At 42.6% G+C, this 72,089-nt stretch overlaps 2 protein-coding genes across 2 annotated transcripts; both read right to left on the bottom strand.

Annotated features, from left to right (window-relative positions):
• Nucleotides 1–13,565: 13,565 nt before the first annotated feature.
• Nucleotides 13,566–14,165, bottom strand: LOC120320632 (laccase-21-like). The gene has a single exon (XM_039370873.1). It carries the CDS (start codon nt 14,093–14,095, stop codon nt 13,574–13,576), a length of 522 nt encoding a protein of 173 aa, XP_039226807.1. The 5' UTR covers nt 14,096–14,165; the 3' UTR covers nt 13,566–13,573.
• Nucleotides 14,166–14,225: 60 nt separating this feature from the next.
• On the bottom strand, nt 14,226–40,872 carry LOC120320872. The gene is made up of 3 exons (XM_043206767.1): nt 40,822–40,872; nt 14,821–15,016; nt 14,226–14,705 (listed from the first exon to the last, which is right to left on the bottom strand). The coding sequence occupies exons 1-3, from the start codon at nt 40,870–40,872 to the stop codon at nt 14,302–14,304; spliced, it is 651 nt and encodes a 216-aa protein (XP_043062702.1). The 3' UTR covers nt 14,226–14,301.
• Nucleotides 40,873–72,089: the final 31,217 nt, after the last annotated feature.

Here is a 72,089-nt window from a genome sequence, read left to right as displayed (position 1 = left end):
TCGTTTTTTCAAGCAACATATGTATGTTTCGTTACCGCATTCCAATCACTCGAACATTCCGAATTCGACTATAGCATTCTCTTTTGATTTTGTAGTTTTTTCAAACAACATATTTTTCGTTACCGCTTTCCAAACAAACGTACGCGGCATCAAAGTCGAAGTCTAAATCTAATTCCCACTTTAAAAAAAGCTCTCTCCTTTGCGAACTTTAGCTTGTTATGCTCGTCTATTCGCCAGCTCCCGATGGAATTCCTGGCTGTGTACTCAGGTTCTGTGTGGCAACCTTGTGCCTTTACTGAAACCGTTTACCTTATCTCTGAAATTTTCACAGTTCCCACATATATGGAAGGAGTCCTTTACGGTAACAATCTAGATGCAAGCAATTACAGAAATTTTTTTTTTGTCGGACATCCTGTAACGTATCACATTCAAGAATAACATCAGGCAGGGTGTTCGATGGGTATCGAGCGCACGCGAGCGATGGTCCGGCTGCTGCTTGTCGGTAAAAGGGGGTGGTGGTCTTGCTGCGATCCCATATTTGCCTATTTTTGATCATAAAACTTATTTTCGCGTGCTAGACAAGCTAACCTGATCCGGAAGTAGGAGAACTCATAATACAGACATCTAGAAAGGGAAAATATGTTCTAATAGTCTACGCCAAACCGATCTCGGCCAGCCTCCGGTGTTGTTGGAGGCCTTCGTTGACCCGCCCTACCAATGGCCATCTTATCATCATGATTTTTCCCTGATGGCCCCTTCTGAAACCTAATCTATCCGCAAGGGCCTCATGCTAGCTGCGGCGAAAAACTTAAGGATTTACCACATTATAAATTCGATTTTATTACTAATATATGTAAACATTCTTAAAACTAGGCATATAAGATATAAAGGAATGAAATTGTAAAAGGATAAATTTTTGCATATATATAAATAAATAAATTATTGTTTTTAGAATTCACAAAAAAAAATGAGGATTAAAGAATATATAAAAATTGACAAAGAAAATTACAAGACATTAATATACGTGAAATTAAATAGCGATCGTTCCGGATTTCTCCCAGTGTGTTTCTGTTTAGTTCTTTTACATTTACTTTGTGATCTTTGCGTTGTCATTTATTTGGACATTTCAAGGGAAAAAATAATAGGGACATCTACGTTACTGTTTTAAGTGCTGAACTTGTCTTAATTTGGCCAACATACATAATTAACATGGTTATCTTTGGTGACTCACCCTTTACTTTGGTAACTTCCATCGGAGAAAGCGCTTTCGGCGACGGCAGCTATTTTATTGGGGAGTAAAGTTTATCTTGTTGGATTCAAAATATAAAAGTATTGATTGTCTCGCACATATTCCTAGGAGGTATCCCTGTTATTTTTTTCTTTTAAAGTCGGGACATTTTTTTTTTCCCGTGTGGTTTATAAATTGAACACCAACATGAAACACAGAACAAAGAAATCGGATACTTCTCCTCACGTTACTTTGCACATGATAATTTTTCACAATAATAAAAAGAAATCTTAGCCTAATTTACTAACACATAATTATCGTTCTTTTTTTTTTTGTAGTTGGGGTTTTTCTCCCCTTCTTTTTTGGACTTTTTTTTTTCTATAAATTTGCCCTAAATGTGGGTCTTATAATATTTATTAGTTTTTAATCGCGTTTAGCGCATTCGCGAGCGGATCGAACTTTTCTTCCGATTTTCAATTTTTACAAATTCATGCTGCTGATCGAAGCGCGCGAGCCAACTGATAAAAATTCACTAATCGGCGGCTACTTCTTCCGCGGATCGTAGGCCTTCCTCGGTCTCAGAAGCTGCAGCCGAAGAGTTGTCTGCTTTGCCTTTTAATTCCCTTGTGGTGGCCTGACAAAAAAACTGAAACTTCTGGCGCTGCCTGGCTGTAGCGCTTTTCCTTCCGGATCAGTAAGCTTAAGCTGGATATGCTTTGATCTTTTAAAATCCCCAGCTCTCCGCCGGATCAAGCTATTCACCAAACTGGTTCGCCTGTAGCACTTTGACTTATTTGGCTTTAATTGCCCACTATCACAAAACGACCTTTCTCCGCCGATCTTTAACTGGAGAATGGCTGCTAATGACGCCAGAATAAGGCGGCAACCTAGCATCTGCCCGATTTGTAGAAATTTCACTCTCTCTGGGAAAACTGACAATTAGCCCTGTAAGACCCGTGACCCTGCCGTTAACCCCTTCACGCGATATGCAGGTGGCGCACGCCTCGCAATGTGACCCCTAGATGGCGTTGCAGTTTTAGGTCTGCCGCAAGTGCCACAAATACCCCCCGCCAAAGATCTGACTTGGGAGTCAAATTCCCAAGACAGATACAACCAGCACAGAAGGCAGCTCAACTATTGTTTCATATCTTTCGCATGATAGCGTCCAATATACTTTCCATGCAGATCTTCGAGGTCATAGTTAGCCAGGCCAATTTTCTTCTTAACCCTAGCCTTCACGTAAGCTGGGGCTAGCTTGGCGTTATAACCGGCTACGAAATTGCTTTGTCTGAAATTCCGTCGCCATACTTCCTGACCCTCTGCATACGACACCTCCCTCGACCGCAAATTATATTGTCGTTCGTTCCTCGCATTTTGCTTCCTCATAACCTCGCCTGCTTTACTGCGAATTAAATCTAGCGAATCTTCTCGTGTAAACACCGCTGACCTGTCCTCGAGCAATCGCAGAGCTCTTAAGAGCTTAAAAGTGGAGCCTGAAGATACATAGTGCTGCCCGAACACCATATAATAGGGAGAAGTACCAATACTAGAATGAACAGCGGATCGCAATGCGCAGCAAATACTGCTGAGCTGCTCGTCCCAGTCCTTTTGGTCCGTACGAATGTATGCGCGGATTGCAGCTATCACAGATCGATTCACGCGTTCCGAAGCATTAGCCTGCGGTGAATAAAATGCTGTCAGAGTATGCGATACTTTATACTCCCGCAAAAATTTCTGGAATGCATCTGATTTGAATTGCGAACCATTGTCAGAAACAATAGTTTCCGGCACTCCAAACGTATGGAATAGATCCTGCTGTAGATATTGAATTACTACGTCTGCTGTGAGTTTCTTTACCGCTTTTAGGAACACGAACTTCGTATAATGATCTAAAACTATGAAGATCCCTATGTGCCCACTCCTAGACCGCGGGTATGGTCCTAGAAAATCAACGTAGAGTCTCTGGAAGAATCTATGGGACTCTGGAGAGGTACCCATTGGTGGACGTTGAATCCTGTTCGGCGCTTTCGACATTTTGCAAGTGGCACAAGCTTGTATGTAGTCCTTCACGTCCTTGATCAACCCTGGCCAAAAGTAATACCTTCGAACTCTTTCTAAGGTCTTGTGGATGCCTCCGTGGGATGCTAGTGGATCATCGTGAGCTTTTTTAAGAACCTCGGGAACTAATTTCGTTGGAATCCAAAGTTTCCAGTTGAAGTTGTCGTGTAAGGCCTCGCCGGTAGCGTGATCGGTTCTGCGATACACCAAATTGTCGACCACCTTCAAATCAGGAAGCTTTTCCCCATTCGCTTTTACCTTTTCAATCAGCTCCACATATTCATCGCTTTTGAATTCCGGCAAATCTAATTCTACTAGCAACCCGTGACTTGCGTCTATGGCCGCCAATTCTTCCTCATTCACCCTCGACAATGCATCGGGAACTACATTCAACCTTCCGCTACGATGTTCGATTTTAAAATCGAAACTCTGCAGTTTCAAGGCCCACCGAGCTAAACGTGAATGGAGGTCCGTTTGGGTCATAAGCCACTTTAGCGACGCATGATCGGTAATTACAGTGAATGCGTGTCCTTCTACATACGCTCGGAATCTTTTTATACAAATAATGGCCGCCAGGCACTCTTGCTCTGTCACCGAATAATTTTTCTGTGCTTTGTTCAATTTTTTTGAAACGAAAGCTAATGGATATTCGTCCCCTTCATCCGACTTTTGCACCAGAACTCCACCAACACCAGACTTACTCGCATCACAGTGTATAAAAAATGGTCTGCTAAAATCCGGACTGTGAAGAACTGGGGCAGAGCACAACATTTCTTTAAGCTTCGCAAAAGCCTTCTCTCCCTCAGCAGTCATCACAAATTTTTGTCTTGGCTTTAACAGGTCAGTAAGCGGAGCGGAAACAGATGCAAAATTATTTATAAACTTCCTGTACCACCCAACCATGCCTAAGAAACGGCGCAGAGCCTTGAGCGACTGCGGTAGCGGAAAATTTGTCATCGCTGATATTTTATCTGGATCTGTGCGTATAACGCCCTCCCCGACAATATGGCCCAGATACTTGACAGTACGCATACAGAACTTGCTTTTCTCGACATTGAGAGTTAACCCTGCTGTTTTTACATAGCTCGCCACTAAGCCTAACACCCTCATGTGAGCCTCAAAGCTATCTGATACTATGAGCAGGTCATCCAGATACACGAAAACCTCATTTCTCAAATCTGCAGGGATAACCTTGTCCATCAATCTAGTCATAGTTTGAGAAGCGTTGGTGAGACCGAAAGGCATAACTTTGTACTGATATAGGGGCTTTCCGGGTATGGTAAATGCCGTTTTGTCACGCGATGCAGGGTCCAGAGGGATTTGCCAGTAGGCATCCTTGAGATCGAGACTTGATATAAACATAGCCTTGGGAAGCCGCCCTAAGATACCATCTATCTGAGGCAACGGATACGCATCCTTTTTAGTAACCGCGTTGACCTTTCGGCTATCCAAGCATAGGCGAATTTTTCCCGGTTTCTGCACCAGAACAACCGGTGATGACCAGGGACTATCTGATTCCTCAATAACTCCCAAGCTGAGCATTCTATCGACCTCTTCATACAGCAACTTTTCCACTGCCGGAGAGACAGGGAAATGCCTTTGCTTCACCGGCTTTGCGTCTCCAATGTCAATAGTATGTGAGATTTTGTTCGTCTTGCCTAACCCAGAAACTGCGAAAGATGGGAATCGTTGAACTACCGACTTGAGTATGTCCTGTTGGCTAACAGAAAGTTGATGTGATTCCGGGGAAATTTCATCCACACTCATACTAACCGGCAGAAGATCGAATTCTTTCCAGAAATCTATTCCCAGGTAAAGATCCTGACTAAGGGACGGAATAATATGCAGATCTAAATCCTTGATTACTTGCTTGTACTGCACAGGAGTTCTAAGCCGGCCAATTACTTCTTGCTTTTTCCCATCCGCCGTGCTTGCAACCGATGCAGCGCGTTTAAAAGGAATTTTACTGACAACAATTTGCTCAGCTAATTTCCCACCAACTACACTCATCGCGGCTCCGGTATCGAGCAATCCTAACACTACTTTATCCAGCAAACGCACCTCAGCGTAAGGGCGTTTATCGGCCTTCTTATATCGGATAGCGTTAACAGCTTTTGCTGCTCGCCAAAAAGCTCTCATCCTATTTGCATTTCGCGATCTTTTCTTCGGACTGACTGACATTGGATTTATGGATAACTGATTAGATTTTATTAACTGTGGCCAAGGAGTAAACGGACTGACAATACTATCGGACAAATTCGGGAAATTTATTGTAGGTGATAAGTTTTCATTTTCTATTGGCTCGCATCTGGGTTCGTCGATTTCTGGCGCTGAACACACGACTGCTGACGAGGCTGTGTGCTCATCTTGGAGTTTTTTTGACATTTTACGCAAGATGGCTTGTAAGTATTCGGGCGTCCACAACCAAAACAGAAAATTTTGCGTTTTCCCTCGCAGTCCTGATACCTATGACCCTCTTTGCGACAGTTCCAACAAATTAATGCCATAGCACCTATTTCTCCTTCATCTCCGTCTTCCGAAAATTCAACAGCGTCATCCAAATGGATTTCCTCGATTAACTCGGAGACATTCTTGCGAACAGGGATATTCTTTTGGTAGCTATGGCTTCGCCTTACGTCGTCTAAGAACCTTTCTCTTCGCCGACAAATCTCGCGCAGCCGATCGACGGTGCCGACATTCACATTCAGGAGTTCATGCCGAATTTCCGGTCGTAAATTCCTACTCAGAGTGTCCACCACATCTCGCTCAGACATTGGCGTTTCTAAGCTATCCATAAGCTGCATAATTGCATCGTGAAATGATTCGAAATCCTCTTTCTCCTTTTGTTTTCTATCTCGGATAGCTTCTCTAATGTCCACATCAGTGCGGGTGTCCCGAAATTGCTTTCGTAGCGCATAGCAAAGCGAGTCCCATCGTACCTCCCTAACGGACTTGTGAAAACGCCAATAGAAATCACGCGCTTTGCCATCAAACAGCAAACTAGAATTGCTGCATAAAGCCACAAAATTCCCTTCTAGCGTCTGCTGTGTAAGTGCCTCTACCCGATATATGAAATTATCAACTCCCAGGCCCTCTGGACTGCCACTGAATCTTAGCTTCCAACTGTTAAGTATTTGGCCAACTTTATCGGGTCGTTGCACGAGATCGGTAACCTCTGTTCTAGGAGTTGCCCTTCCAGAGCCATGTAGCATACTTGTTGGCCCTCCAACCTGAAAATTTACCGACTCTGAATATCGCCTTGTGTCAATATTGGCAGTGGTAATAGGCGGTTGCGGAAAATGCACAGCTATATTGGCTTGTATAAGCTGCGACATTTTTTCCGACAGCTACGTAAGCAGTTCATTTTGCATGGCCTTGACTTGTTCTGCTACCATGTTCCCTATTAACTGCTGAGGAATTTCTGCTTGCCCCGAATCTTCATTGTTGGCCGGAGCAGATCTTGAAGGCGTGTTCTGCCGTTTCTGCAACCTAGTATGATGTTGAGGTTCTTTGCAAATCGGACAGGTGTTGCTGGTTTTGGAGTAGACCTCGAAACAATTTTTGTGAAACTTATGCCCACACTTGATCTTTACTACAGATGCAGATGCCAACGATTTTTCACACAAGATGCATTTGGGAGAGGATCCTGCGGATCCCTCTTCCTCGGACAGCGGCATTTTTTGCCAATTGAGACCAATGAATATAGTAAGCAACTAATAACTATTAATTAATAATGTATAAAAGTAAACAAATAAAAATATTAGAAATATAAAATATCAAATCACATAAATAAATGATAATAAATAGGACAATAAATAAATTAAATCGAAATCCAATCAGAATAATTAATTACAGAAATAATCTAATCTAACCACATAAATAAAATTCAGAAAAAAAATAATTTAAAATTGTAACATCGAAATTGAAAATAAATAGAACAATAAATCAAAAAATTAATAAGACGGAGTGTAATTTAATTAAACGAATGGAGTAATCGCCAAAAACATAAAATAAATTTAAAAATTAGTTAAAATTAATGATCAAATTAAACAAACGAAGTAACTAATATATCAAATCAGAACTAATAAAAATATTTATTGCAATCAAACGAACAAATGAAATGGCAAATCAAACAAAAATCAATTCAAATCGTTAAATCACAAAAATTCAAATGCCCAAATAATGTAAATATCAACGATTGCGTTTGTTCTTTTGCTATTCTTGCATTTGCCTATTCGAGGTTCAATGACCTCCCTTTTCTTATCAGCTGCTTGTTCGTTGCGCTTCCCTTTTTTCAGCAGCAACACATTAATATAACAGCTAATGACTTTGGTTTTAAAGTTAAATCTTGTAATTGTAAATAGATATAAAAATAACGCAAAACATGCAACCGGAACTCTTCCAAAACTTGAGAAAGATTTGATTGCTAAACAAATAAAAAACATATATTATATTTCGCCGACAAGCATAGCTTGTTCCCCTGCAAATGTGTAATTGGTTTCAAACCGAGTCTACCGTTTGACTATAACAAAAGAACATAAGGAAAACGAAGAAGTTTTGTCGCGCAATTGCAACAACAACTACACTGCTGTGCCGGTGGTCATCCGTGGTCAGTGGCTAAGCTTAAGAGATAATCCCTGACTGCGGTCCACGCGATTACCGCCTGCACCCTTCTTCAAGAAGAACGGAGCGTATCTCTTTTGCCGTCGTCTGTGGTCTGTAAACTTCTTTATAAAAAGAATGCCTACGTAAATCCTATGCAGATAAACGACTAATGATCCAGCTTCCGTATAAGAAAACATGACCCTTCATTACAACCAATCAGCCGTGGTCAGACTACCTCTTATTAAAAGATTGTTCGCCTGCTTGTCCTATGCGTACTGATAAGCTGCTCTGTGTGGCTCAGAAATAAAATGTAGGTGATAGGACAGATGTAAATCTTTTGTAATAACTGACTTGCGAGGCCGATTGATTTATTACTGATGATAAAATCTCTCGTTAATCCCATTCGCAAGACAGGAACTACAGCGGAAATAAAACGTATTTGTTTTGGGTAATAAAAGCGGGTAGCTGTGGCTTATGCTCAAATGTGGTTCGCCCACAAATGATTCTCATAGCTCATAGCTAAATAGTAATAGAAAAAGATTGTGTATGTATATATGAGTCTGTGAGCACATCTAAAGATGTGGCCAACACGTTTGGGCGCCAAAGAATTAATAATCATAATTATCTTAATTATTCATAAATGTAACGTATCACATTCAAGAATAACATCAGGCAGGGTGTTCGATGGGTATCGAGCGCACGCGAGCGATGGTCCGGCTGCTGCTTGTCGGTAAAAGGGGGTGGTGGTCTTGCTGCGATCCCATATTTGCCTATTTTTGATCATAAAACTTATTTTCGCGTGCTAGACAAGCTAACCTGATCCGGAAGTAGGAGAACTCATAATACAGACATCTAGAAAGGGAAAATATGTTCTAATAGTCTACGCCAAACCGATCTCGGCCAGCCTCCGGTGTTGTTGGAGGCCTTCGTTGACCCGCCCTACCAATGGCCATCTTATCATCATGATTTTTCCCTGATGGCCCCTTCTGAAACCTAATCTATCCGCAAGGGCCTCATGCTAGCTGCGGCGAAAAACTTAAGGATTTACCACATTATAAATTCGATTTTATTACTAATATATGTAAACATTCTTAAAACTAGGCATATAAGATATAAAGGAATGAAATTGTAAAAGGATAAATTTTTGCATATATATAAATAAATAAATTATTGTTTTTAGAATTCACAAAAAAAAATGAGGATTAAAGAATATATAAAAATTGACAAAGAAAATTACAAGACATTAATATACGTGAAATTAAATAGCGATCGTTCCGGATTTCTCCCAGTGTGTTTCTGTTTAGTTCTTTTACATTTACTTTGTGATCTTTGCGTTGTCATTTATTTGGACATTTCAAGGGAAAAAATAATAGGGACATCTACGTTACTGTTTTAAGTGCTGAACTTGTCTTAATTTGGCCAACATACATAATTAACATGGTTATCTTTGGTGACTCACCCTTTACTTTGGTAACTTCCATCGGAGAAAGCGCTTTCGGCGACGGCAGCTATTTTATTGGGGAGTAAAGTTTATCTTGTTGGATTCAAAATATAAAAGTATTGATTGTCTCGCACATATTCCTAGGAGGTATCCCTGTTATTTTTTTCTTTTAAAGTCGGGACATTTTTTTTTTCCCGTGTGGTTTATAAATTGAACACCAACATGAAACACAGAACAAAGAAATCGGATACTTCTCCTCACGTTACTTTGCACATGATAATTTTTCACAATAATAAAAAGAAATCTTAGCCTAATTTACTAACACATAATTATCGTTCTTTTTTTTTTTGTAGTTGGGGTTTTTCTCCCCTTCTTTTTTGGACTTTTTTTTTTTCTATAAATTTACCCTAAATGTGGGTCTTATAATATTTATTAGTTTTTAATCGCGTTTAGCGCATTCGCGAGCGGATCGAACTTTTCTTCCGATTTTCAATTTTTACAAATTCATGCTGCTGATCGAAGCGCGCGAGCCAACTGATAAAAATTCACTAATCGGCGGCTACTTCTTCCGCGGATCGTAGGCCTTCCTCGGTCTCAGAAGCTGCAGCCGAAGAGTTGTCTGCTTTGCCTTTTAATTCCCTTGTGGTGGCCTGACAAAAAAACTGAAACTTCTGGCGCTGCCTGGCTGTAGCGCTTTTCCTTCCGGATCAGTAAGCTTAAGCTGGATATGCTTTGATCTTTTAAAATCCCCAGCTCTCCGCCGGATCAAGCTATTCACCAAACTGGTTCGCCTGTAGCACTTTGACTTATTTGGCTTTAATTGCCCACTATCACAAAACGACCTTTCTCCGCCGATCTTTAACTGGAGAATGGCTGCTAATGACGCCAGAATAAGGCGGCAACCTAGCATCTGCCCGATTTGTAGAAATTTCACTCTCTCTGGGAAAACTGACAATTAGCCCTGTAAGACCCGTGACCCTGCCGTTAACCCCCTCACGCGATATGCAGGTGGCGCACGCCTCGCAATGTGACCCCTAGATGGCGTTGCAGTTTTAGGTCTGCCGCAAGTGCCACAATCCTTAGGCTCTTTGAAAGTGTTATCATTCCACTTTTGGAGCACCCTTGTAGAATAATTATATCACAGTTGTATACAACGCTGATCAACAACCAGTAATCTTTTTGAGCTAAATTCCTTCGTAATACGATCCTTCAAAAATAATCTTCAAACAAATGTCTTCAACACTGACTTTATTTGATCTCACATCGCACGTCTCACAAGGAAGCCACCTTCGCGTGTACTTACTATGTACGCAGACGTATACTTCGAGTCGGTTTAAAAGAACTTTTTACTGTTTGCCTTACGGCACCTAAATTGGGATTCCTTTCCAGAAGACTAATGTAAATTAATTTACCGTTTCTAGCTAATCGTAGAAGTTGATAGTCTCGACATTGTTAGTCAGCTAAACTTCTTTGTTCCAAGCAGATGCACTAGATATCACGTACCTTAAATCATTGTAGATCAACTATGAGTTGCATGGCCCCTACACAGTGTTTTAATATTTGACTGTAATATACTTTATCCTATTATCTCTATAAATAGTATTTTTTTTAATACATAAATATATCTTACTTATATTTATATACACGACAGTGTAGCAAGATTAGAGTGGAAGCCAGGAGCAAATCCAAACTGTTCCAAATACCAAAACCTAGGAACGGATTTAATACCTCCGATATGCTATTTTTACTATACATTTAAAAGGCCTAGTAGTATCTAGCAACCGGCTAACAGATTTTCCCAGCATAGGATCTTTTGCATAAGGTCTGACATCAGGGGATTTTTAGTTATGTTTAAAAACATGTGCGCTTTTGCTTCCTAGTTAAGAAATAGTGTTGAAGACGTATATATATGCATAGCAACATAGTAACACATCAGTAAATTTGTTCATTGTTCCCGACGTTCACGGTGCCCGAGATATCTTTTACTTTTTTTAGACCCCAAAGAACCACCGATCCAAAATTAAAACGACGAATTTTTTTATTTGTTTCACTGGATATATTTTTTTGTACCACATAAGATCAAGAAACACAAAAAAAAGGTCCATCAACGGATAGACAACCATATCTCTCTGTCAGTCCTCAATACGCTAGGTAGAGAGTATACTAGTCTGTAAGAGACGATAAGCTGGAAGACTAGAGACGTACAGACCCAATATAAAATTCTGGACCCAAGGTTTAGAGGCAGGGGCCATGAGTCAACGGCAGCTGTTTTTTGACAAAGCCATTGTAAACAACGAAGTGCAAAAGCAAATTCAGTTTTTTGCAAATCAATAGAATGATGCTGAAGAAGAATACAATTACAGCTCAAACAGCAAGTGTACTGAAAGAGTAATCATGCTGAAATAAATACAATATATTTACGAATTCAGACCGAGAGTTTAATAAAAAAAAAAATAACACGGTTGGTTTTTGATGTATTATTAAACGTTTTATTAATTCCAATAGAGGAAGAACTAGAGCTTTCGGATTATCACTTAGTTGGATAATGGATTTCGAAGTTGAAATGGGCTTTATCAAAGCTATCGCAATTGATAGCGTACTCAGAACTGAACTGCCTTATGGGGGACATGTTTGCGTTTATATAGGCAGATTGTGATAGCTTAAGAGTGAAGTTTAAGAGAATTAAGTTGTAAATGTTTATTAAAAAAGAAGCTCTCGAAAAATAGGAGAGAGAAGCTCCCGAAAAATAGGAGTAATTGGAGAATCCTGAGACCATTGCGTGGGCGGAAGTTTTTATATTTCAGTTGGCTCGCCAAGGGGTTAAATGTTTACGATTTGTTATTTCAGTTGGCCTCGCCAAGTGATCGAATGTTTAGAGGACGACGTTGGCTCGATCGAATGTTTAGGGGACGTTGGCTCGCCACAGAGTCTAGACTTTGGAATATGATGCTGTGCGTAAATAACAGCTAAGCTTAATCGAAGGGCTCTCGATCTTTGATTACATTTTGTTCTTAGACATTAATGTGTGCGTGTGAATTGGGTACAATACAGGGGTATTGGGGTACAATATTGTTTGTTTCATAACTTATAATCTGTTCGTTTTTTAGAGTTTAATTTTAATTTTATAATTAATTTTTAGGGTATAGTCTTATATTTATAGATAGCGTACAATAATGCAATTATAACAATTATAATTAATGTTGTCAGTGTTATTACTTGAAATATATTATTCGTCTGATTGTGTTGTTCGATTATTATACCCGTTACTCGTAGAGTAAAAGGGTATACTAGATTCGTTGAAAAGTATGTAACAGGCAGAATGAAGCGTTTCCGACCATATAAAGTAAATATATTCTTGATCAGGACCAATAGCCGAGTTGATATGACCATGTCCGTCTGTCTGTCCGTCCGTATGAACGCTGTGATCTCAGGAACTACAAAAGCTAGAAAGTTGAGATTAAGCATACAGACTCCAGGGACATAGACGCATCGCAAGTTTGTCGATTTGCCACGCCCACTCTAACGCCCACAAACCGCCCAGAAATGCCACGCCCACACTTTTGAAAAATGTTTTGATATTTTTTCATTTTTGTATTAGTCTTGTAAATTTCTAATAGATTTACCAAAAAACTTTTTGCCACGCCCACTCTAACGCCCACAAACCGCCCAAAGCTGCTACGCCCACACTTTGGAAAAATGTTTTGATATTTTATCATTTTTGTATTGGTCTTGTAAATTTCTATCGATTTGCCAAAAAACTTTCTGCCACGCCCACTCTAACGCCCACAAACCGCCAAAAACGGTGTTTAAGACTCTTCTTCTCCCTTCCACTAGGTGAGTAATGGGTATCAGATAGTCGGGGAACTCGACTATAGCGTTCTCTCTTGTTTTTACTAAAATTTTAAAATATCTTATTTCCAGAGATGTAATTGTTAAATTTTTTTTAATCATTTACACCATAAGTGGTTTCCCGTTACATTACATGCACGTTTTTATTCTCTCACATACTTTCCAGTGGGCTTACGTGGGTATCACTGAAGTCAAATTTCATCTAAAGTCGATTAAATTATTAGTCAAACCGACAAATGTGATTTCAGATCGCCTTCCCTAAAACATATATTTAACTTAAAATTTTATTTTATTTGCTGAGAAGCTGCAATCATTATTGCTTATAGGATATTATATTGTCTCCAGGCTTTCTTTGCATATGAAATACCTAAGAATGAGGTCTTAAATAGACTTTACGTCATTATGGGTGGTAAATGGTTGCCACAACGAGGGACATTAGGTGGTACCGGAGGCAAGTCATTGAGCGTACTTATTTGAAACACCAAATTCATGCCTACTACAATGTGGTATTGGAAATGACAATGAAAAAGCCAGAATCCAGGGTTATCTGCACGAAATCGTAAAATAGCATATCCATTGTTTGGTACAGCAACGGTATCCTTTAAGGAAGGTTTCAAATATTGTCTTTCCAACAATCCACGTTGGTCAAGCTCCAGGGCATGCTTTAAGTTCATACGTTTAATTTGCTTATCCGGGGAGCGGCCAAGTCCTAGGACATAAAAGGAAGTACCGTGTAAATGAAATGGATGGCTTATATTTATCTGTTGAACTTCATCCACCAGCACGACCTCAACTATTGAATTAAGAGGTATATCTATTTTATGAGTACATTGACAGTTTTTGCCGCAGTCTACTGGCCTATTATCCCCATTACAGTAATACTCATGAGGTATATCATTATACTGTGATAGCATCGGGGAAGGTGGTGATATATAAGATACTTCATCGATAAGTGATATGAGATGATCAGCATCTGAAGCGACTATAAATTAATAATATTTAGAATGGTTAGAAACAAATAATAAAAACTTAAATTGCTAAATGTTTTCTGTTTATAAGAAAGTTTTATTGTTTCTATTTGAATGTAGTATTAATAAATTAATTGTGAAAATTTTACAAGCTATTTTACAGCTATTGTATCCTTAAGTGGGGGCTTAGAAAAATGACGCTCAAGCATTCCCATTTGATCCAGTTCCAAAGCATGCTTTAGGTTAATTTTTTTTATTGACTTATTTGGTGAGCGACCTAGTCCTACCACATAAAAGGCCGTACCATGCAAGTGAAATGTGTGGCTAAGATTCACTTGCTGTACTTCATCAATCAACACAACTTCAACAATAGCTCCAAGTGGTATGTCAACCATGTGTGTACATTCACAGTTTGGTCCACAATTTGGCGGTCGATTGTCCCCGTTGCAGAAGTATTCGGGTGGAATGTCGTCTATTTGAGAAAGGGGGGGTGCCGGTGATGATATGTATGATATTTCATCGACCAGAGATGTCAGATGATCCCCACTAGGCACAACTAAAAGGAAAGGAAAAGTTGATGTTGTCGTTGTGTAGTGAAAGCCCATTTAAAATATTAATTAATTGTTAGTCATGAAAATAGTCATTATTTTTATCATCAGCTATTTACATACCTAAAAATCGGTTGTAGGTGTTTGGTATAAATAGAGCCTTTGGCTCATATACAAAAAATCTGAAAGGTAAAAAGATTTTAGCATCAGGGCGTTCAACCAAAACTCCTTTGTCGACCCTTTTAGCATTTTTTAAATTCGAAACCCAAACGGCATCGGGCCGCTTACGGTCACAAATTGCATCTAAAGGGTTGACAATCTGTAAAAATATCACTCTATAAGTATAGTATGGCTTCAAAAAAGAGTATATTTTAGCATGTTTATAACATACAAAAAAGTCATTGATTCAACATATATATTTATGTTTATATTTAAGTGGGTCGTTGATGGAGGCCCAATACCACCAAGAATCGTTTAATCGCCTTTCAAATTAATTCAGACTAACGGATATGGCCAGATTGACTTGGCTAGTAAAAAAGAATAATAACAAGAGAGAACGCTATAGTCGAGTTCCCCGACTATCTGAAACCCGTTACTCAGCTAGTGGAAGTCCGAAGGAGAGGCTTTAACACTTACAGTTTTTGGCGATTTGTGGGCGTAAGAGTGGACGTAGCACAAAGTTTTTTGGAAAATCGATAGAAATTTACAATACAAAATGAAAACAAGAGAGAACGCTATAGTCGAGTTCCCCGACTATCTGATACCCGTTACTCAGCTAGTGGAAGAGAGAAGGAGAGTCTTAAACGCAGTTTTTGGCGGTTTGTAGGCGTTATAGTGGGTGTGGCAGAAAGTTTTTTTGGCAAATCGATAGAAATTTACAAGACCAATATAAAAATGACAAAATATCAAAACATTTTTCAAAAGTGTGGGCGTAGCAGCTTTGGGCGGTTTGAGGGCGTTAGAGTGGTTTTTTTTTAAATCGTTTTTTTGGTAAATCGATAAAAAATTAAAAGACTAATACAAAAATGAAAAAATTTCAAAACATTTTTCAAAAGTGTGGGCGTGGCAGTTTTGGGCGGTTTGTGGGCGTTAGAGTGGCCGTCTGACCGTCCGTATGAACGTCGAGATCTCAGGAACTACAAAAGCTAGAAAGTTGAGATTAAGCATACAGACTCCACGGACATAGAAGCCGCGCAAGTTTGTCGATTTATGTTGCCACGCCCACTCTAACGCCCACAAACCGCCCAAAACTGCCACGCCCACACTTTTGAAAAATGTTTTGAAATTTTTTCATTTTTGTATTAGTCTTTTAATTTTTTATCGATTTACCAAAAAAACATTTTGCCACGCCCACTCTTACGCCCACAAACCGCCCAAAACTGCCACGCCCACACGATTGAAAAATGTTTTGATAATTTTTCATTTTTGTATTGGTCTTGTAAATTTCTATCGATTTGCCAAAAAACTTTTTGCCACGCCCACTCTAACGCCCACAAACCGCCCAAAGCTGCTACGCCCACACTTTTGAAAAATGTTTTGATATTTTTTCATTTTTGAATTGGTGTTGTAAATTTCTATCGATTTGCTAAAAAACTTTCTGCCACGCCCACTATTACGCCTACAAACCGCCAAAAACTGTGTTTAAGACCCTCCTTCTCCCTTCCACTAGCTGAGTAACGGGTATCAGATGGTCGGGGAACTCGACTATAGCGTTCTCTCTTGTTTAATCATATTATTATGCCCGTTACTCGTAGAGTAAAAGGGTATACTAGATTCGTTGAAAAGTATATAACATGCAGGAGGAAGCGTTTCCGACCATATGAAGTATATATATTCTTGATCAAAATAAAAAGCCGAGTCGATCTGGCCATGTCCGTCTGTCAGTCGGTATGAACGTCGAGATCTCAGGAACTATAAAAGCTAAAAAGTTGAGATTGAGCATGCAGACTCCTGAGACATATACGCAGCGCAAGTTTGTCGAATAATGTTGCCACGCCCACTCTAACGCCCACAAACCGCCCAAGACTGTCTCGCCCACACTTTTAAAAATGTTTTTATATTTTTTCATTTTTGTATTGGTCTTGTAAATTTCTATAGATTTCCCAAAAAACGTTTTGCCACGCCCACTCTAACGCCCACAAACCGCCCAAAGCTGCCACGCCCACCCTTTTGAAAATGTTTTGATATTTTTTCATTTTTGTATTAGTCGTGTTGATTTTTATCGATTTGCCAAAAAAAATTTTTCGACGCCCACTCTAACGCCCTTTTCACTTTCACCAGCTGAGTAACGGGTATCAGATAGTCGGGGAACTCGAATATAGCGTTCAATCATGTTTCATCTGGGTATGGGATTTTTTCAAAAACTGGTGTTTTGATTATGTCTCTTGGAATGTGGGATATTGTCAGAATTTCGTTAGTATCAGATTTAAGCCAGGCTGAAGTTTTGATATTAAGAAGTTTTTCAGAACTGACGTGGATTAACGATTAGCGTGTCAAATGCAAGCCAAGCTCTATGTCTTCAATATATTCAGTGAATTGTTGTAAGTTGAAAATTATTAAAGCTATCATTTGTTCTCCTTCAAAATTATGATGTAAATGATTAGTCAGTTCGATTCCTTGATTAATGACTTCTATTACGTGGTTGAGTTCGCATATTTGTACATTATTTTTAGAGCTGTCGGCTATTTGTTGTTGTAATTCTTCTTTACCTTCTTGATCTAAAGTACCGAATAAGTATTTGTAAATTGTTCCTATGAAGTTAACAAGACCGCGTTTACTGCGTTTTAAAATTCATTTCTCTGTTTAGTTTTTCTACTAGATATTGAATTTGTGGTAAGTTATTAAAAGGTTGAGTTTGTTTAATAAGTTCTTCATAAGTATTTTCTGTTTTAGTTAAGTTAATAGATAAGTAATGATATTCGTGGTTTATTGGTAAATCTATTGATCCGCTTTGAAAGATAAGGTAACCGTTTTTGACCTAGATGGTGGCTACTTCTAGGTATTGTGTGATAATTGTCGATGGGGGGCATAACATGATTATCATGCTCAGGAGTAGGCTGGGAATTATCGTTATTATATTTACTCTTATTAATTTTCTTTTTCTTTTTAAACTTGGATTTATAGTGTATTATCTTTCTACCTCTATTTGTTTCTTCGAAATGTTTATCATCTATTTGTCTTAAATTTTCGGTCTTTTTAATGGCTTAGTTGTTTTTGATCTAACTGGAGGGGATTCTCTAAAGTTGGTGTCTATACTGAAGTCATGTCTATTCTCGTTGAGTTTGTCAATTTTGTGTACTTTATTTTGTTGAGTGTCATAAGCAGGGGTTCCTGCTAAAATGAAGATGTCAGCTGGAGTTCGACCGGTTGTATTATGCTTTGTTTTGTGATGGTAAATGTAAAGAATTTTTTCGAATTTCGTGAATTGGTTTTCGGGTTCATTTTCGCATGTTATTATTCTTAATTCCATTTTTACTTGTTGTTATATTGAAAGTCGCTTTTTCTGATTCTAACCAGAGTTTAAGTGCAGCGCTCATAGAAGCGGAGTCTTTGTCGGCTTTTATTTCTGTGGGTTTACCCATATCGTTTAATATGTGTAAAATAGCTCTTTTAGCTTCAAGCCAATCTCTACTGTTTACTTCTATCAGGGAGGCGTATTTAGAATAAATGTCAATACATGATAGCAATTATTTATTGTTTATTAAGTAAAAATCCATGACTTACTTGTCTCTGGGATTGAAGGTTTCTGGGGTTATTTTAAGAGTTAATATTGTGTTTCTATGTTCAGTTTTGGCGATGTTACAGATTTCACATTCGTTTATGATATTTTGGATAAGTTTTTGATAATCAGGGTAATAATAAAGTTCTTTAAACTGAAGCGTGAGTTTCTCTATACCAGGGTGTAATAATTCTTTATGTGTTTTGAGAATGATTTCTTTGAATTGGGCGTAAGTTTGAATGTCTTTAGTTTATTACTGGTTTTCATAGTTTTAGTGAAACTGTCGGGACTTATGATTTGAATATACGCATTTTGAAAGATTTAAAAGTCGATTTCGTTAGGGAAGTAAATAACACTTTTTTTAGTGCAGAAGTATTCTTTAATTAGATCTTTGGCAAGGTATCAGTCATATCTTTATAACTGATTTTTATTCTGATTTTATGGAAATATTTTATTATCTGGACGTCGTCAAAATCGTCTTTTATGAATTCGAATTGTCTCTTATATTAATAAAGAGGTCTTTCTGTTATTGAGATGTGACTTTGGTTGTCTTCTGGTGCACTATGCACAGTAGCTGCTGTGGGAAAGGAAACTGGCTCATCTTCTCCTAAGAAGTTTTCCTGTATTTGGACTCTAGATAGAGCGTCAGCGACGAGGTTTTCTTTACCGGGTAGATATTGAATCTTATAATCGTATTCGTTAAGTTTTATCTTCCATCTCTCTAATTTCATATTGGGGTCTTTTATGTTACTTAACCATACAAGTGGCCTATGATTGCTTATTATGTCAAACTTTCTACCGAATAGGTAGGACCTGAAATATTTTGTTGCCCATACTATGGCTAATAGCTCTTTTTCTACTGCCGAATAGTTAAGTTCGTTTCATTTAAAGTTCGGCTTGCATGGGCTTATGTTCTTGGGATAATATGGCACCTATGGCTATATTACTCGCATCTGTTGTCAGTGAAAATTTATCTTCGAAGTTAGGATATATTAGGATTGGATCGGACGTGATGAGTACTTTTAGCTTTTCGAAGGCGGACAAATAGTCATTATCTTTTGTGTTAATTGCTGCTCCTTCTTTTAGTTTGAGAGTCATAGGTTTTGCTATTTTTGCAAAATTGGGAATGAACTTTCTTTAGAAATTCACATTTATCGAGTTGCAATTTTAGATTAGCTGATCGTAGCTTATTAAATACCCTTTTTAATGACATTATATGTTCCTCCACTGAAGTGGAATAAATGATAATATCATCTAAGTATACTAAACAATCTTTATAAATTAAATCTCCTAAAAGATTGTTCATGCAGCGTTAAAATGTTGCTGGTGCATTTTTCAGACCAAAGGGCATACGAGTATATTCATAATGTCCATGTTTTGTTGAGAATGCTGGAATAGGGAATTTGTCGTCAATGGTTATCTCGTTGAGACTACGATAGTCTATGACTAATTGAAATTTTGGTTTACCAGAAGCATCGCTTTTCTTTGGGACGATCCAAATTGGAGAACAATAGGGGGATTTAGATTTTCCAATTATTTTTTGTTCTATCATTTCGTTAATTTGTTTGTTGACTTCTTGATCAAATGCTTGGGGGTACTTATATTGTTTTTTATAGATAGGGTCTTCGTGTTTTGTATGAATAGAATGTTTGATCGTACTTGTGAGTCAAATTTTCACCTTCTTTGTACAGAATATCATTGTATTCAAGCAGAACGGAAAGTTGTTCCCTTTCTTCTGTATTCAGATGTTCTAATCTGAATACGTTGGATTTTTTTAACTCATCGTCTAAGGCGTAGTTAGAGGATGTTACTAGAAGAGCTTCTTCTATGTAAAGGGGAAGTAAGAGGGTTTTCTTCAGGTCTAGAAGGCCTGGGATACTCATAGTTAATCTTGGTCTCTTCTGAATTAGACGGTCTGGGGCACTCATTGGTGTTTTTTGAGTCATCTGGTTTTAAGTGGGCTTTCCGCTTAATTTTCAGGAGGGTCTTCTCCTTTTTTGGGGTTTGTAGAGGGATTTCCTCTGGGTTAGATGACTTGGGGCACTCATTGGTAGCCTTGGACTCATCTATTTGGATGTGGTCGTACCACATTTTGAATGTATAGCCATTTATAGTGACTGTTTGTGTTGAATAATTAATTTGAGTGCTAGTTGGCTCTAAATAGTTTCTGCCTAACATTATTATTTTTCTATTTTTTACAGTATATTTTTCTGAAATATTGTGAATATAAAATATTTGATTAGTGGGACAAAGTTTGCTTGACTGCAATGAAATGTTATAACGAAATTTAGAGTATGGACATTTACTTTAGAAGGTTTGATTGGGAAATTAAAGAAATTTTGTTTCATAATGTAAATAGACGAACCAGTGTCTACTAAGCATTTGAGAGTGATATTATTGATTTTAATTTTTAGGAATGGGTTTCCACCTCCTCTAAATCGCTTTCTGATTCCGAGGCTTGAAGAAAATGTTCGCATCCTGTGTCCATTCTGTATTGAGCACTAGCATTTTCTCTCTGTCTTTTGGTAGAAGTGTTTGGTGCACTAGTATTTCGTTGTTGACAATTTAAATGATTTTGATTTTGTGTGAGTTCCCTTGCTAACCTCGGATTTATTTCGGCTGGTCTTGAGTTAGTATTTTGAATCTATGTAGGGTTTGTTAATGGAATAAAAGGGGGAACGAATTGTTGGCTGGGATGGGTGATTTTAGTTTGGTTAATATGTGTATGTTTATGTGAATTTGGGTTAAATCTTGGCTGACTATCGGATGTTTTTGAGACTGGGTCTTCGTAGAGACCTTCTTGTTGGGCGGTTTATCTTGATTTTTGCATAGTTAAAATGTCATGCCTCGCTAGGGTCATAAACAGCCTATCGGGGAGTGATCGTTGAATTGTATTTTTCATAGTGGTTGCCATTGCTTGTGTATAAACTATAATATTGGTTCTGTCATTTTCTAATGCTAACATATTTATGATTAAATTTGATTATCTTCTAACTGTTCCAAAAATAGACGTAAGTTACCTTGTAAAGGTGTGCGTTACAATCTTCCTAGTAGTTCCTCCAGGGGTGTCTGGATCTTAAATTCCGTGATTAAAGCGTACCAATCATTATGCATTCCGAATAGGGAAACTTTTTCTGCATCTCCAGTGATCTGAAGTTCGATGGCTTCAAATATGATTGCCTTCTGTCGAACGTCGTTTACAGGGTATAGGTTCAACAGGTATTCCATTCGTCTGATGAACGAGCTGAGTTTTAATGGGTCTCCAGTAAATGGTGGTACTTGGCGTATTTGCCGAAGTAATTGAGAAAAATTTTCTGCTGGTAGCGCCATTTTAGTTAGCTTTCTGTTTTTTTTCTTGTTGCTTTACACAATATTAGCGGTCGCTTTTTTGATCTTAGTGGGCTACTGTATTTATTCACAGACTGAGTTTTATGTCTTAAGTGTTTTAACTTTTTGTTAACTGTATGCGGTAGGTTTGACTATTTTGTGTTAACCACCGATTATACGTAGTTTTTTTGAGTTATTTTGGGGTTTTTGTTTTTACACTTTTATTAATCGTATACAGTAGGTTTGACTATTGTGTGTCAACCACCGATTATACGTAGCTCTTTTGCGGATAAAAAGTTAATTGTATTTATTTTATGTTCACTTTTAGCTCCGATTCGCGTGGTTCAATCTTAAAAGATACGCTTGGTCGTACAAGGATCTTTTGTCACTAGATTAATATTTCGTAAACAACTCGCACAATATTTCCTTTTTATCCTACCGACTGCGCCATTTACGAATTCAGACCGAGAGTTTAATAAAAAAACAAGAGAGAACGCTATAGTGGAGTTTCCCAACTATCTGATACCCGTTACTTAGCTAGTGGAAGGGAGAAGGGGAGTCTTAAACACTGGCAGTTTTTGGCGGTTTGTAGGCGTTAGAGTGTGCGTGGCAGAAAGTTTTTGGCAAATCGATAGAAATTTACAAGATTAATACAAAAATGAAAATATATCAAAACATTTTTTAAAAGTGTGGGCATAGTAGCTTTGGGCGGTTTGTGGGCGTTAGAGTTTGCGTGGCAAAAAGTTTTTTGGTAAATCGATAAAAATTTACAAGACCAATCAAAAATGAAAACATATCAAAACATTTTTCAAAAGTGTGGGCGTGGCAGTTTTGGGCGGTTTGTGGGCGTAAGAGTGGGCGTGGCAACATGAATCGACAAACTTGCGCTGCGTCTATGTCTCTGGAGTCTGTGTGCTTAATCTCAACTTTCTAACTTTAGTTGTTCCTGAGATCTCAGCTTTCATACGAACGGACAGACAGACGGTACAATCACTTCTACATGATGTTGACGCCTCGGCACTCAAGGTGTTTGACGGCTTTGAACTTGAGGATTCGGAGTATCAATCACTAGCTCCCATTGATATTTTTTTGGGAAGCGACTACGTTTGAAGCTACGAAACTGATACAACTGCTGGAACGCGCAGGCATGGAGCTTAGCAATTGGGTAACAAATCCATCATCCAATTGCCAAAAGTAATGAGGATGGCCAAGACAAAAGAAATGTTTCGTTACCAAAGATTCTTGGCATTCATAGGTATCCAGAAGATAACTCTTTATCCTACTCAGTTTGCCTTACATTAAATGCGAATAGTACAAAACGGCAGCGCTTGGCATACTGTCGCCGGCGAAAAACTTTAAGATTATTTTTCAAGAATTATGGCAGCTCGATCTTGGCTGTACACAATAAAAAGTCTATTCTGCAGTCGTTTACAGTCGAAAGGTATAGAAAGATGGCTCTATATCGGTTTCACCCTTCGCAGGAAAAATACGACTTGCGTAATTAAAGCCACAATCACTACCGCGCCTCAAGCTATCCGACGCTTTGTTTCTAAGTTGACTCATCATCGTTGAAATTCTCGGGGTTCTGTACTTCCCTCTGTTTCGGCGTATCTCATTCTGGCCAACACTAGTTCGAATCTTAAAGGAAAGAAGAGGACGCAACCCCCCTAAATCAAAGGGATACATATGCCTGTTTGTCTGCGTTGTCACATCAGCCATACGACATCATCGAAGACGACATTAACCTTTGAACGGATGCACACTTTTCTCAGATAGGCAAAGTGGTTAATTCTAGACCCTAGATACCCTAGATACCCTAGACACTGACATAACATACCTGTCTTCAGACTATTTATTAATCGCTCAACCATAAGCTAGCGTTCCAGAAGGAGATCTAAGTCATTTGCCAATTAATTGTTTATACTATTGGCATCTTTTACAATCAATGTATCAAGGATTTTGGAAAAGATGGTAACAAGAATATTGAACAACTATGCAACAACGTCACAAGTGGAATAATAAAGCCAATATATCTGCAGACAACCTGCTACTGGTCAAAGATTCTAATCAGCGACCAGCCGCTTGGCTCTTAGCACGCGTAGTTGAAACTTATCCTAGGCCAGATGGTTTTGTGCGCTCTGTAAGGTTAAAGACAGCAACTAGAAATATAACTTGCCCAATCATGAAGTTAGCATTATTCCCTTCTTAAGAAACCATGTCTAAGGGAGGGCCGGGAAGTTGATAATTTATTATATACGAATTTTAGTATTTCTGGTTTTTTAATCGCCAAGAGGCAGACACTAATGAAAAACTTTGATACATTTCACACGCCAAAACATTAAATGAAGCATTTTTAAGAGATCCGTGAACTTTGAATGTTTTATTCTTGTGTAAATTAATAAAATGACAATAAACATACAAGCCAAAGAAATAATAGAAAATAGAATAGAAAATAATAGAAAATGTTTTTCCTTCCCCTTCGTATACTATTGAAAGTTGTTCCGGACAAATCGCCAGCGCCTACTTATGCGCTTAAAGGTGTACCACTGCACCAGCAGCGCTCTTCGAGTCTGTCTTTTCTCCCTGCTTTCTTATATCGCTAAAGCTGCCGCGTTATTTATTCAGCTAAACTACTTTTGTAAGCTTATGCCTATAGGTATATATTTTAAAGCCAAGCTTTTGCTTTGATAGCTCTGGGTGATTTAAATATATCTGGGACTACGTGGTCCACAGAAGACAAATCGAATATCCTTCTCGCAAGCTAATTATATTCGAAATTTACTTTGTGATTAGGATTTATGTATTGTACCAAGACCTGAAAGTGTGCTTCTGCCCCGAGTAGAAACTCTACCCAACCTGTAGATCCATTACATCCTACATCGACGCAGGTACCGTAATAAAACAGAAATCAGAGAAGGCAACTAAAGGAATTCATTTTTTGCAAGGCAAACTTTCTCTTATTGGTTTGATCTTTACTCCTGCACAATTTGGCTGATATAAATATTTTTATGCCGCAATCAAATCATTTTTACTCTTGTGTTCCGATGTACTATCCTTCTATATCCGATAAACCTCCATGGGTCAATAAAGAGTTGACACACAAAAGAAACTTAAAATCCACCTTTCATAGAACACTTACAGATACCGGTTATTAGTTTATCTTTTTTAAATATTTAATTTTACCGTGTTAAATGCTGTGTTACAAATACTATTGAAGCCGTTGTAAGTTTCAAACTCTTCTTACTCTTCCTAACTATTTTTTCGATAATACTTCGGTAACATCGGATAAGGATAAGGCCGATCTATTTGCCAAGTTTTTTTTTTTCAAACCACATATTCTACGTTACATTTCTACACTACACTGTATAGGCACTTCACTTCACACAATATAGAACCATGATTTCGAATAATTACTCAATTTTACAAAACATTATAAACTTTAATTATATACGTTACTCGTAGAGTGAAAAGTATGGAACAGGCAGAAGGAAGCGTTTTCGACCATATATATTCTTGATCAGGATCAATAGCTGAGTCGATCTGGCCATGTCCGTCTGTCTGTCCCTATGAACGTCGAGATCTCAGGAACTGCAAAAGCTAGAATATTGAGACTAAACATACAGACTCCAGATACATAGACGCAGCGCAAGTTGGTTGATTCATGTTGCCACGCCCACTCTAACGCTCACAAACCGACCAAAACTGCCACGCCCACACTTTTTAAATATGTTTTGATATTTTTTTATTTTTGTATTGGGTTTGTAAATTTCTATCGATTTGCAAAAAAACTTTTGGCCACGCCCACTCTAACTCCCACATACTGACCAAAGCTGCCACGCCCATATTTTTTAAAAATGTTTTGATAATTTTTCATTTTTGTACTAGTCTTGTAAATTTTTATCGATTTGCCAAAAAACTTTTTGCCACGCCCACTCTAACGCCCACAAACCGCCAAAAACTGTCAGTGTTGACACTTCGCACTTCCATTAGCTTAGTAACGGGTATCACATAGTCGGGGAACTCGACTATAGGTTCTCTCTGGTTTTAACATAAACTTATATGCTGATCAAAATTTGCTCTCTACGGGTTACTGAGGGGTATAAGGACTGATCGCATTTGGTTTTAAAACTTAACAGAATTTCTAAAAAAAAAGATTTTTGATTTTGGCCCTAAATATAAAAATATTTTACGATGGTTACAATTTATATAAAAATTTTATTTTTATAACAGCAAATATATCCTGCTTGGAGAGCATTACATTTACGGGATTTGATTTTGGGTGAGGGGAGCTTTTGAATTCATGTTTAATTTTTATACCCGTTACTCGTAGAGTAAAAGGGTATACTAGATTCGTTGAAAAGTATGTAACAGGCAGAAGGAAGCGTTTCCGACCATATAAAGTATATATATTCTTGATCAGGATCAATAGCCGAGTCGATTTGGCCATGTCCGTCTGTCCGTCCGTCTGTCCGTCTGTCCGTCTGTCCGTCCGTCTGTCCGTCTGTCTGTCCGTATGAACGTCGAGATCTGAGGAACTACAAAAGCTAGAAAGTTGAGACTAAGCATACAGACTCCAGGGACATAGACGCAGCGCAAGTTTGTCGAATCATGCTGCCACGCCCACTCTAACGCCCACAAACCGCCCAAAACTGCCACGCCCACACTTTTGAAAAATGTTTTAATATTTTTTCATTTTTGTATTGGTGTTGTAAATTTGTATCGATTTGTCAAAAAACTTTTTGTCACGCCCACTCTAACGCCCACAAACCGCCTAAAGCTGCCACGCCCACACTTTTGAAAAATGTTTTGATATTTTTTCATTTTTGTATTAGTCTTGTAAATTTCTATCGATTTGCCAAAACACTTTTTGCCACGCCCACTCTAACGCCCACAAACCGCCAAAAACTGTCAGTGTTGAAGACCTCCTTCGCACTTCCACTAGCTGAGTAACGGGTATCAGATAGTCGGGGAACTCGACTATAGCGTTCTCTCTTGTTTTTTTTTGTGTTTTTATACCCGTTACTCTTAGAGTATTAGGGTATACTAGATTCGTTGAAAAGTATGTAACAGGCAGAAGAAAGCGTTTCCGACCGTATAAAGTACGAGTATATATATTTTTGATCAGGATCGATACCCGAGTCAATCTGGCCATGTCCGTCTTTCCGTCCGTATGAGCGTCGAGATCTTAGGAACTGTTAAAGATAGAAAGTTGAGATTAAGCATGCAGACTCCAGAGACATAGACGCAGCGCCAGTTTGTTAACCAATATTAAAATTGCCACGCCCACAATTTTGAAAATTGTTTTAATATTTTTTCATTTTTTTTATCAGTGTGGTAGTTTTTTAACGATTTGCCACGCCCACACTTTAAAAATTGGTTTGATATTTTTTCCTTTTCATTATTATAAATTTTCCGCGATCTGCAGAAAAATATTTTGCCACGCTCACCCTTACGCTCACAAACCGCCAAATACTGTCAGTGTGGAATTTTCTCCTTTAACTTTCAATAGCTGAGTATCGGGTATCAGATAGTCGGTGAACTCGGCTATAGCGTTCGCTATTGTTTCTTTTTTTTTTTAGTAATTTCAAGAATTGTGGCTTTAAATTATTATAATTATACTATTTATTATTTTCTTTGGAAATTTTTCATACAAATCTTTTATTCCTAAGCTAGAATCTTTTATTCTCAAGCTAGAGCAAAGAAAGCCCAGCAGTAAAACTGATTTATTAAATGTTATATCGGGCAGCTCTTTTTCTCATATTTAACTTACTCATCGCCCGATCATTTAAAAAGAGCTCTTTCTTTGGCCTCTCTTTTATTTCTACTGCTGCGGTAAATTTTCTTTCCTTTATTGCATAATTTGGCAGTCACGCCAAGAATAGGCGTGCTCTCGCGTTAAAACGGAAAGAGAAAAGGATAACGTGAATAAAAACTTGGGTTTTTAAATATAAATTCTATGTGCAACCTGTAATTTTACGGTCTTAAAATAATTCTTTTGCCACAATGTAAGAAGTAAATATTGGCTGCTGCTGTGCAGGGGGCTATGAAGCAGGTTATCTTACAGGCTCAAAGTATAAAAGTTATGAATTTTTGTCGTGGAAACCCAATACACTCTAAGTGGGTGCTTTTTGCACAGATTAACACGGGATGATGATCTTGGACCCCAATATTACATTTTTACAACATATTGTGTCTATTGTCCATAAGACCAGGGATATGCTAGTTTTTATAAATAGGTGGTCATTAGAATTTGATAATTCTTACATAACCAAAACCTTACTAGCTAGTAGCTAACTGTAGAACGATGATTCAAACAGTCTTTATTTGTAATCTTATTCGAGGTGAAGTTGATAGTCTCGACTTGGTTAGTGGGCCCTTCTTCTGTTCGAAGCAGATGCCCTAGATATAACGTACCCCTAATATTAAATCGTTGTATACCTAGCTCTTAGATGCATGATCCCTACAGAGTATTATTTTCGGACTATAATAGACTTTAATCCCATTATCCCTTACACTGACTCCCTGCCGCTCTTAAAGCGATTTATACTAAATTTTTTAAAACAATATTAGATCTTACTAATATTTAGTTTTCTGTTTTCACTTAATGTTTTCTATATCACGTCAATCTTATAACGAATTGAGCCATACGATTTCTTCATTCTACGATTTCTTCCTTCGCAGTTGCAACCATTGTCAAGGCCCCATTAGCGCTTGCTTTGGAATCTTTGTAGTACAAAATGCTCTTTAACTGGTCCCGCATCTAAACATTTCTTGGGAATCGTTGCACAACTGTTTCGTTTCGTTGGGTTGCAACTGCTCGTTTTTTTAACGAGCAACGTTATGTTGCCCTTTACATGATTATACTCCGGCAGCATATTTATAACATCTATTACAATGTTTCTGGAATATGTTACTGCTTACATTTCTTATCTGAAAAGCCGACCATTACCTTGAACTTCATCGTCGTCGGTTTCCGTATACGATTGGCAACGTTGTGTCGAGACTAACGAAGCTGAACTTTAGTTCTAAGTTGTTGGACATTTCTCTGAACGTGGAGAATCTTGTTGAAAACTAATTGCCTGCATTACTTGTGTCAAATAATTGATCATCTGTTTTAGTTGGTCGAACTGTGCAAGCATAGACTTTACTTTTGTTCCTAAAATCTTATTTATCGAGTTCAATTTTATCCAAGAGTCTTGTGACTTTCCCGGATTTGTCCTGGTTGTTTTCTGTACTTTGAATATTATACGTGCGTAGGTGACTATGATGAACTATACTATTTATATAAACGCGGTTTTGTGTCGTACATTTCCTCTCTCTAAGAATCCCTTTCTAATCTCTACTCCTGTATTTTGCTCTTTCTACTGCTTTAGTGACCGTTTTTTCTTTTTGACATATTGCCTCTACCCTTAAATCCGTTTTGCTCTGCCCCATTTCGACGTTGCCCCTTCGTCTATCTTGTATGCAAAACCCAACTTGGCGCTTTGGCGTAATTGATTTGCTCTGTCTTAAAGGCAGTGTTGTATTATATATTTCCTAGTGCATTTAAAAAATTACCGCGTTATTCGTATACCGACTTTGAAAATTGTGTCCACCAAAAAAAAAATGAAAAAGCAAAAATGGTTTCATATGCTGCATAGCACTAAAGTCCACCTATGGCCATCAACTGATTTATTGCATTAACGAATCGGCTGCATGGATGTATGTGTAAATAATATTAAAAGTGTGTCTGGACAAATAGACGATTTCCCAAAGGCCCGAGTTTCGTAGACGCCAGCAGTTCCTAAATCTATGTTTTATCTTTTCTTATCTAAGCTCGCCTCTCTCGCGCATTGCACCTTTGGCTTAGCCATCTGCTGTTCGCTCTGCATTAAGTCGCTCATATCAATCAATTTCGTAACTTATGCATATGGGCATCGATGCAGAATCTCGTTCGAACAAACAAATAAAACATAATAATTTAAAATCGCTAAACACTAACTCATCTTTCATTTCTCGGAATATACCTAATAAAAAAGCTTATTAGCTCAGCCTTGGTGATTTTAACATAACCAATACATAGTGAAAATCATAAAAAGCAATTTAAAGCTTAACCTTTGTGAGGAGTCTTAAAACTGCGGGGATCGGCCTAGTGACAGCGAAGGGGGCTAGAGTGCGAGAGGAGTCAATGGCGGCCAGGTCGAAAGGAAAAGAATGGACTTTGAAAACCGGTAGAGCGGAGAGACCGTGAATTAACGGTACCGCGCTGGACCTTGGACTCGAACCGGTTAAGGGCACAGAGGTCATACGGCAACGGTGTGGGCTTTGGACGAGTACAAAGAGGACGCACCGTAAACTAACGGGACACGAGGTGGACCTTGAAATAGCGGGATCTCCGCGGCCTATAAAAGGGCGGCGCAGGCGCAGCTCGAGCAAGTCAGTTAAACATGCGTAGGCCATACGTGCACGCGTAGAGTATAAGCGCGAGTAGCAGAGTCAGGACGCAGGCGTGCGGCCGGACGGTGGGAACAGATTCAGAAGGCGTATACACAGCCATAAAGCAAGAGGAACGCCGTGAAAACCGAGCAACGCAGAGATCCACGGAAACAAACGATTACAAAGACATGGCGCGGTCAGAGGGGACAGTGGAGTCATTGGTCGGCAAAAGTAGTTGAGATCCCGCTTAAACCGGACGTGATTTTTAACGCTGCGCGAAGTTTAACTATTTCTAATGACGTCGTCGTTAGAAATAGTCGAAGAGTGTGCACAGTTTGCTGCACGATCGCAGGTAGAAAAAGACGTGAATTACAAACTTTCTTTTTCACTTTCTTATTCCTTCGGTCAATTGTAAAAATATAAACAACTGTTGCGGGAGGCCCGGCTAACTATGCAGCTGATAGTGCTGCCAACCAATCGCACAAACCGAGTGGCGTTGGCAGACCAACTGTGATGCCAGACCTTGTCCGTTTGGCGCAAATTGTAAAAATTGAAAAATTCAAAGTAAATCTCGTGCAAAAAAACGCAAACAAATAAAAAAAAAAACAACTGCCGGAGTGATGCTCCCGGCAACAAATATCGAACAACTTTTCTTCTTTTTATATCAATAAAAACAAATAATACAAAAAATTAGTCAGAAAGACCAGCGTCAACTTGAGCAAGACCAACGTCGCCTCTCTTGCTATTTTTTTTTTTTTTTTTTTTTTTAAATCTTCTTAATTATTGAATCTTTCCTTTTACTTAAGAGACTAACAATAAGTTTTCAAATCTTATTCTAAGCTAGCTAATTATCATTTTATGAGATGATTTGTGCTATGTGGCCTAACAAATTTAACGCTGGGCTGGTTGATCGTTGCGGTGCAGTCGACTTTGGCTGAATACTCGAAGAAGTTTTCTTGCAAGGGGATTTGAATGTGAGCCTAGTTTTTCCTTGTATTTTATTTTTCTCTCTGTTATTGTCTCAATGACAAGTTTTATTTCTAGGTCTTTGTGTATATACTCGTTCCGAAGATACCATGGAGCTCCAGTTATGATTCTCAGAATCCTAGACTGTGCTCGCTGTATGATGTCGATGTTGCTTCTCGATTCATTGCCCCATAGCTCGGAGCCATAGGTCCATATGGGTTTAAGAACGGAGTTATACAAAAGGACTTTGTACTCTAGGCTTAGGGGAGACCGAACGTTTATAAGCCAGTGTAGATCCTTTGCTTTTAGTCTCAGGTGCGTCTTCTTGTCCTCTATGTGTTTCCGCCAGGTGAGCCGCTTCTCCAGATGAATACCTAAGTATGTTACGTCATCGGCTTGTGGGATGTGCGTGTGGTTCATAACCAAGGGCGGGCAGCTTTGTTTGTTAAGGGTAAACGTAACTTCTTTGCATTTTTGTTCGTTTCTAGCTTGTGCCGCGAAACGCCATTAGCCTTCCAGGTTGCCATTGTTAGAAGAAACGAGCATTTGAATAAGGATGTTTTGGTTCCTCATAAGCTCTTGCATAGTTGTTTGCATGAAGGCCATAAAGTCTTTCATGCTTTGCTGCATCGAAAGCATAATCGCTTCAACGCCAATTGGCTGCTGTTGCATGTTATCGTGAGTGTTTGTTTGATGAATGGGGGTGTCCGCTGCTGGTGTTTGGATCCCTGATTTTAGTGCACTTGCAAAGGAAATATTTGGCGCTGTTCGGTAGCTGGTAGACTAAGGGATGTTAGTTGTACTCGGTTCCATTGCTTTGTGAATTGTTGGTGTGGTACGATCACGAACTGAAGTCACTCGTTTTGGTGTGGCCATATTCTTGGCAGAAAGTGCATTGCACAGGCTGCTTGCGCTTGTGTGGCTCTTCGACGGTTATTCTCCGGTGCAGTAGAAACTGTAGTTTATAAATAGGATGTTCTTCCTTTTTGGCTGATTTTTTGACTCGATGGCTCCAATTCGACTTTGAAGAGTGGCTGCGGCTCTTTCTTTCTGTTAAGAATGTTGATCACCGTTTTTGCCTTAAAGTTTTTCCCCTTTAGTGCCTCGATAATTTCGGATGGGATCACTGATGATTCAATTCCTTTAATGACAACCTGCAATCCTTTGGCACTTTTAAGCTGGTAGGTATAGTAACTCTTTCCAGCTTCATCCAGGTACTTGGTCACTGATCGATGGCTAGACTCATCCGGAGTCTGCACTTTCGTTTCATGTATGTTTCCCTTGGTAAGAGGTATAACGTGGAACTTGTTTTCTCCGATGATCGTAGCTAGTTTGTTAACCAGTGCACTTGAGGTTTTCTCTCGTATAAATATTGGTATACTATATTTGGAACTGTCGATTTGTTTGTTGTCTATTTAAATTAGCTTTTGTTTTAATTTAATGTACCACACACAACAAATATTATAGATTTGCAATTTAACATTGCTAATAGCGTCTTTTCGCTGATATTTGTAATTTATTTTGTTTTATTTATTCACTTCACTTAAATAAATTGATTTTATACAGAGCTCGATGAAAATAGGTCTTACCCCGACGCGAGTACAATATTGAGGTTCTGCAACGAAATAACGCGTACTTAGTCGTACGGTCAATAACCTCCGACCCAATCAAAAACCACGACGTACCAACAACAAGCGTGAGAGCGCGGCCTTGCTCTCCATCAACCTTTAAAGGGGCCGTTGAAATGCCCGAGCAAGAGCAAGCTAAAAATCTTTGCTTATCAACTGGCTCTGTTACACCTGCTGTGACAAAAAAAACAACTCCACCGGTACACGCCCGATCAACGATGACTGCAAGTTCTGCTGAGCCAGCACCAAAAACAAATTCATTGTGTGCTGCAGCCTCAGCTGCAATTCTTCAATGGGTAATAAATCAAAATAAATTGTGACATAACAAGACAAAAAACTAACATGCCCAACAATGATAACCGATTTGCCATTTTGCCCGATGATTTAGATTCTGACAAAGACATTAAGAAGACATCAGAGAAAAAGTTCCAGCGCCCTCGTAAACAAAATAATGGACCTTAAATGGGAAAGACAGTTTCCACATATTTCCCCTGACCAAGGGCAACATTCATGATACAAAAGTGCAAGTCAAAACGAAAGTAAACTTCAGAGCGCTTACCAAATACTTCAACGAAACCAAGAAAAAATTTTATACGTACCAGCTAAAAAGCAGCAAGGGACTACAAATAGTTATTAAAGGTCTTGAGCCTGAAATAAATCCTGAGGAAATATCAGGAGCCCTAATAAAACAAGGTTTTAAGCCGAAATCAGTTATCAACATGTTTAACAAAGATAAAAAGCCACAACATCTTTTCAAGGCCGAACTTGAACCAGACTCTTAGGCATTGAAGAAAAACAAGAGTCACCCCATTTATAAGCTGCAATATCTCTTACACCGTAGAATCTCTGTTGAAGAGCCGCATAAGCGCAAGGGACCCGTACAGTGTGCAAATTGCCAAGAATATGGTCATACAAAAACTTATTGTACCCTACGCACTGTATGTGTAGTTTGTGGTGAGCATCACAGCTCAGTTAACTGCCCATAAAACAAAGCTGACCCTGGCATGAAAAAGTGTAGTAACTGCGGAGGTAACCACATTGGAAGCTACAGAGGTTGCCCTGTATATAAGGATCTAAAAAATCGGCTACACCAAAAAGTGACTATGACGCGTGGGCAAAGCACGCCAAGCACAATTATACCCTCAAAACATCCACCTGATGTCCACTTAAACAGTCTGACCAACTGGAACGTAACATTTGCAAGTGCGCTTAAATCAGGTCTTGCATCTACAAATCCTACAACTCCATTCCCACTCGCTGAACAAAACAAGGTAAATGTTGATCAGCCACCAGGACAGCCACAAGGCAATATGGGAACAATAATCTTTAACTTGCAACAAAGCATGACCGAATTCATGACATTTATGAGAACAACCAAGAAAAATCTGTTGCTTAATCAGGATCTATTGACACAGATCCTGGTATCGCAGCAGTCAAAATAAGCAATGGCTTCCTTACGTATAACTCTATGGAATGCCAACAGCTCAATTTCTCCAAGACAAACATATCGATGTAATGCTCCTTTCTGAAACACATCTTACAAACAAGTACAAGTTTCAAATAAATGGTTATATATTCTTCGGAACCAACCACCCTGATGGTAAAGCACATGGAGGCACTGGAGTAATGATTAGAAACCGCATAAAACATACTTTCCGCAACGACTTTGTCACAAACTACTTACAGGAGTAGTAGTAGTAGTAGTAATTGTATATAAGCATAGTAGTATAAGTCCCATTGCAATATTAGAATGTAAGAACCTAATTATAAGAGTCGCGAATGTAAACAGTACACACACTTGCTAAATGAAGAGTCAGTCGTCGCTGAAATGTCACAGAGCGCACACTAAAGCTCAGAAGTGGTCGGACCTACCCAAGTGATCATTTCAAAAGAAAAATAAAAATCGGCATTAATGAACTGTAATCCTGGCAAATACACATTAAAAGAACTAAAAGCTCTGTGCGTACAAAACAAACTTAAAAGTAGTGGGACAAAAATCGAATTGATTAAAAGACTTGAAAATATTAAATTTGAGTGGTGCGCGCATGAAAAAAATAAAACAGCAATGAAAAAAATCAACGCCACAGAACAAACCGGTAAAATAGACAGGGATGAAAACAACGGCAACGGCGAAGAACAAAGTAGCGAAAACGAGATAGCAAGAAGTAGCGACAACGACGGCGACACGATGACGGCAACGTTTGCACATACATACAAAGGAATGCAAGAAACAGAAGGTTCGAGAAAAGTAACGGGATCTTGCGAAATAAATGTTAACAACGAAAATGAGATCGAGCAATGTTCTGAGATGGTGATGGCAGATGGTGAGCGCCAGCAACAATGAGTCCAACAAATGTTTAGCGATCCCGATGGCTAGCAACAATGATCCTGAGATGCAAATGGCTGTCAACAAGGAGCCGCAACAATGTTTTGGAAACCAATGATGCGGAACAATGTAACTATGCAAGGCAGCGATATTCAAAGACTGGAAAATGAGTTGAAAATATTGAAGCTGCAAAATGAGATCGACCAGTTAAAAAATAAACAACAACGAAGTAACGACACAGACTCAAGCATTTCTTTCGAAATTTTAAAGGAGATCGTTAAGGTATACGATGGCGGAAACAATTTCAATGTTTGGCTAAATCAACTTTTGAATGTCCAGAAAAATTTCAAGGTCGGCGACTAGATGATGCGTGCGCTGATTCACTACAAAGCTAAGGGCGATGCTGAAATATGGCTGTATTCAAGCACGAGCGCTACTATAGACACAGCTGATAAAATGTTAAGCCACCTGGAGAAAATATTCGTAATGTCCAAAGAGTCAAAGTTGAGTATGCGGCAGAAGCTACAGAACTGCGTCTGGATCAAAGGTGAGGAGTTCTCCAAGTACTACAACGAGAAATGGCAGCTGGCGGATAACTTAGCACTGGCAGAAGATGAATTTATATCATTATGTCATTATGAAAATATGTCATTGACGGCATACACGATGTCAATCTACGCAATCTGGCTAAGTCGCGTTTGTTCAAGACCGGATTGGAGCTTCTGGAGGCATTCCGAAACGTTGAGTTGGGCTACGTTCCTAAGCCCAAGTTACCAGAAGACCGTAGAGCAGGAGGTTTTCAGAAGCCACGAGGTAATGCAGAGTGCTACAATTGCCACAGTCGGGGACACCTGGCCAAAGAGTGCCGCAAGCCTAAGAGACAAGATGGGGCTTGTTACGCATGTGCTTTGCAAGGACATGTGGCTAAGGAGTGCAGCCAATACAAGAAGTCGAAGGGCGGGGACAACGATTATGTAAGTTATATTGAATTAACATTTTGTACAAAGAATAATATGCTGAACCCCATTTTTATAGAATGTCTCATAGATTCTGGCAGCCCGATTAGTATTATTAAAAAACGTTTTATACCAAGTCAAATAAAAATGGAAAAGACTACCTCTTTAAGTTACGTTGGATTAAATTTAAGTAAATTACAAATACATGGAAGCGTAAAATGTTCAGTTAAATTCTCAAATAAAGATACTCCTATGTTACTATATGTCGTGGATGATGAATCTATGGGATATGCTATGTTATTGGGAAGGGATTTTTTAGCAAGAGTAAAGGCCAAAATTGTAATTGATAATGAACACGAAAAAATATCTGAAATAAAAAAAGATTCGATAGATGAAGAAAATCAAAATAAAAAAAAAGAATTTAAAAGTCATTATGAGACAAACGCAGACGAACAAAATAATTTTGAAAAACAACTATTATTAATTGATTACAATGATAATGAAAAGGTATATGAGATAGGTTCACAATTAAATTTTAAACAAAGATGCGAATTTATAAATGTTATTGAAGAATATAAAATGTGAAATGAAGCTAAGGTTAGAAGAAGACAAGCCGTTTAGTATTTCGCCAAGACGCCTGGCATATGTAGAGAAAGAAAAACAAGAGAGAACGCTATAGTCGAGTTCCCCGACTATCTGATACCCGTTACTCAGCTAGCGGAAGGGAGAAGGAGGGTCTTAAACAGAGTTTTTGGCGGTTTGTAGGCGTTATAATGGGCGTGGCAGAAAGTTTTTTGGCAAGACCAATACAAAAATAAAAAAAAATATCAAGTTATTTTTCAAACGTGTGGGCGTGGCAGTTTTTGGCGGTTTGTGGGCGTTAGAGTGGGCGTGGCAACATGAATCGACAAACTTGCGCTGCGTCTATGTCTCTCTATGTCTCTCAACTTTCTAGCTTGTGTAGTTCCTGAGATCACAGCGTTCATACGGACGGACAGACAGATGGACAGACGGACGGACGGACACACGGACATGGTCATATCGACTCGGCTATTGATCCTGATCAAGACTATATATACTTTATATGGTCGGAAACAATTCCTTCTGCCTGTTACATACTTTTCAACGAATCTAGTATACCCTTTTACTCTACGAGTAACGTTTAATTACAAGGAATCCTTGATGATTATTTAAAAGATGGTATTATACGACAAAGTGAGTCTGAGTATTGCTCGCTAATTGTACTAGTAAACAAGAGAGAACGCTATAGTCGAGTTCCCCGACCATCTGATACCCGTTACTCAGCTAGTGGAAGGGAGAAGGAGGGTCTTAAACACAGTTTTTGGCGGTTTGTAGGCGTTATAGTGGGCGTGGCAGAAAGTTTTTTGGCAAATCGATAGAAATTTACAAGACCATTACAAAAATGAAAAAATATCAAAACATTTTTCAAAAGTGTGGGCGTAGCAGCATTGGGCGGTTTGTGGGCGTTAGAGTGGGCGTGGCAAAAAGTTATTTGGCAAATCGATAGAAATTTACTTTTTCTTCCGTTATTACATTACATATATATGTTTAAACTCCAAATAATACATACATACATACACACAGTCGCGACTTACATAGGCTTGCCAAGTGCAAGTTCTTTCGTCTCCTCTTTGTTCTTTATTGCCCTGACAAAAACCGGCGCATAGCGACGAAAGAATACCCTATAATCGAAACATAAAATAAAATAAATAAGTCCGACGACAAAATTTAAGAAAAAACTGACCCGATTATTTAATAATTATTTAAGCCAAATAATAATTTTTTACAAGCTATTTCTGGCTCCTATTTCTGGTTCCTAAATTAAAATAATTATTTATCAGTTCCACCCAAATTTATCAGCCTCCCTACTTGGCTTTTTGGAGTGTTTGTTGGTTTTTTTTGCTGTTTATGTTTCGCATCCGTTTGTCGCGATTTTTTCGTTGTGGTCCTAAATCCGGTAGCTATTTTTATAAATTATTAGCTATCATCCGAACTCTATTCGGTAGCTATTATTTAGCTATTTTTCCACAAATTCGAATTTATAGCTATTTTCTATATATTAGCTATTTTTTTTCGGGATTTCAAGTCGGTAGCGATTTTTTATAAATTATTGGCTATTACCCAGACTGCATCTGGTAGCTATTATTTAGCTTTTTTTCCATAAATTCAAATTTATAGCTATTTTCTATATATTAGCTATTTTTTTTTCGGGATTTCCAGTCGGTAGCGATTTTTTATAAATCATTGGCTATTATCCAGACTCCAGCTGGTAGCTTTTTTTAGCTATTTTTTCTAGAAATTGCAATTCATAGTTTTTTTATAAAGTTGAGCTATTGTTTCCAGATCCCAATTGCTACTTTCTCCCGAATTCCGACGGGATTCTTTGTCCATCCAGATTTGGGTGCTCTCTGTGTCTGGTTCTTTTTCGATTCCACATTTTTTGCGGCGGGCAGGCCTTCTTGACTTCCTTCTCCTAGGGCACAGCTGAGCATGCCCCTAGAGGGAGACAAGAAAAAGACACCCGCACCTGGAAAAGAACAAAAGTTCAACCCGCAATCTACGCTATCCACTCGCGGTAAGCCAGCACCCAAGTACGTTAGTCCCAGGGTTAAAACCGCGACTCCCACTCCGAAAGCAAAGGTTTTGCCATCGACTAGTTCGAAGACAACTCCTAGGATTGTCATTTCCCGACCAGTGCCGCGAGCGTCTAGTGAGTCTTCTCTATCGAGAAAATCCGAGAGTCCCTCCGCTGTCGGGACTGATTTCCTCCGCGTCACACGCTCTACCACAAAGAAAATGGCATCCTCTGAGCAGCCAACGCCCGCAACCGCAGCGTTGCATAAATTCATCGCCGTCAGCGATCGCGTAAGCCTTTTCGAAGCGAAGATCAACACTCCTGATCAAGCCTATCCGTCCCTACACACGTTACAAGTCCGTCTGCAACAAGTGCGAGCCTTATGGGACAAAGTGGAAAGAGAGTACGAAACATGCTCTGACCTAATGGCCCAAGAAGGATCCCTCGACACAGTGTCTATTCTCCAGGCCAAATATGACTACTGCTACTCAGTATACGAGTCATGTGTAGCACAAATTGGCGAAACAATCGACAGAGCAACGCCTCAAGTCGCGCAAGCACCCTCTCAGCCGCTAATTTCGTCCGGCTGCCGCTTACCTCCATGCGACACGGAAGTCTTCGATGGCGACTACCTCCGATGGCCCACATCGACAACCCCAGGCTGACTCCGGTCGAGAAGCTATTCCATCTTCTAACGAAAACAAGTGGCGAAGCAAAAGCCATCGTGGCGAAATCTCCTCTCACGAATGATGGTTTTGCTTCAGCGTGGGAGGCGCTTCGAGATCGGTTCCAAAACAAGCGACTTTTAGTCAACAGCCAGCTCAAGCTCCTTTTTAACTTGAGTTCAATTTCGCAAGAATCTGGTCATGCTCTGAAAGAGCTACAATCCACGATTCAGGGGTGTTTAACAGCACTAGCGCATTCTCAGGTATCCACAGAAAACTGGGATTGTCTCTTGGTTTTCCTTTGCGCGAGCAAACTGCCCAAGCAGACCCTGTCCTTATGGGAACAGTCGCTAACTGCCAAATCCGAGATCCCAGCTTGGGAAGAAATGAATGCCTTCCTGAGCGAAAGGTATCGGACATTAGAAGCCATCGAAGATATGAAACCGACTCAGGCAGTTCCAAAAATGCTTCAATCCTTCGAGACAAAGGTCAGCACCAAACAGAAAGGGTGTGACTTATGTTCTAAGGAGAACCATCCGGTCAGATTGTGCCCGCGTTTTCTTCAAATGTCTGTTGACTCGCGCTCCGGCTATATAAAAAAGAAGCAGCTATGTCTGAATTGTTTTGCCAGAGGTCACCAGCTACGCGACTGCACAAGCACACACAGCTGCTTTACATGTAAGGGCAGGCACCATACGCTGCTGCATCGCAGCCCCCCAAATTCCGAAAATGCGAGTGCCTCAACCTCGCCCCCTACACAGGAACCTCCAAGCCGACGATATGGTAGTTGTCAAGGAGGACAATCTACCACCGAACGAATGGCGGCTCGGCAGAATCGTTTCTGCCTTTCGTTTCTTTCCTTTCCGACGACCGCATTCGAGTCGTTGAGATCCGTACGTCTCGTGGCACCATAAAACGCCCTATCCACAAGGTTATTCTTCTACCGATGGAGGACAAAGAGTCCTCCGTTCCTAGGGATTAGGGCACTTCCCCCATTCCGGGGCCCAAATAGTAGTCGGCTCATACTAAGCTTTTTATTTCTTTTATTGGCAGACTTACTATTCACTTCCTACAATAATGGCTCCTCGTCCTCGTGCCACCCAGTCGTTGGAGAGCAGACGTACTCGAGGTATTAAATCCTACCGCTGCCGAGTCTGCTCTGGAATCCATCCTCTTCGGAAGTGCAAGAGGTTCCACAAACTGAGCGCTGAAAAGCGCCTTCGGGCAGTACTTATTAATAAGTACTGCTCGAACTGCCTCGCCCATCAGCACTCAGGAGGAGACTGCCGCAGCCAAGACGGATGCAAGAAGTGTGGAGGAGACCACCACACACTACTCCACATCCTCCCCGCTCCGACCCCGGCAGCGCTACCAGCTCCGACGCGCAGAGAGCGCCATCCCGCTGCACCTCGTCCGGTCCGGATTTCCGGCACTCCGCCACCAGCCCCAGTCGCCAACAATCGCCCGCGTCCGAAGGTCTCCGTCGGTGGCAACGGGGCAGCAGAAGGCTGTCCCCATCCTGCCTACAGCCGTCGTCGCGCTGCACACGGGCTCGAAGACTTTCGAGACCGGCGCCATGATCGACCCATGCATGCCGGTGAGCAGCATCGACCGGTCGTTGGCGGCTGCGTTCCGGCTGCCCATCACACGGCTGGGAGACGACGAGGTCTGCTCGGTGACACTCCGGTCCCGAACAAGCACCTTCCGACTCAACGTCGTCCTGAAGATCGAACCCAGTCTAAGGATCCGGACACCCATCCGAGCTCTGAGCGACGCCGCAAGGGCCAAATTTGGCGGTGTTCGTCTCGCGGACGAGCGCTTCCACCGGCCGGCCACCATCTCCCTCGTGTTGGGATCAGATGTAAATGCCAATCCGATCCAACCGGGGTTCCTAAAGATTGAGGATGGGTTGCCCGTCGCGCAGAACACGGTGTTCGGATGGACCGTTTCTGGAGCGTGCACGGAATGAAGAGGCCGATCCTGCTGTCTAGCCGGCCAGGGATACCTTTGCCTACGCAAGGGGGGGGGAGAATGTTCCGTCCGTGGTCGCCATTTTCGTTTTTTCCAACGGCGTTATTCTTTCCGTTCATCCCAATCAAGTGAAAAGTGAAAATTAAGTGAAAATATATAAGTACATGCGCCCAGCCACCGTGATTACTTCTTTTTTAAGTGCATAAAAAAGCACTTTGCCAATACCGGCCCCCTACTTCGTCTCACGGTGATCCGCTGGTATCCAAGCGCATATACATATATATATATATACATTTTTTTAAAACACTGTCCAAAATTCACTATTATCGTCCGCTGCTAAACTGCTGTTTTTGTTTGCCTCAATATAAAATACAAACCACAAATTCAAATAAATTAAATCAAATATACATATACGTATTTAGCAAAATTTTACATACACATAAAATTATACATACCCATAAATACATATCCATACATATATATCCATACACATATAAATATACATATCCATATAAATATACATATACATATTCCAATAAAATTTACATCTACATACATATATAAAAATCACTCCATATATTTAACCAGTTTAATACACAAATTAAACATATTTCCAAAAAAATAATAAATAATATCGAATCCGGCTCGAAGGACCATGAGAAGGAGTGGGCGGAGTTGACGTCCAAGATAAGTTGACTTCTGACTGGTTGTTGTTGTTGTGGTGGCTGCTGCTGATCAGTCCCTCCAGAAATGAAAAAGTCACGGGCTCGACTTCAGTTTTGCACTTTATTATCGCACTTGTAAATTAAGACTAACTTAAAACTAACATTTTGAGTACCGCGGGACCGCGGAGTGGTGAATAGATCGAGAGGAGAGAGGGAGAGCGCGAGGAGAGAAGGAGAGCGCGAGGAGAGAAGGAGAGCGCGAGCAGCGGTGCTTGCGAGCCGTGGAGGAGCTTTACACTGCTTACACTGCCGCTCAGTTGTTTGCGCCCTTCTGGCGTGAACAAAGACCAATACAAAAATGAAAAAATATCAAAACATTTTTCAAAAGTGTGGACGTGGCAGTTTTGGGCGGTTTGTGGGCGTAAGAGTGGGCGTGGCAACATGAATCGACAAACTTGCGCTGCGTCTATGTCTCTGGAGTCTGTAAGCTTAGTCTCAACTTTCTAGCTTTTGTAGTTCCTGAGATCACAGCGTTCATACGGACGGACAGACAGACGGACAGACGGACAGACGGACAGACGGACATGGTCATATCGACTCGGCTATTGATCCTGATCAAGAATATATATACTTTATATGGTCGGAATCAATTCCTTCTGCCTGTTACATACTTTTCAACGAATCTAGTATACCCTTTTACTCTACGAGTAACGGGTATAAAATGAAATTGGGTGGCATTCGGATGTGCATAGATTATAGGAAACTAAATAAGATCACGGCGAAAGTTAGATACCCGATACCATTAATTGATGATTTATTAGATACCCTAGCAAACAAACTTGTGTTCTCGAAGTTAGACCTGAAAAATGGATACTTCCATGTTTATATGGACGAAGAATCGATAAAGTATACATCATTTACCACGCCACTAGGACAGTATGAGTTCACAAGAATGCCTTTTGGGCTGACAAATGCTCCGTCTGTTTTTTAAAGGTTCATCAACAAAGTATTTGACGACATGATTAGGGATAAGAAAGTGATAGTTTATCTCGATGACATAATGATAGCGACAAAGAATATAGAAGATCACCAAGCTATATTAAAAGAAGTATTTGAGCGATTAGTTAAAAACAAATTAGAGCTACGAATCGATAAATGTATGTTTTTTCAAAGTGAGGTGAAATATTTAGGATATATAATGTCAGAAAAGGGTATTAAAGCAGATGACGACGGTGTGAAAGCAATTGAAAATTTTCCCGTGCCACAAAAAGTTCATGATGTTCAAAGTTTTTTGGGGATGTGCTCGTATTTTAGAAGATTTATACAGAATTTTTCAACAATAGCAAAGCCACTCCATGATTTCACAAAGAAAGACAAAAAGTTCGAGTTTGGCCCAGAAGCATTTGATGAATTAAAAAGCAAGCTGTTAAAAACGCCTATTTTGGCATTGTACAGTCCTAAGATGAAACAGAATTGCACTGCGATGCAAGTTCGATAGGTTTCGGATCAATCCTCTTGCAAAGGAAAGCAGATGGTAAACTACATCCAGTTTTTTACTTCTCAAAAAGGACAACGGATACAGAATCAAGGTATCATAGTTTTGAACTGGAAACACTGGCAGTAATATATGCATTAAAAAGGCTTAGAGTGTACCTACAAGGAATTGAATTCAAAATAGTAACAGACTGTAATTCCCTCACAATGACGTTGAATAAAAATGACTTGAACCCAAGAATAGCAAGATGGGCCTTGGAATTACAGAATTATCTGTATAAACTAGAGCATTGATCAGGAACTAGAATGAAACACGTTGATGCTCTTAGTAGATGTAATACGATTTTGGTAATAGAGGAAAATAAGTTCGAGGACAATTTAGTTATATGCCAAAACAGAGACGAAAAGTTGAGAAAGATTAAAGAAATGCTAAGTAAAGAAGAAAGCGAATTATATGAAATGCGAAATGGTGTGATTTACAAAAAAGTAAAAGATAAGTTATTGTTCTATGTCCCGGAAGCTATGGAAGAACACGTATTGTATAAATACCACAATGAGTTAGGCCATGTAGGGAAAGACAAAGTTACGGAAATGGTCGGTAAAAGTTATTGGTTTCCAAATGTTAGAAGTAAAGCGGATGAACATGTTAAGAACTGTCTAAAATGTATAGCTTTTCAAGGAAGAAATAGTAAGCAAGAAGGAGCTGTTAATATTGTACCAAATGGAAATACACCATTCGAAGTCATACATATAGATCACTTTGTTTCGGTAAATCAAAAGAATTCTATGAAAAAACATGTATTAGTTATTGTTGATGGATGCACAATGTTTGTGAGATTGTATCCAGCGAAATCAACAAACTCAAAGGAAGCAACGGAAGCTTTAAGTGATTATTTTAGAGCGTATAGCAGACCAACGACAATTGTTTCAGACAGAGGGACATGTTTTACATCAGATATGTTCGAAGAATTTTTGGAATCATATTGGAAATGGAGGAGTAAAACGCGAGGCGATTTAGTTAAAGTTTAATAATTGTTTTATTTGACATAAGCGTGACAGCGTTGTGAGTCGTTCGGAAGTTAACACAAGAAGAAGGAAGTTCTCAGAAAAACAAAAAGAATAGATTCATATCAGTGTTACCAAATTTCAGTATATGGTTGTTGCCAAATTAACATACATAATATTTTTAGTATTTCAATACTCCTTCTCAACAACATATTCAGAAACAATTCATTTCAGTTATACATTTTAAATGCTTGTTTTTCTGTAGGTTTTTTGTTAATATATCTGATAACATGTCATTTGAACATATATATTTTACATCAATTTCCTTTTTGGAATAAAGTTCCCTAACATAATGGTACTTTATGTCGATATGCTTACTTCTATTATGTAATACTGGATTCTTAGCTAAACATAAAGCACTCTGATTATCGCAAAAAATTAAAATTGAGTGATCTATCAAAAAACCCATTTCCTTCAGAAACTTTTTTATAAATACTGCTTCTCTTGCTGCAATGGACAATGCAACATATTCGGCCTCCGTGCTGGATAATGCCACCAGACTTTGCTTCTTGGACTCCCAGGATATTGGACCAGCTGCGTTTATGAAGACATATCCACTGTAGGATTTACGATCCGATGTGTCATTTGCCCAATCTGCGTCGACGTAGCCGTGAATCGGTTTACCTGTTGATTGATAATGTAGCTTTAAGTTTGAGGTGCCCTTCAAATACCTTAGTATACGCTTGGCAGCGACTTCGTGCTCCTTATGTGGGTTCACATTTCTTTGAGCCAATTTTGCAACTGAATGCATTATATCTGGTCTGGTTGTAATTGCCAAATACATTAGTGATCCTATAAGTGATTGGTAGTCCTTTTCGTTAACAGGCTTGCAGTTAGGATCAGTACACTTAACTTGGAAATTTGCCTCCAAAGGCGTTGCTACCGATTTGCAGTCTAACATATGGATATGGATCCAGTTTCACCTTCTCGCTCAACTTCGATGCCCAAGAAATGATTAAGCTGACCGCTATCTACTACTTTAAACTCATTGCCAATTGACTCTTTTATACCAATCAAATCATTTTTACATGAGCTTGCAATAAGAAGATCGTCGACATACACTGCAATTATATTAATATTGTCATTATCATTGCGTGTGTACACACACGGTTCGCTGGCGCAGGGAACAAAGTGCAGTTTTTGCAAGACTTTATTGAGCTTGGCGTTCCACTCTCTACCGCTCTGTTTTAGCCCGTAAAGTGACTTCTTTAGTCTCAAAACTTTTCCATGATGCTTATCATCAAATCCATCGGGTTGCTTCATATAGACTTCTTCGCTCAATTCGCTATTTAAGTAAGCTGTCGATACATCCATCTGATGTAGAAATAAGTTATGCTCAACAGCCAGAGATATAATAAGTCTTACCGACGAATATCTGACAACTGGTGAAAACGTTTCAAAAAAGTCGATACCATATTGTTGTGCACATCCTTTAGCCACCAACCTCGATTTAAATCGCATCACATTGCCATCCTTATCTCCTTTGATGCCAAAAACCCACTTACTACCGATGGCTTTTTTACCTTCTGGTAAGTCCTGTAGCTCCCATGTCTGATTAGCTTCGAGGGCGCCATTCTCCTTCTGAATTGATGCTACCCACTCTTGACTCTTTTCAGACTGTGTCGCTTCAGCAAACGTAACAGGTACCTTGACATCTTGAACCTTCATCATGTTCAACAAGTTGTATTGTTTTCGTGGGCGCCCGGGTTTTCCAGTTTTTATCTTCTTAGGACGACCAGGACCACGAATTTCCCGTTCTTCGCTATCATCGCTCTTTGCACTCTCGTAAACATCAGAACTATCAGCTTCACTAACCTCGCTGTCAATTTGCTCTTCCTTGAGCACCTCTGCACCTTCTTTGTTGTTGTCCACTGCCAAAATCTGCGAACAATCAACTCCAATTTCGTCAATAAGTGCCGTCTCGTTCTCGCTGTTTCCATTCTTCGGATACCCTATAGTTTCCTCTAGAAAAACGACGTCTCTACTTTCGATTACCTGGTTCGATCCAATGCGCATTAATCTGTAGGCCTTCGCTGTTGTTCAATACCCTATCATCATGCATTCAATGCCTTTTGGCTTGAACTTACCTGCATGTTTCTTATTTAATGCAATCGCTTTGCATCCAAAGATTTTTAAATGCGATATCGAAGGCTTTTTACCGGACCACAGTTCGAATGGTGTTTGACTCTTCAACGACCTTGTCTCCGATCTGTTGCGTAGATATGCTGCAGTCCTAACTGCTTCTCCCCACAGGAACTCATTCACTCCTGAATGTATAAGCATGCTCCTTGCCATTTCCACAAGTGTCCGGTTAGCGCGTTCAGCAACCCCGTTTTGCTGCGGAGTGTACGGTACTGTCAATTGCCGCTTAATACCGTTTTCAGATAGAAACTTCTGAAACTCGTGGCTTATATATTCGCGACCGTTATCGCTGCGAATTGCTTTAAGTTTTTCACCGGTCTGTTTTTCTGTAAACGCGACAAAGTCTTTAAACGTGGGAAGCAATTCATCACGGGTTTTCAAAAAATATACGAACATATAACGCGAGTAGTCATCAATAAATGTTACGAAATATCTTGCTCCACCGGCAGATACTTTGTTCATTGGCCCGCAAATGTCCGAATGCACTAGCCCTAGCACTTTGTCCGCACGATTTTCTGCCATTTTTGGGAATGGTTTCACACAGATTTTACCTTTAGCACAGGTTTCACATGTAATTCGGTCTATGTCCACAACATTTTTGATCGACTTTAAGCCATTGACCATATTGTTACTTGCCATTCTTTTTAGGCTCGCCATGTTCAAATGACCATAACGATAATGCCACTTCCACAACTCATCATTTGCACACAAGTACATACACCGATTGTTCGGAGTATCAACAACAAAAAGATTTCCAGCTTTTCTTGCCTGTAACACTTCTTCATTTTGACCGTTCTTTATATACGCACTATGCTTGTGAAAAATCACTTTATACCCTTTCTCAACGGCTTTCGCTACCGATATGAAATTACTTTGCAAGTTTTTTACGTAAAGCACATTTTTCAAATTAACGGAACCATTCTTTGTTTTAACGACCACCGTACCGACGCCATCCGAAAATATATAGTTTTCTCCTGCAAGTAATATTTTCTCTTTATGCTCTTTAATGTCCGCGAACCACGACCTTTCACAACACATGTGAGCATTTGCTCCACTGTCCAAGCACCACATCGTTTTCGTTAAAACGTCATTTTTATTTACACTTGCAAGCATAGTAAACGACTTCTCTTTTGCAGATTTTTCTATTTCGTCATTTTTGTCTTTCACTTTGCACTGCGCAATAAAGTGACCCTCGCGACCACATCGAAAGCATTTTTTATTCTTTTTTGCATCACTGTTATTTTGCGCCGATCTATTTTTCTTGTCTCCCTTTCCACTGGGACACGACACAAATGCTTGCTGCACACAAAGTTCCGTGTCGTCCGAACTCATTCTTTGTCTCTCTCCCTCTTCTATAAGTTTCACTTTTAAGTCAGAGAGAGTCGGTAACTGTTCACGCGTTTCGATCGCTACCACGAAATTTTCGAATTTCTTACCGAGTCCCGACAGCATCAAAATAGTAAGAATATCTTCAGAAATGTCCATATCAATTTCTTTCAGTTTTTCGACGATATCCACGAAATCGTTTATGTAATTTTGCACGCACGCACTTTCCGACAAACTCAACCGGAGTAATTTCCTGAACAGGGTAATTTTTCTGGCGGGTCCACGAGGCTTGTACACAGCTGCAAGCTTGTCCCAAGCTTTTTTAGAACTAGCACAGTTTTTAATCAAATTAATTTCTGAAGCCTTCACGCACAGCAATATTGTTGCTAATGCTTTTTCGTCTAGTTCGTCGAATTGGGCTCCTTGCTCAACTGTATCACTTTCTTGCTTCACGCGTCTTCCGCACACTAACGACCACATACCTGAGTGCACCAATACACTCTTCATTTGCACCGACCATACTGCGTAATTTTCGCCGTCCAATTTGTCGATCGCACAGAGCCCTTGTCCGCTCATGTTTATAAAAAAATGTACAAGCTAATTACAGAAAATAATTATTTTCCACTTGGTCACACACAATTATTAAAGTCTTTACTACTCCTGGGCCCATAACCTATTGGAAATGGAGGAGTAAAACGCGAGGCGATTTAGTTAAAGTTTAATAATTGTTTTATTTGACATAAGCGTGACAGCGTTATGAGTCGTTCGGAAGTTAACACAAGAAGAATGAAGTTCTCAGAAAAACAAAAAGAATAGATTCATATCAGTGTTACCAAATTTCAGTATATGGTTGTTGCCAAATTAACATACATAATATTTTTAGTATTTCAATAAATCAAGAAACATTAAGCACGTCAAAATTGCAACAGGCTCACCACAAGCAAATGGACAAGTTCAGCGAATAAATAGAGACCTAAGACCCATGATTAGTAAGCTCGTAGATGTAGAAAAAAACGCACAGTGGCACCAAGTTTTGGAAGAGGTAAAGTATGGAATGAAAAATACGAAGCACAGAAGCATAAATGAGCATCCAAGTATAATGCTGTTTGGAGTGAATCAGAAATGAAAAATGCTAGATTGTTTAACAGAAAATGTATTGCAGTCAATGCTAAAAAGAAAAGAAATTAATTTAAAGAAAATTAGACAAAATGCAGAAGTTTCGCAGGAAAAAGTACAGAACTATAACAAGAAATATGTTGACGCTAAACGACTAGAAGCAAATAACTACAAATTAGGAGACTACGTTGTGATCAAGAATTTTGATTCAACAGTTGGAGCGCCTAGGAAATTAATAACCAAATATAAAGGCCCCTATGAAATCGCCAAAGTTCTAGACAATGATAGGTATTGTATCAAAGATGTGGAAGGTTTTCAGTTGACGCAAAAACCATACGATGGAATATGGGCGGCTCATAATATTAAACCATGGCTTCGAGAAAAGAATTCGGTATCAAATAATAAAAATATAGAAAAGAAAAATGATAAAGAAAAACAAAAGTCTAAGATAAATGTAAATAACACTGAAATAAGTAACGAAAATGTAATGATTACAATAAGTAGAGCGGCGAGGATCAGGAGATCCTAAATCAGGATGGCCGAGCTGTAGTAGTAGTGGTAGTAATTGTATATAAGCATAGTAGTATAAGTCCCATTGCAATATTAGAATGTAAGAACTTAATTATAAGAGTCGCGAATGTAAACAGTACACACACACTTGCTGAATAAATGAAGAGTCAGTCGTCGCTGAACTGTCACAGAGCGCACACTAAACAGGCAACATCTTTAAATATACAGCTGTGTAACGGACAAATAACACTTACTGCTGTTTACTGCCCACATCGCTTTACGATATCCGAAAACCAATTTTTAGATTTTTTCAACACGCTAGGGGATCGCTTCATAGCTGCTGGTGACTACAATGCTAAGCATACGCACTGGGGATCTCGTCTTGTAATCCCTAAGGGAAAACAATTGTACAATACAATTATTAAAGTAAGCAACAAGCTTAGTTGCGCCTCTCCGGGCCCCAGAAAGCTACCAGACTTGATTGACTTTGCTGTTACAAGAAACATCTCATATTATCATACATACACCGAATCCCTCCCAGACCTATCTTCTGATCACTCACCGGTGGTCCTTAATTATCTTCAATGTCCGGATCCAATAGAACTAACTGGCTAAAGTACAAGAAATTCGTAAGTTCGCACATTTAACTGAACCCAAGAATGATAAATAAGGCTGACATAGAAAGCACCACTAAACTTTTGGAGTCTGTCCTTGTTGCAGCAGCCCATGCCTCAACCACAGAAAAACAAACTGTACAGTATATGCAACGTAAGACAAATGTTCAAATTGAAGAGCTTGTCTTGGAAAAGCGCCGCTCACGAGGAGAATGGTAATCTTATAGATCGCCATTTGCAAAACAAAAGCTCAAAAACGCAACTCGTAGATTAAGAAAGGAGCTAATCAACGAGCAGAAATGCACACAACTAGCGACGTTGTGTGCACGAATAATTTCGTATTACAAGAGCAAACAGTTGTAAGCCAAACGATACAGGATCCAATAGAATTTCGGCAAACTGAAATTGCTAAAATCAGTAAGGAATTAAAACCTAATAAGAGCCCCGGCAACGATCTAATAACACCTAAGATGATCATCGAACTTCCATTTTGTGTCGTCCAAACTTTTTGCCAGCTCTTCAATGCAATAAATATAATTGGTGATTTCCCTTCGTTATGGAAAAAGTCGATCATCATTATGATACCGAAACCGGGAAAGGATCATACAGTTCCATCGTCATACAGACCTATAAGTTTACTACCATGTATGTCAAAACTCTTCAAAAAATGTTAGCTGACCTTTGTTATACCCTATCTGCGAACTTTAAACAAAATACCGCACCATCAATTCGGTTTTCAGGAGAAACATGGAACAATCGAATCACATCTTAAATTCGAACTGCATTCGAAAAGAGAGTACTGCACTGACATTTTTCTCGATGTGGCCCTAACATTTGACAGAGTCTGGTGAGATGGTCTAGTGCAAAAAATTAAGTCAACACTTCCTGAATGCACCCATAAGCTTTTAAAGTCGTACCTGCACAATAAAGTGTTCTCAGTTACGTCTGAAGACCACATCATAGAAGCTGGAGTTCCTCAAGACACCCCAACACTTGGCCCAACACTATATCTACTATATACAGCCGATATACCAACATCGAGGCAGCTAACAATATCTACATTTGCCGATGACACTGCAATCCTGAGCCGCTCTAAATGTCCACGGCAAGCTACTGCACAACTTGCTCTCTACCTGGCACAAATTGAGAAATGGCTTTCTCCTCCTTCTGAATTGATGCTACCCACTCTTGACTCTTTTCAGACTGTGTCGCTTCAGCAAACGTAACAGGTACCTTGACATCTTGAACCTTCATCATGTTCAACAAGTTGTATTGTTTTCGTGGGCGCCCGGGTTTTCCAGTTTTTATCTTCTTAGGACGACCAGGACCACGAATTTCCCGTTCTTCGCTATCATCGCTCTTTGCACTCTCGTAAACATCAGAACTATCAGCTTCACTAACCTCGCTGTCAATTTGCTCTTCCTTGAGCACCTCTGCACCTTCTTTGTTGTTGTCCACTGCCAAAATCTGCGAACAATCAACTCCAATTTCGTCAATAAGTGCCGTCTCGTTCTCGCTGTTTCCATTCTTCGGATACCCTATAGTTTCCTCTAGAAAAACGACGTCTCTACTTTCGATTACCTGGTTCGATCCAATGCGCATTAATCTGTAGGCCTTCGCTGTTGTTCAATACCCTATCATCATGCATTCAATGCCTTTTGGCTTGAACTTACCTGCATGTTTCTTATTTAATGCAATCGCTTTGCATCCAAAGATTTTTAAATGCGATATCGAAGGCTTTTTACCGGACCACAGTTCGAATGGTGTTTGACTCTTCAACGACCTTGTCTCCGATCTGTTGCGTAGATATGCTGCAGTCCTAACTGCTTCTCCCCACAGGAACTCATTCACTCCTGAATGTATAAGCATGCTCCTTGCCATTTCCACAAGTGTCCGGTTAGCGCGCTCAGCAACCCCGTTTTGCTGCGGAGTGTACGGTACTGTCAATTGCCGCTTAATACCGTTTTCAGATAGAAACTTCTGAAACTCGTGGCTTATATATTCGCGACCGTTATCGCTGCGAATTGCTTTAAGTTTTTCACCGGTCTGTTTTTCTGCAAACGCGACAAAGTCTTTAAACGTGGGAAGCAATTCATCACGGGTTTTCAAAAAATATACGAACATATAACGCGAGTAGTCATCAATAAATGTTACGAAATATCTTGCTCCACCGGCAGATACTTTGTTCATTGGCCCGCAAATGTCCGAATGCACTAGCCCTAGCACTTTGTCCGCACGATTTTCTGCCATTTTTGGGAATGGTTTCACACAGATTTTACCTTTAGCACAGGTTTCACATGTAATTCGGTCTATGTCCACAACATTTTTGATCGACTTTAAGCCATTGACCATATTGTTACTTGCCATTCTTTTTAGGCTCGCCATGTTCAAATGACCATAACGATAATGCTACTTCCACAACTCATCATTTGCACACAAGTACATACACCGATTGTTCGGAGTATCAACAACAAAAAGATTTCCAGCTTTTCTTGCCTGTAACACTTCTTCATTTTGACCGTTCTTTATATACGCACTATGCTTGTGAAAAATCACTTTATACCCTTTCTCAACGGCTTTCGCTACCGATATGAAATTACTTTGCAAGTTTTTTACGTAAAGCACATTTTTCAAATTAACGGAACCATTCTTTGTTTTAACGACCACCGTACCGACGCCATCCGAAAATATATAGTTTTCTCCTGCAAGTAATATTTTCTCTTTATGCTCTTTAATGTCCGCGAACCACGACCTTTCACAACACATGTGAGCATTTGCTCCACTGTCCAAGCACCACATCGTTTTCGTTAAAACGTCATTTTTATTTACACTTGCAAGCATAGTAAACGACTTCTCTTTTGCAGATTTTTCTATTTCGTCATTTTTGTCTTTCACTTTGCACTGCGCAATAAAGTGACCCTCGCGACCACATCGAAAGCATTTTTTATTCTTTTTTGCATCACTGTTATTTTGCGCCGATCTATTTGTCTTGTCTCCCTTTCCACTGGGACACGACACAAATGCTTGCTGCACACAAAGTTCCGTGTCGTCCGAACTCATTCTTTGTCTCTCTCCCTCTTCTATAAGTTTCACTTTTAAGTCAGAGAGAGTCGGTAACTGTTCACGCGTTTCGATCGCTACCACGAAATTTTCGAATTTCTTACCGAGTCCCGACAGCATCAAAATAGTAAGAATATCTTCAGAAATGTCCATATCAATTTCTTTCAGTTTTTCGACGATATCCACGAAATCTTTTATGTAATTTTGCACGCACGCACTTTCCGACAAACTCAACCGGAGTAATTTCCTGAACAGGGTAATTTTTCTGGCGGGTCCACGACGCTTGTACACAGCTGCAAGCTTGTCCCAAGCTTTTTTAGAACTAGCACAGTTTTTAATCAAATTAATTTCTGAAGCCTTCACGCACAGCAATATTGTTGCTAATGCTTTTTCGTCTAGTTCGTCGAATTGGGCTCCTTGCTCAACTGTATCACTTTCTTGCTTCACGCGTCTTCCGCACACTAACGACCACATACCTGAGTGCACCAATACACTCTTCATTTGCACCGACCATACTGCGTAATTTTCGCCGTCCAATTTGTCGATCGCACAGAGCCCTTGTCCGCTCATGTTTATAAAAAAATGTACAAGCTAATTACAGAAAATAATTATTTTCCACTTGGTCACACACAATTATTAAAGTCTTTACTACTCCTGGGCCCATAACCTATTGGAAATGGAGGAGTAAAACGCGAGGCGATTTAGTTAAAGTTTAATAATTGTTTTATTTGACATAAGCGTGACAGCGTTATGAGTCGTTCGGAAGTTAACACAAGAAGAATGAAGTTCTCAGAAAAACAAAAAGAATAGATTCATATCAGTGTTACCAAATTTCAGTATATGGTTGTTGCCAAATTAACATACATAATATTTTTAGTATTTCAATAAATCAAGAAACATTAAGCACGTCAAAATTGCAACAGGCTCACCACAAGCAAATGGACAAGTTCAGCGAATAAATAGAGACCTAAGACCCATGATTAGTAAGCTCGTAGATGTAGAAAAAAACGCACAGTGGCACCAAGTTTTGGAAGAGGTAAAGTATGGAATGAAAAATACGAAGCACAGAAGCATAAATGAGCATCCAAGTATAATGCTGTTTGGAGTGAATCAGAAATGAAAAATGCTAGATTGTTTAACAGAAAATGTATTGCAGTCAATGCTAAAAAGAAAAGAAATTAATTTAAAGAAAATTAGACAAAATGCAGAAGTTTCGCAGGAAAAAGTACAGAACTATAACAAGAAATATGTTGACGCTAAACGACTAGAAGCAAATAACTACAAATTAGGAGACTACGTTGTGATCAAGAATTTTGATTCAACAGTTGGAGCGCCTAGGAAATTAATAACCAAATATAAAGGCCCCTATGAAATCGCCAAAGTTCTAGACAATGATAGGTATTGTATCAAAGATGTGGAAGGTTTTCAGTTGACGCAAAAACCATACGATGGAATATGGGCGGCTCATAATATTAAACCATGGCTTCGAGAAAAGAATTCGGTATCAAATAATAAAAATATAGAAAAGAAAAATGATAAAGAAAAACAAAAGTCTAAGATAAATGTAAATAACACTGAAATAAGTAACGAAAATGTAATGATTACAATAAGTAGAGCGGCGAGGATCAGGAGATCCTAAATCAGGATGGCCGAGCTGTAGTAGTAGTGGTAGTAATTGTATATAAGCATAGTAGTATAAGTCCCATTGCAATATTAGAATGTAAGAACTTAATTATAAGAGTCGCGAATGTAAACAGTACACACACACTTGCTGAATAAATGAAGAGTCAGTCGTCGCTGAACTGTCACAGAGCGCACACTAAACAGGCAACATCTTTAAATATACAGCTGTGTAACGGACAAATAACACTTACTGCTGTTTACTGCCCACATCGCTTTACGATATCCGAAAACCAATTTTTAGATTTTTTCAACACGCTAGGGGATCGCTTCATAGCTGCTGGTGACTACAATGCTAAGCATACGCACTGGGGATCTCGTCTTGTAATCCCTAAGGGAAAACAATTGTACAATACAATTATTAAAGTAAGCAACAAGCTTAGTTGCGCCTCTCCGGGCCCCAGAAAGCTACCAGACTTGATTGACTTTGCTGTTACAAGAAACATCTCATATATTCATACATACACCGAATCCCTCCCAGACCTATCTTCTGATCACTCACCGGTGGTCCTTAATTATCTTCAATGTCCGGATCCAATAGAACTAACTGGCTAAAGTACAAGAAATTCGTAAGTTCGCACATTTAACTGAACCCAAGAATGATAAATAAGGCTGACATAGAAAGCACCACTAAACTTTTGGAGTCTGTCCTTGTTGCAGCAGCCCATGCCTCAACCACAGAAAAACAAACTGTACAGTATATGCAACGTAAGACAAATGTTCAAATTGAAGAGCTTGTCTTGGAAAAGCGCCGCTCACGAGGAGAATGGTAATCTTATAGATCGCCATTTGCAAAACAAAAGCTCAAAAACGCAACTCGTAGATTAAGAAAGGAGCTAATCAACGAGCAGAAATGCACACAACTAGCGACGTTGTGTGCACGAATAATTTCGTATTACAAGAGCAAACAGTTGTAAGCCAAACGATACAGGATCCAATAGAATTTCGGCAAACTGAAATTGCTAAAATCAGTAAGGAATTAAAACCTAATAAGAGCCCCGGCAACGATCTAATAACACCTAAGATGATCATCGAACTTCCATTTTGTGTCGTCCAAACTTTTTGCCAGCTCTTCAATGCAATAAATATAATTGGTGATTTCCCTTCGTTATGGAAAAAGTCGATCATCATTATGATACCGAAACCGGGAAAGGATCATACAGTTCCATCGTCATACAGACCTATAAGTTTACTACCATGTATGTCAAAACTCTTCAAAAAATGTTAGCTGACCTTTGTTATACCCTATCTGCGAACTTTAAACAAAATACCGCAGCATCAATTCGGTTTTCAGGAGAAACATGGAACAATCGAATCACATCTTAAATTCGAACTGCATTCGAAAAGAGAGTACTGCACTGACATTTTTCTCGATGTGGCCCTAACATTTGACAGAGTCTGGTGAGATGGCCTAGTGCAAAAAATTAAGTCAACACTTCCTGAATGCACCCATAAGCTTTTAAAGTCGTACCTGCACAATAAAGTGTTCTCAGTTACGTCTGAAGACCACATCATAGAAGCTGGAGTTCCTCAAGACACCCCAACACTTGGCCCAACACTATATCTACTATATACAGCCGATATACCAACATCGAGGCAGCTAACAATATCTACATTTGCCGATGACACTGCAATCCTGAGCCGCTCTAAATGTCCACGGCAAGCTACTGCACAACTTGCTCTCTACCTGGCACAAATTGAGAAATGGCTTTCTGACTAGCGAATAAAAGTCAATGAACAGAAATGTAAACACGTAACTTTTACCCTCAACAGACAAGAGTCCATTGTCGAAGTGGTATTGAATAAAGCTATTCTAATCTGTAACTCTGTCTTCTCTTTAGTCAGGCAATCACAGAAATCATAAATTTGGTGGGACGATCAAACAATCTCCCTGAGCTAGGCGTTGCAATTCGATGGGCACGGAGCCACGGCTAGTTTTATTAGCCAAGAGCTGGAGAGCAGTGCGGATGACAGATGGACGGTATGAAGAGGTCACATCACTGATCGAAATTGATAAAGGACTCGGAAAGACGACCATACGGATGCAACTTATAATACACTTTAACATAATCAACGCTCTAGTACTGGGTTGGGATTTCCTAACGAAAGTGGGAGCAAGGAGGGAATGCGCGGGACTAAGCGCAACGATACCAGTTGGTCCGGCGGTTCGAAGCAGGCCACGCGAAAAACTTTCAGCAGCAATGGTGGAGACGGGCTTCGCGTAGGAGGATGCTGACAAGTTTCTAAGGTCGGAGCTAGCTGATTTAGGAAGAGTGAAAGGGACGTCAACGGTCTCTCACAATGAGAGACGATCAACTCGTCAAGCAGCGCTATAGCCCAAATAACCCGAAGATGCAGGTAGAATTCAACGGCTAGGTCGACAAAAGAATGCATCGAGCCGTCTAGGAGTTCGTACGGCTCATTAATAGTGATGGTAAAAAAGAAGAAGCTGTGTGTGAATTTCCGCTAGATAAACGCAGGGTCCGTGAGGGACGCGTACCCGATGCCAATGATCAATTACATTCTGGAATTCTGAACCAATAAAGGGAGACGAATTACATAATTAGCATTGAAGGACGGATACTGGCAGATTCTACTGGAAGCGGGAAGTCGGCATTTACGTTGTCGGGAAAGGGCCTGTTTCAATGGAAAGTGATGTCATTCGGGCTGCACTCCGCGCGTTAGACCCGATGCCAATGATCAATTACATTCTACACCAATAAAGGGAGGCGAAGTACATAATTAGCCTTGAAGGACGGATACTGGCAGATTCTACTGGAAGCGGGAAGTCGGGATTTACGTTGTCGGGAAAGGGCCTGTTTCAATGGAAAGTGATGTCACTCGGACTGCACTCCGGGCGTTGAACCAAGTGACAGGACCCGAGATTATGCCGCACGCCTTCGCATATTAGGACGATATCATAGTGATCGGACGGACACTACTACGGGCGGCAAACCTGAAAGTAAATACGGATAAGTGCCAATTCTTTAGGAAAAAGATGCAATACTTGGTTCACCGCGTGACAGAACGGATCAGGAGAAGGTAGCGGCAGTAGCGCAGCTGAAGCCCCCGGTAAACGAGAAGGAGCTGCGACAGTAACTGGGAGAGGCGTCATGGTACAGACGTTTTGTATCAGATTTTGCGACGCTGGTACAATCATTGAATGCACTCCTCAAAAAGGCCCAGAAAAAAATTTGAGGCCGTCAAAACCAGGCTGGTCGTCGACCCAAAGACATTTGTGTTGCAGATGGACGCCAGCGACTATGGGCTGGACGCTATACTCACACAGCAGTCCGATCAAGGCGAACGGGGTGTATCCTGCTCCAGTAGAAAGCTGAACGGAGCGGAAGGGAACTACTCTGCAACGGAAAAGGAATGTTTAGCAACAGTGTGGGCAGTCAGAAAATAAAGACGGTACCTAGAGGGTTACCACTTCAAAGTGATAACGGATCACATGGCCCTAAAATGGCTGAATAGCATCGAGAGCTCGTCCGGAAGAATCGCAAGGTGGGCGCTGGAGCTCGAACGGTACGATTTCGAAATAGAAAGGGACAGCTGAACGTCGTCGCAGACGCTCTGTCAAGACAACCCCTACAGGAAACGATCCGCATTATAACAGCGTTCTGCTTCTGCATCGGCGAGTGCAGACGTGTTTCTTTTTCAGCTATGAATAGCAAGTTCTAAAACTACAATATCCACAATGTGAACGAGCTCTGGCTCTCTTTACAACGCAGCAATGCATTACTTTTTTTCTTCTCGCCGCAAATCGATAATCGAGCACCGCCATCTTCAACTAACTCGAAAAATAAACTTTGCCGTCAGCGAACGACAGTCCGCGTTCTTGCTTTCCCTCTCTATATATATGTATAAATCATACAGAGGGTAAAGCTCATGGAGGCACTGTAATACTCATCAGAAATCGCATTAAAAACCACCACTTAAACAATTTTAACAAAACCCACATACAATCTACGTTCGTAGCCTTACAACTCAACAATGGTTCGCAGTCTACTGCCCACCACGCTTTCAAATTCCTGATATGCTAAATCGCCCCCACATAGTCGACCCACCCCATAGACTCACAAATTTTAAAACAAACTGGCCAACATATAAAAAGTATGTCTGTTCACACATAGAACTAACGCCGGCATTATTTACTAAGAAGGATATTTTTAACGGACACTCTTGAAAATATTTTAGATTCGGTTGCAAACTCGGCAGCGGTAGGATTTAATACCTCGAGTACGTCTGCTCTCCAACGACTGGGTGGCACGAGGACGAGGAGCCATTATTGTAGGAAGTGAATAGTAAGTCTGCCAATAAAAGAAATAAAAAGCTTAGTATGAGCCGACTACTATTTGGGCCCCGGAATGGGGGAAGTGCCTTAATCCCTAGGAACGGAGGACTCTTTGTCCTCCATCGGTAGAAGAATAACCTTGTGGATAGGGCGTTTTATGGTGCCGCGAGACGTACGGATCTCAACAACTCGAATGCGGTCGTCGGCTCCTGGAAAGGCAGAAACGATTCTGCCGAGCCGCCATTCGTTCGGTGGTAGATTGTCCTCCTTGACAACTACCATATCGTCGGCTTGGAGGTTCCTGGTCGGAAATTGCAATTTGTTACGTTTATGGAGTTCTTTAAGATACTGCTCTTTCCACCGTGCACTAAACTGCTGATGTTGTGCCTTGAGGTGTTGCCATCGATTTATTATCGACTTGGCTTCGCCCTTTATCTCGGGTTCCGCCGTGGAAAGCAACGGCCCTCCAATGAGGAAATGGCCTGGTGTGAGGGCCAGCAAATCTGAGGGATCTTCGGACATAGGGGAGAGGGGTCTAGAGTTGAGGCAAGCCTCAATCTTAGCGAGAAGCGTCGCCAGCTCCTCAAATGTGTATTTGCGGGCTGACGTCGATTTAAGGAACAGGGTTTTGAAGCTTTTCACCCCTGCTTCCCACAAACCCCCCATCTGTGGAGCCCCTGGTGGGATGAACCGCCATACGAGTCCCTGATGGCTATATGCATCAGTCACGGACTCTTTGGTAGCTTGGAGAAAGTCCCTGGAAATCAAAGTTGCCGCCCCCACAAAGGTCTTACCATTATCCGAATGGACCCGCTGAGGACAACCGCGCCTTGCTACGAAACGAGCAAAGGCCGCTAGAAATTTCTCGGTTGGTAGATCGGAAGTGGGTTCCAAATGGATAGCCTTCGTGGAAAAACACACAAACACACAAACGTATCCCTTCGTTATGAGACACGCTCTCCCTGTATAATTTTTTATTTCGAAAGGGCCGGCATAGTCGACCCCCGTGTAGGTGAACGCCCTCGAGAAGGAGACTCTATTTGTCGGGAAATCGCCCATCAGCTGTGTTTGGAGTCTCTTCTTGTAAATCGTGCAAATCTTACACGGATTGACCACAGCCTTCACCAGATTCTTGATTTTAGGAATCCAATACTTCGATCGGATCAGGCGTACGATCAATTGACTACCGCCATGAAGAGTAATCTGGTGGGTAAATTGGACGATGAGGCGCGAGAGTCTACAGTCATAGGGGAGAATAATCGGATGACGTTCATCATATTGCAGGGTTTTGGAGGCAGTGAGACGGCCGCACGCCCTTAAAAGGCCGTGTTGGTCAATGAACGGGAACAAATTCACCAAAGGACTTGACACTGGAACAGGCCTTTTCTCGGTCAAATGCTGAAGCTCTTGGCCATATGCTCTGCGCTGCGCAATGGAGGTCAGAGTTCGTTCTGCCTCCCGGATCTCTTCACTTGTAGGGCGTGAATTGGGCAAGAACGAACCTTTGCGGCAGCGTTTAAGGAAGCGTTGAACATAGACCTGTGAGGAGTCTTAAAACTCCCCACAAATCCGGGTGTAGGAGATCGGCATAGCAACAGCGAAGACGGCTGGAATGCGAGAGGAGCCAAGGGCGGTCAGGTCGAACGGTAAATAATGGACCTTGGACCCCGGCAAAGCGGAGAGACCGTGAATTAACGGTACCGCGCTGGACCTTGGACTCGAACCCGCCAAGGGCGTAGAGGTCATACGGTAGCGGTGCGGACTTTGGACAGGCACAAAGAGGACGCACCGTGAACTAACGGGACATGTTTGGACCTTGTACCCGAGCGAGCCGTGTGCAAAACGGGAAATAACGGGATTCCCGCAGCCGATATAAGGGACGGCGCCGGCGCAGCTCGGGACAGTCAAGAAGAAGTACGCGAGGGCCCTACAGCCATACGGAAAGCGAAGAAGTACGCGAAGAGTCGATACCGAGTGACAGTGAAACGACAGGAACACAAGTGCGTCAAGCGGGCATCCAGAGTGGATCGCCGCACGTGAAGATCAGCGAAGGACGAGCGAACACAAGGACCTAGCGTGGTCAGAAAGGGACAGTGGAGTCAGTGGTCGCAACGGTGGTTCGGAGGGAAGCGCTAGCTTAACTCGTGGACGATACACCCTGCCCCATAATATCCTAAGCCCCGGTCGAGCCCGCAGGATATCCTTCGGCGAGGACCTAGCGTAATCAGAAAGGGACGGTGGAGTCAGTGGTCGCAACGGTGGTTCGGAGGGGAGCGCTAGCTCAACTCGTGGACGATACACCCTGCACCATAACATCCTAAGCCCCAGGCGACGCGATACGGATCCCCGTCGGCAGCGACGCAGGCGTACGACGGAAGGACGACGAAGGAGCAACGACGTGCAACCAGCGGCGAGGATCACCGAACCCTGGTCAACAAGTGACGATAAATAAAAGTGGTTAAATCTGAGAATCTGTCTTCTTCTTGGTCGGGCAATCACACAAATCATAAATTTGGTGGGACGAACAAACAAAATCTCTGAGCTAGCCGTTGCATTTCGTAGCGAGCCGAAATAAGAAAAACAGTTCGTTACATCTGGCGCCCAACCGTGATTGTCCTGATCAAGAAGAACAGAGGAGAAGATGGGGAAATCGTGGCTATACAGCCTGAAGAGGGATGACTTTCCCGCAATAGCAAGCGCCCTAGGCATTAAGCTCGAAGGGTTGGTCGAGGATATGCGGAGGACGCTGTCCGAATTTATCCAGCAGACCACAGACGAGCCCGAAACAGTCGCCATACTCGAGGCGCTGAAGAGGGAGTACGCAAGAAGACCGGCCCCGGAGATCAAAGTCACCGGTGTGGAAGGCCTGGTGGGGAGCCTCGATGTCCACAGCATGATGGAGGCCAGCGGGAGCAGACCCGAAAGGCAGGAAACCGGGAGTGAACGGCGGGAAAGCAGCCGCGAGAGAAGGGAGAGGCGGGAGCCCAGCCGCGATCGGCGAGACATCGCAAGGGTAGCCCCTCCGGATTACGCAAAGGTGGCGAAACAGGTGCGGGAGTGGAGCTTCCGGTACGACGGCCACGACAAGCCATTGGAGTTCCTGGAACAGGTGGAGTGGTCAGCAATGACGTACGGCCTGGATATCAACCAGATCCCACGAGCGATGCCGGAACTGCTGAAGGGCAGGGCCCTAAAGTGGTTCATCGCCAATAACAGGTTCTGGGAGACATGGGCAGAGTTCATCCATAGCTTCCAGGAATTCTTCCTGCCCAGAGGCTTCATGACGAAGTTGGCAGACCAGGTCAGGCAGAGGAAGCAGCGGCATGGCGAATGCTTCAAAGATTACATGGTGGACATGCAGACCCTAATGCGGCCCTTGGGGATGTCCCACAAAGAGATCCTGGAGAGGATAAGGGAGAACAGCACTCCGGCTCTACGGATGTTTGTCCGCCCATACGAGTGCCGAAACCTGGATGCTCTGATGGTCCTGGCCGACGAATTCGAGGAACTGGACTCCCAGAGGGAGCGGTTCGAATCAGAGCGGACCCAAAGAGCCCGCCACCAGCGGGATTTCCAAAGAGGGGAACAGCACACGGTGTGCAGAAGGTGCCAAGAGGAGCCCACAGGACCGTCGAGGCACGAGACGAACGGGCGAGGACCAGACCCGGCGCGGCGGGGGTTTGTGCTAAACCCAGCGCAAGCCTGCCATAGGTGCGGAAGCCAGGAGCACTGGATGCGGGAGTGTCGGAACCGACCGATCACATTTTGCTGGTCGTGCGGGCGAATCGGCCGGAAGACCGCAGAATGCTGCCCAAGATCGGGAAACGCCACGCGACCCCAGCCTCAGAGGGGCAACCAGGGTTCGCAAGGTGCTGCCCCTCAAAATTAATGGGCAAGCTGAAGGCGGAAGAAAGGCAACTGTCCGCCACAGTGCTCATAAACGGAATGGAAGTTAAGGCCACGATGGACACCGGAGCCACAGCAAGCTTTATTAGCGAAGAGTTGGCGGACAGGTTGCGGGCAGTGGGAGAGGTCGTAGCCACGAGAAGAGAGGTGCGAATGGCTGATGGACGGTTCGAGGAGGTCACATCGCTGCTCGAAGTAGACGTAGGACTGGGAGAGAGGACCGTAAGAATGCAACTGCTAATCCTCCACAACATCATCGACGCGCTAGTACTGGGATGGGATTTCCTAACGAAAGTTGGAGCCAGGATAGCATGCGCGGGTCTGAGCGCAACGATACCGGCGGGACAGCTGGTGCGAAGCGATGCACGCGAGAAGCTGTCAGTGGCAGTAGTGGAAAGGACGACCGACTTTGCGGAGGAAGATATAGACGGCTTCCTGAAGGCAGAGCTAGCAGATCTGGGAAGAGTCCAAGGGACGTCAACGGTGGCGGTGCACAGAATCACGATGAAAGACGATCAACCAGGCAAGCAGCGCTACTACCCGAAGAACCCGAAGATGCAGGTGGAGATCAACGCCAAGGTCGACGAGCTGCTGCAAAAGGGGTGCATCGAGCCGTCTAGGAGCCCGTACAGCTCTCCCATAGTGATGGTGAAAAAGAAGACGGGTCAGTGGCGCTTGTGTGTGGATTTCCGCCAAATAAACGCAAAGTCCGTGAAGGATGCGTACCCGATGCCAATGATCAACTACATTCTGGATCAACTAAGGGAGGCGAAATACATAAGCAGTCTGGATTTGAAGGACGGATACTGGCAGATTCCGTTGGCAGAAGCAAGTCGGCAATATACGGCATTTACGGTGCCGGGAAAGGGCCTGTTCCAATGGAAAGTAATGCCGTTCGGACTGCACTCCGCATCGGCAACGTTCCAGCGGGCGTTGGACCAGGTGATAGGACCAGAGATGATGCCACACGCATTTGCGTACCAGGACGACATAATTGTGATCGGACGGACACTACAAGAGCACATGCGTAACCTGAAGGAGGTGTTCCGGAGGCTGAGGGCGGCAAACCTGAAAGTTAACGCGGATAAGTGTAAGTTCTTTCGAAAGGAGCTACAATACCTGGGCCACCGGGTGACGGATCAGGGCATCGGAACGGATCCGGAGAAGGTAGCGGCAATAGCTCAGCTAAAGCCCCCGGGAAACGTTAAGGAACTGCGACAGTATCTAGGAGTGGCGTCGTGGTACAGACGTTTTGTACCGGATTTTGCAACGTTGGTACAACCACTGAACGCACTCCTAAAGAAACAAGCAAAATGGGAATGGACGGACGCCCACCAAGAAGCATTTGAGGCCGTCAAAACTAGGTTGGTCGCCGACCCGATCCTGGCATGCCCCGACTTCACACGGACGTTCGTGCTACAGACGGACGCCAGCGACTACGGGCTGGGCGCTATCCTCACACAGCACTCCGAGCAAGGCGAGCGGGTGATATCCTACTCCAGCAGATCGCTGAACGGAGCGGAGAAAAATTATTCTGCAACAGAGAAGGAATGTTTAGCAATAGTGTGGGCTGTCAGGAAATTAAGACCATACCTGGAGGGCTACCATTTCAAAGTGATAACGGATCACATGGCCCTGAAGTGGCTGAACAGCATCGAGAGTCCGTCCGGAAGGATCGCGAGATGGGCATTGGAGCTCCAACAATACGACTTCGAGATTTCGTACAGAAAGGGCCAGCTGAACATCGTCGCGGACGCCCTATCGAGGCAGCCGCTGCAGGAAACGAGCCGCAGGATAACGGAAGAAGGGCAACCGGACGAACAGCACGAGTGCAAGTGGATAGATGGGATGCGGAGGAAAATGAAGCAGGAGCCCCAAAAGTACCCGGACTACCTGGAAGAGGCCGGCCGATTGTATAGGCACATTCCGCACCGGGCAGGACACGAGGATGTGGTGTCATGGAAGCTGTGTGTACCAACCGGGGAGAGACAGCGCGTCATGGCCGAGAACCACGACATGCCGACGGCGGGACACCTGGGAAGTCGGAAGACTATGGCGAGGGTGGCAGCCAGGTACCACTGGCCAGGAATGCACCGAGACGTAAGGAAATACGTAAGGAACTGCGAGAGCTGCATGAAATACAAGCCCAACCAACTGCAAGCAGCCGGGAAAATGCTGACACAGGTGCCGGAAGAACCGTGGGCCACCGTATGTGCGGACTTTGTGGGCCCATTGCCGAGGTCAAAGCACGGCAATTCGATGCTGCTGGTCCTGGTGGACAGGTTCTCCAAGTGGACCGAGATCGTTCCGATGCGCAGGGCGACCACCGAGACGCTGCGAAAGGCCGTGCGAGAGCGGATAGTGGCCAGGTACGGAGTGCCAAAGGTCATGATCACGGACAACGGAGTCCAGTTCACGAGCAGGGCATTCAAGAGGTTTTTGGAGGAGCTGGGTGTAAAACACCAGCTCACGGCTCCATACACTCCACAAGAAAACCCGACCGAAAGGGCCAACAGGACCGTGAAGACGATGATCGCGCAGTTCACGGGGGCCGATCAGAGGACGTGGGACGAGAACTGGCCAGAGCTGCAGTTGGCGGTGAACACGAGCGTGGCAGAAACCACTGGATACTCGCCGGCATTTATAACGCAGGGAAGAGAACCGAGGCTGCCGAATGCGTTGTTCGACGAACAGACGGCCGGAACGGGCAGATGTCCACAGACGCCGGCGGAAAACGCGGGAAAACTGAAGGAGATCTTCGAACTGGTGCGGAGGAACATGGAAAAGGCAGCGCAGGATCAGGCGCGCCACTATAATCTCCGGAGGAGGCCGTGGAAACCCAAGGTGGGCGAAACTGTGTGGGCCAAGGAGCACCACCTATCAAAAGCAGCTGAGGGCTTCGCGGCAAAACTGGCACCGAAGTTCGACGGGCCGTTCAAAATAAAGAAATTCACGTCGCCGGTGATTTGTATTTTGGAACACGCCACAACGAAGAAGACAAAAACGGCTCATGTTAGCGATTTGAAGCCGGGAAGCGCGGGCGCCGGCGGGCCAGAGGATAACGAGAGCGACACACCACAATAAACCCTTTCGCGAAGAAGGGGGGAAGACGATACAGGGTATCGAGAAGTCGGAAGTCGCAGTTAATCACTCACACACACACACACACAAAAGGCCCGTTGGAGCGCGAGAGCGGGACAGGGAGGGTACACAGCCGGAAAACCGTTAACGGCTAACGCACACAATTGCGAATTCCGTAGGAGGCAGGTGCACGGAGGAGAATCCCGTTACCGGTACAGGCCCCGCGGAATAACGGCGGAAAAGAGTAAAGCGAAAACCGAGGTTTCGTCGCGGCGGAAAAAGCGAAAGTCGGTCTTTTGAAATCAAGTCGGCAGGATGACCACACGCAGCGCACAGAGCAACCGGGAGGTGAGGGAGACCGGCACTGGGGAACAGCCCGGAGCGACATGGAGGGCGGACGTTGAGTCCTATCTCCAGCTTCGGGCGTCACCCCTGGTGTCGCGATCCCCATCCCCGGTTCCGGAGGACACGGAGGAGGTGCCCGACACGGAGCTGTCGGAGGACGAGACGATGGAGGCGAATCACGAGGAGCCCGTGGATTGCGTGTCCCTCTCCTCAGAGAGCGAGGAGGACGACGGGGGTGAGACCGTCACCCCGGTGGTATCCTCGGAGGAGGACGAAGGAGGCCGGAGCGCGAAGGCGAGGATGGCCTACCGCAGCGTGCGGCGGGCGACGCAGGGCCACGGGCGGATCAGGCTGGGAGACGCGATGCCGTCGGAGGACCTGCGGGAGATGCGCGAGTTCGCGGACGCGCGGAACGCCACGCTGCGACGGTTCGAGCGGATGGTGGTGGAGCGGAAGGCAGCCGCCGCCAAGGCCGCGTGGCAAAAACGCCTGGCGGAATGGCAGGAGGAGGAGGAGGCACTGTGGGTACCGCAGCCACCGACGCCGCAGTCACAGCCGCCGCCACCGGCGCAGTCGCAGCCACCGTTGCCACCGTCACCACCGCCGACGTCGCAGCCACCGCCACCATGGCAGCCGCCGTTGCCACGGACACCACCGCCGCCGTCGCAGCCACCGCCACCGCCACCACCAACGCAGCAGCAGCAGCAGCAGCCGCAGCCGCCGACACCGGAGCCGCAGCACCCGGGGATGCCGCAGCCACCGACGCCGCAACCGCAGCCGCCGTTGCCGCCGACGCCGCCACCGGCGCAGCCGCAGCCACCACCGCCACCACGCACGCCAACACCGCCGCCAGCACCACCGACGCCGCCGCCGCCGCGCACGCCGACGCCGCCACCCCAGGATGAGGAGGGGCCCCGGTGCGAGCGGCAGCAGTCCTGGGATGTGGACCAGGCGCACGTCGCGCAGACGCTGCGCACGATCGGCATGGGCGGCCGCCGGTGGCATCAGCAAACGGTGACGTGGACATGGCCCGCACCGCCGGAGGACACGCCGGAGGCCCGCGTGTGGGAGGAGGTGGGCGCGGTCGGGTGGAGGCCAATGGAAACACGAGCGCGCGACCCGCGAGTTCGCGCACGGATGGAGGACGCAGAGGAGAACCCGGAGAAGGGTCCGTGGGTGTGGCCCGCACCGCCACCACCGAAACTCGCGCGGCAGGAGTCATGCCCCGAGGCGAGACCTCCACCGCAGCGACCCTGCCTCCGCAGGCAGCAGTCGCTGGGTGAGAAGCCGTGGCGAGAGGTCGAGCGCGCGGAGTAGCCACCTAAGGTGGTCGAGGAGGCCGAGGCCCAGGCGGGCAGACGGCACAAGGACCGCTGGGCGAAACTGTTCGTGCTGGACGGCCAGCGGTTCCGCCTGAAGGTGCGACGCGGCGGCGGTATCAGGGTGTACGTACCCCAATAAAAAAAAAAAGGAAAAAAAAACGAAAACGACGACTGGGAGTTGTGGGTCAGGGGAGGGTAAGGGCACTTTTGTTGCTCACAATAAAAAAATAGGTGCGAGTCATCTGCAGCAGCCAGCAGGCACGCGGGCCAGCAATCGGACGCGGGGCCAGGCACGCGGGCCAGCAATCGGACGCGGGGCCAGGCACGCGGGCCGGCAAATCGACGCGGGGCTGCCGCAGGCGCGGAGACGGCATGTTGGCCTCCAAGGCGCTTGGGTCCAGGGGCAGCCGCCCGGAGCATGGAGGGGCGATCATCGAGGTCCCTGCTAAAGGGCCTCCAGGGCGCCTGTGTCCAGGGCCAGCAACCCTGGAGCATCAAGGGCCATCATATCGTGTGGGAGGAGCTAAGACGAAAAAGAGAGGATGAGTAAATATGGCGGTTTTTACAATAAATTCCGTAAACTTACCTCCATTGAGCTGCAACTCCGAAATCCACGTGCTTGGAGAAAATCGGGATGGGGGCGCTACGATAATAGCGGTCGATCGATAGTGAGATCGATAGGGAACAAAAATACTGGATATTAAATTGATTTTCAACACGCTGCCACACTATTGGCAGCAATCGGCACGACATCGGAACATCGGAACAGGAAGTGGCAACGCCGGTCGCCAATATCGATAACTCGATCGCGCAATCAGCGATGGGATAATATCGGTAGGAATCGGAGGTGGCAACGCCGGTCGCCAACATCGATAAGTCGATCATGGTGAGTATCGGTGGAGTTGCCAGAGATGCGAAGCGAGGAAGAGGCGGCAAATTTAAATGCGGAGCTGGTGACGAGAAGCGGATGGCAACAGATACAGGAGGCTGGAGAAGGGCGCAAAGATCAAGATGCCGAGTCGAGACGTCGAACGACAGGGTCTACTAGGCTGAGGCTGCCGGGCTGAGATCAAGGAGGCGCAGGTCGACGTGAGAAGAATGGAACGGTGAGGATCAAGATGCCACGTCGAGATGCTCGAATACGCTGAGACGTAAGGCTGCGATCAGGAAGGCGCAAGGAGGTTCAAGATGCCAAGTCAAGACGCTGAACGACGGGGTCTAATAAGCTGCGACTGCCAGGCTGAGAACAAAGGGCGCAGGGTCGACGAGAGGTGATTGAGGAAGTTGCCCATGCAAGGAGACACCGAAGCAGAGGACCGCCGGAAGCAGCATTCTTTTGAAATCTTCCGAAGAAAGGGGGAGATGTGAGGAGTCTTAAAACTCCCCACAAATCCGGGTGTAGGAGATCGGCATAGCAACAGCGAAGACGGCTGGAATGCGAGAGGAGCCAAGGGCGGTCAGGTCGAACGGTAAATAATGGACCTTGGACCCCGGCAAAGCGGAGAGACCGTGAATTAACGGTACCGCGCTGGACCTTGGACTCGAACCCGCCAAGGGCGTAGAGGTCATACGGTAGCGGTGCGGACTTTGGACAGGCACAAAGAGGACGCACCGTGAACTAACGGGACATGTTTGGACCTTGTACCCGAGCGAGCCGTGTGCAAAACGGGAAATAACGGGATTCCCGCAGCCGATATAAGGGACGGCGCCGGCGCAGCTCGGGACAGTCAAGAAGAAGTACGCGAGGGCCCTACAGCCATACGGAAAGCGAAGAAGTACGCGAAGAGTCGATACCGAGTGACAGTGAAACGACAGGAACACAAGTGCGTCAAGCGGGCATCCAGAGTGGATCGCCGCACGTGAAGATCAGCGAAGGACGAGCGAACACAAGGACCTAGCGTGGTCAGAAAGGGACAGTGGAGTCAGTGGTCGCAACGGTGGTTCGGAGGGAAGCGCTAGCTTAACTCGTGGACGATACACCCTGCCCCATAATATCCTAAGCCCCGGTCGAGCCCGCAGGATATCCTTCGGCGAGGACCTAGCGTAATCAGAAAGGGACGGTGGAGTCAGTGGTCGCAACGGTGGTTCGGAGGGGAGCGCTAGCTCAACTCGTGGACGATACACCCTGCACCATAACATCCTAAGCCCCAGGCGACGCGATACGGATCCCCGTCGGCAGCGACGCAGGCGTACGACGGAAGGACGACGAAGGAGCAACGACGTGCAACCAGCGGCGAGGATCACCGAACCCTGGTCAACAAGTGACGATAAATAAAAGTGGTTAAATCTGAGAATCTGTCTTCTTCTTGGTCGGGCAATCACACAAATCATAAATTTGGTGGGACGAACAAACAAAATCTCTGAGCTAGCCGTTGCATTTCGTAGCGAGCCGAAATAAGAAAAACAGTTCGTTACAGACCAGAACTCGCAGGGCCTTGTCCAATTTGGAGAAACGTTCGAGAAAGTCGATGGACGGGGCCTTGACAAAATGCACTTTGACCGCGCGCTGTTCTAGTTCTGTCACTGGAAGAGTGTCGCTTTGTGCTGGCCATAGCTCTCGTGGCCCTTGCAGCCACTCTGGTCCGTGCCACCAGAGATGGTTTTCTGCCAATTCATGTAGGGATACGCCTCGACTGGCTAGATCGGCGGAGTTTTGTTCTGAGCGAACGTGTGCCCAACAGTCGACTGGCGTCGCCTGCGTGATCTTGGCAACTCTGTTGGCCACAAATGTGGTCCAGTTGCACGCAGGCTTTCGTAGCCAGGCTAAGACGATTGTGGAATCTGTCCAGCAGCGGATATCTGAATTGGCGGAGGGCATGTGAGGAAGGATTGCTGTCACCATTTCGGTTAACAGCACGGCACCACAGAGCTCTAGCCGAGGAAGGGAGACGGTTTTTACCGGGGCCACTCGTGTTTTGGCTGTAAGCAGGCGAGTCAGGATCTTTTGCCCCATCTCGACGCGGATGTATATAGCCGCTCCATAGGCTCTCTGAGACGCGTCACAGAAACCGTGGTGCTCTATGATTACCTCAGGCTGGTACCAGATCCATCTCGGAACGCGGATCTGGTTGAGGTCGGAATACTCGTCTAAAAACGATTGCCACCGCTGACTCATTTCAGTGGGAAGCTTATCGTCCCAGCCTAATGTAATGTGCACACATATCGAATAAGCACTGTATCAAATCAGAACATTGGGAACAATCACATTGTAGCACTTTTGCAACAATGTTTATGTAAGACTTTTCAGTTCCCAGGCATATCTTGAGTGCTCAGCAATCTGACCACACAAGAATGCTATTCAGACCAAAAGTGCAGAGTCGGCATAATTAGCATGCGCGACTGCTCGATCTTTATGTGCACATGACTCTCTTAGACAGCGGCGCTCTCGCTGCCAAAGTTAAGTACATAAGAGCAAAGCAACGTCTCTGCCGACGGCCTCTCTGCCGGCGCAGACGGATTGCATTTGGCTAGCTTGGACTCTTCAAGATCAAGCAAAAGTCAGTCATCTAAGAGTCTTCAACATGTCTAAAACGAATCTTAAGCAGTCTTAACAGAAGTTACAAATACACTGGATATCTAATGAAAAATCTCTTTTAATAAACGTTATATTAAAAACATAAAAAGAATAACAATTATTACATGGCGACCGTGACATGGTCACTTAAGCCTGTAAAACAACAATTATTACATGCAATAACAGGCAATAATATAACAATAATATTGTGATGTGCACAATACAATGCAATAAAGAAGAAATATAATACCACAATTGATGAAAGACAACAGCAGGCGCAAACTGGAGGACTCTGCTCCTATCGAGCAAAGGGACGCACCTACTCTACAAGAGGCACTAGAGGTGTGTCCAAACGATGGACCACGCCCACTCACAATAGCTGAGTATAGGGCAAGAAGACAGCCAAAACCAAAAATTAAGAAGAAGAGAAGCGGCAAACGGATCAAGCTGCTTCAACAACGGAGGTTAATAAAGGACCTTATAAAGACGGCAACTACTGAAGAAGAAATAATAGCCCAAACCAAAAATCTGGAAGCGATCGAAGCCAAGTTGTGCGGTGGTGCGCAATAACGCAGTTGAGGCTGTATTTAATACCAATGCCCCAATCTGCCTTAATATTAAGAATAAATACCTCAAGCCGATGCGTGAAAACGCTGCTTGAAAACTACTAATCTCTGTTAGGCTTTT

The sequence above is a fragment of the Drosophila yakuba genome, chromosome 2L (assembly GCF_016746365.2).
Source record: "Drosophila yakuba strain Tai18E2 chromosome 2L, Prin_Dyak_Tai18E2_2.1, whole genome shotgun sequence".
In the NCBI taxonomy this organism is placed as follows: Eukaryota; Metazoa; Arthropoda; class Insecta; order Diptera; family Drosophilidae; genus Drosophila; species Drosophila yakuba.
This window is presented reverse-complemented; position numbering and strand designations above follow the sequence as displayed.

Excerpts from the sequence above, each read along its gene's own strand:
- LOC120320632 (XM_039370873.1), bottom strand. The coding sequence starts at position 14,095 with ATGCTATCACAGTATAATGATATACCTCATGAGTATTACTGTAATGGG.
- LOC120320872 (XM_043206767.1), bottom strand. The coding sequence starts at position 40,872 with ATGGCGCCGGTCTCGAAAGTCTTCGAGCCCGTGTGCAGCGCGACGACG. Across the intron at positions 15,017-40,821 it reads TGTGCAGCGCGACGACGGCT|ATTGTCAACCCTTTAGATGC; the intron begins GTAGGCAGGATG and ends ATATTTTTACAG. Across the intron at positions 14,706-14,820 it reads CACCTACAACCGATTTTTAG|TTGTGCCTAGTGGGGATCAT; the intron begins GTATGTAAATAG and ends CTTTCCTTTTAG.